Consider the following 72,089-nt stretch of genomic DNA (forward strand, 5'->3'; position numbering starts at 1 on the left):
TCCTGAATATTTTTTATTAATTAATTTATTTATTGTCAAAGTGATGTACAGAAGGGTTACAGTTTCATACACAAGGCAGTGAGTACATTTCTTGTCAAACTTGTTACCTCCTCCCTCATTTTTCTTTCACCTTCCCCCTCCCCAATTCTGCCCCACCCCAGGTTGTTCAGTTGGTTTACAGCATATAGTTTTGTAAGCATTGCTGTGGCATTGATTCACCCTTTATCCTAAAGTGTCCATTTTGATGTTCCCCTTCCCTTTCCTAATTCCAATTCGTGTATATGAAATACCCAGGGTACCAAAATCAGTTACAGTGACATCAAGGATAAAAAAAACCCTGGGGAAGAAAGACAAAAGAAAAAGGCAGAGCTGGGAATATGGCCTAGTGGCAAGAGTGCCTGCCTCATATACATGAGGCACTGGGTTCGATTCCCCAGCACCACATATACAGAAAATGGCCAGAAGTGGCGCTGTGGCTCAAGTGGCAGAGTGCTAGCCTTAAGCAAAAAGAAGCCAGGGACAGTGCTCAGGCCCTGAGTCCAAGGTCCAGAACTGGCAAAAAAAAAAAAAAAAAAAAAAAGAAAAAGAAAAAGGCATAATTTCATACGGTGCATTGAACATAACAACAACAGTGATGAATCATGTATTTCCATAACTTGGAGTTCATTTCACTTAGCACCATCTCATGTGTTCATATGTATGTAGCTATTGAGCTATTGTGACCTCCTGCTAGGATTATCCTAGACATGTACTAATTATTACCAATGAGGGAAAACATAGAGTCCATGTTTCTTTGGTCTGGCTCACTTCACTTAATATGATTTTTTCCAAGCCTTTCCATTTTCTTATGAATGGGGCAGTGTCATTCTTTCTGATAAAGGCATGGAATTCCATTGTGTACCACATTTTCTTGATCCATTCAACTACTGAAGGACATCTAGGTTGGTTTCATATTTTAGTGATGGTAAATTGTGCTGCAATGAACATAGTTCTGCTGGTAGCTTTAGTGTGTTCTTACTTGTAATCCTTTGGGTAGATGCCCCAAAGTGGGGTTGCTGGGTCATAGGGGAGTGACCCAGAAATGAGCCCACAGACCTATGGCCACTTAATCTTTGATAAAGGAGCTAAAAAAAAAAAGATGATGGAAGAAAGAAAGCCTCTTCAACAAAGGGTGCTGGCAAAATTGGTTTACCACCTGTAAAAAAAAAAAAAACATCCTAAAGCTAGATCCTTATATATCACCATCACCATGCACCAGAATCAATTCCAAATGGATCAAAGACCTCAAGGTAAAAGCAGATGCCCTGAAAACATTGAAGGAAGGAATAGGAGAAACACTAGGACTCCTTGGTGCGGGTCAAAACCTTCTTAATAAAGACCCAGGAATAAAATAATTCAAAGTAAGGTTGGACAAACGGGATTGCATGAAACTGCAGAGCCTCTGCATGGCAAGTGATAGAGCTTGCAAGATAAATAAAAAGCCCTCATATGAGAGAAGATCTTCACCAGCCATACAACAGACAAGGGCCTCATATCTAAAATATACTTAGAACTCCAAAAATTAATTTCCCCCAAGACAAATCCTCAAAGAAGCAACTGCCCCCTTAATAAATGAGCTAGAAGAAGTGCTCAGCATCTCTGGCCATAAAAGAAATGCAAATCAAAACCACACTGAGATTTCACCTCACCCCAGTAAGAATGGCCATTATCCAGAAAACTAACAACAACAGATGCTGTCGGGGATGTGGCCAGAAAGCTTGCGTTTGTTGGAATCTCAAGGCCGTGGTTTATCAACTACCAAGCTTCCTCACCCAGAGCAGAAAAGAACACTCTACCAGCACGGCACCCACTGGAGCAGAATACTTAACTACTGAGCCGCATCCCATCCCTCAAGTGTAGCAGCAAGAAAAACACACCCCAACCAGTCACTGGCAGAAACTCCCAAGTAAATGGGCAGGGATCACAGCTCCCAGCCGCCCTCCCCGCCCTCCAGTGCCCGCCTCACCTCCCTCTCCTCCCCCTCCTCTCCCCTCCCGCAGTGCCCACGGCCTGTGCCATTCCCCGGCCCGGCACAATTCTTCTCATCTACTTATCCTTACTTTTTTTTAGACTACATCTCTTTCTTTGGGAATATGTTCCCTGACATTTGATATTAAATTAGCTCCGAACCCCATTAGACTTCTTGATGCTTGTTACAAATCTTCCCTCCCTCGAGCTCTGAGTTACAGAAGTAGGGCATCAAGACTGTTCTGTCAACCTGGTATTGAGCCTGGACTATGGAGCCTGACACGTCTAGAAATACTTACCTGACAAACAAACAGGAATTAAACCCCCAGATAAGGAATTGGAGACTAGGAGACAAAAGGAAATCTTTCTGACATATGATGATAAGATATAATATTAATACACTATGTGTATATATATGTGTGTGTCTGTGCACACATAGGTGGTGTAGCTGTATGTGAAGTATAGATAAATGTATGTATATGTGTGTATACACCACATGCATGTGTATGTGTATAAAGACATATACATGTACATATGTGAATCTTTATATATATATTTGTATATTTATGTGTATTTTCCATGTACATGCATGACTACATGTATGAATACAAATATAAGCATGCATGTGGAAAAACATATCCCCTACATCTGTCTATATATACATGTGTATGTAATGGGCATTATATATAAATTCATAAATTATGTACATGTAAACATGTAAAATATATACTATATTCATTGATATATAGATTTGTATGTATGTCCACATTATATATGTGTAATGTATAATGTACACAAAATGTTTGATATAGTATTAATATATATAAATGTATATCTGCACATTTACATATAACACACATATAAATTCAACCATATTTACAAATGTACTATATTATAAATTAAGAAGTTTGGAAACAGCAATAATCTTGGTGTCTCTGAAATGAAATTCAGGTGAATCAACAGAATAGATTGAATTAAGTGGCTATAAAAAGTCATCTCCTCATCATTCCTTAAGACAAATACACAGTTCGCTAGAATGATCTATCACCAATGGCATTTTCTAAGGCTCGTATATTTGGCAAGCGATTATAAAACGCCGGTTGACTGAGCTGGAAATGCCCACGTATACCTGAATTTTGTCACGCTCAGTCTCTGATTAATGCAAGTAGGGCTGGATTCCCAAGTGTTCCCCGAGTCCACGCCAGCCCCCGAGGACGGCCCATCTTCCCGAACCACACACTCCCACGCTCAGGAGCAAAGGATAATGGGAATCTAACTTCTCGGAGGATGACTCTCCACCCAAAGCATTTTGAACATCCCTTTTGACCCTCTCCTCATTGCTGAGTAAGCACACCTGCCCTCGCTTTTCCACTAGCGTTTTCTGGGAATGTGTTGACCTCAGTTCCTCCGTGGTTGTGACAACAAGACTCAAGAATCTGACAGGAAGTGGTAAAAAGGTAAGCATTCTCGTTAAAAGTAAGAAATTAACCTTTGAACTTAATCTACTGTTTTTTCTTTAATAAATAAGAAAATCAAAACTTCAGAGATGCATTTCATGAATACTCAGAAATGGTACAAACTCGGCCAGGGAGCCAGGAGCCCCCAGCTACTCAGGAAACTGAGAACAGAGGAACTCGGTTCAAAGCCAGCCCCGGCAGAAAGTCCCCAGGAGACTCTTACCTCCACTCATAAATAACCACTCATAAACCCGAAGTGGCGCTGTGGCTCAAGTGGCAGAGCATTAGCCTTGAGCAAAAGAGCTCAGGGCCAGCAGCCGGGCCTTGACGTCAGGCCCCACAACAACAACAACAAATTAGCCAGGAATCAATGGCTCCCACTTGCCACCCTAGCTACCCAAGAGGCTGAGGCCTGAGAGCACATGCCAGCCCCGGCAGGAACGCCTGTGAGACGCTTACCTCCAGTTAACCACCCAAACCTCAGAAGGGAAGCTGCAGCTCACGTGGTAGCCGTGAGTAGAAAAGCCCAAGCACAAGTGCCAAGCCATGAGTGTAAACCCCACTACTGGCACACATGCAAAATATATGCCTTTTTCAAGTGTTCTACTTATTGATTGTTCCAAATCATGTGAAATATAACTGTATGCTAAACTACCCTCGTATGTGGAGTTTTCCTGGTGTTCTTTGGCTAAAGCAGATACTTGGTCTCAAGGAAATATTACTAAAGCTATAATTGCTCATAATCACAAAGATAAGAATTTGATACATTGTTCTTGATTAAATTTCATCAGTATCTTCCTATTTAATAACTTACTGTCAGTTCCTTGAGCATTGAATATTGCTTTACTGCTCTTACAATGTTATTTAATTAGAACTATAATTAATGTTCAGTATTAAAATATCACTGATATCAAATCTCAATCAAAGATACAAAATATATATTTTTTAAAAGTCAATTACTCAGTGGAAACATTTGACTTTCTATCCAGGACGGGCCATTTCAGTGATTTCAGACATGACATGGAAAAGGCTTCCATCCCTCATACAAACAAAAAGGTGGGGGGCAGGGCCTATGCACAGGTTTTCAGAACAAGCAGGTTCAAAGGAAAGATCAACCCCAATTACGCTTACTTTGGAATTAGCCACACAACATCCCAATTGCCTAGAATTTCCAATACTAATTTCAAGGCTTTTAGCTGCTCTTTATCCAGCTGCCTGTAATTGTTAGAAAATCTGCTTATGGATCGATGAACGCAAACATCCGGGTTGCCAGGAGGAATCTCTGCGGACAGAGGGGTGAGCCCGCGGGGCTGGGAGCCCAGAGTCGGCGGAGGAGGGACTTCCCATGGCCTGGCAAGCCCGGGCCCTCAGTGCATCAGAGGGCCTCGCTGGAGAAGCGCACTTGCCTAACCACGGAGGAGAATAACCGGACCACTTCAAGGAGTAAGGTCCTCACTAGCAGCCCACGGTAGGAATTCATTTTCCTAAATTCCCTGAGAGCAGTCCTGGCACAAAGCAAGATCCATCTTCAGCCGGAGGCCTTGGTCACGGAGTAGAACAATTACTGAACAAGTATAAAGCCCTGAGCTCAAACCCCACTAATAGCTAAATAAATAACGATATGCATACATGTACACACACACATATAAGCTTACATATTATATATGTATATATCTACTTTTAAAAATAAAATAAATTAGACATATACCTTTTGTGTAATGAATATTACATATACTTATATGTATACATGTACATTTCAAAATAGAAATGATGATTTCAAAATGGAAAAAAGAGAAGAATTCAATACGCGACTGTTGTAGAGAGAAATCTGCAAAAGATAAATCATAAACCTGCCAAATGCGAGGTTGCATCCCTTTCTGTAATAATGAAAAGATAAACCAGAAATACCAAGAAATCATGGGAAAAGAGAAAAGAGAAAGAAGCATAAAGGCAGACGAAAAGTAAATGACATGCTTGCTAGAGACCCGTGTGAAGCACGAAACCACCAAAGCGACAACTGCTGGAACCATGTTAATTAATTACTAAAGCTTCATATCTTTTCTTTCATTTCTAAAGCCTGGCTTTTATTGTTTTATTAATTGCATTTAGTATATTGTTGATAAGTTGTTATTAATAGCTTCCTAATTTTTGTTATCTTTAAGAAGTTGTGTAAATGACTTTCCACTGAACAAAGCCGTTTATGAATACAATGCATCTTGATCAATGTCCTCCCTTTCCACGTTCTCACCCCCCTCCCCCTTCTATCCCACCCCTTCCCTCACTCTAACTAATTTTGTAGGGTATGCATGGGATTCTTGACTATATCACCCACCCCCTTTTCCTTTTCCTCAAGTGTCTGAGGTGTGTAAAGAAAACAGGACAGTAAAGGGAACCTGCAAAATCAATGAACTTGAAGGATTCTTAGCTAATTGAGGTCCTCAGATGAAGAAGAGGCTGACCCCAGGACCACACAGAGTTTGCTTCGTGGGGTGAAGTGTGGATTATTATGGAAGAACAGAACCTACCAGGGCAAAAGCCTGGTTTCTAAACGGCAATGCCTAGGCAGCATTCTTTCGGCAGCAGTCCGCTATTTGTTCAGTGTTTTCAATCTGGAGAGTTCATTTGCCTCGTGCGGTGCCCACGGCCCCGGGTGGGCAAGAAAGTCTCCTTAGCCAAAGCTGCACCCAGTTTCATGACTTTTAGCAAATGAGTCCAGCTGAGTTTTGGGGGCTCGCACCTGCAAACCCCAGTTATTCAGGAAGCGGAGGTCTGAGGGCTGCAGGGCTGCAGTAGGAAACTCGACTCGCAAAAGGCCCAAAGTGGAGCCCTGGCTCTCGAGAGCCATCCTTGACCGACAAGGCTGAAGGCCAGCACTCCGTCCCTGAGTTCAAGCCCCAGAATGAACACAAATAAGTTAAACTTAGAATTTCATTTTATAAAACCTTCTAAGCTTTTTGTACATATAAAATATCCATAGAAGCATAAAGTAAGTTGAACTGATATGACTACCAAATCGGTGCCTATAGTTTCCTCTTTCTGTGTGTGTAAATGGACATTTTTATGGGTCAGAATCTTCCCAGAGAAAAGTTTCTTCCTTATTGTGATTTCACACTAATTCTTTAAATAATAAGCAGTTCTTCTCACAGTAAATAAGATAGGCAGTCAACAATATGCATATGCATTTCCAGGTTCTGTGGAGCGTTTTATGGCTCTCGATATGAAACAGCTTTGTAAAGCGTACAGAAGAAATCAGTCATTTCTGAACTAGCACTTTTATAGTGCTCAAGAATGGGCAGAAAAGAGAATTGCTCTCCATCCTGTTGGGATGTGCCTCTGCTCCTTCTGAATAGTTGTTCACAAGACATGGCCAGGCTGTTTCTTCAACCCTCTTCCCTCTCTCTGACACGGAGTTCTCCCAAGCAGAGACCTCGCCGTGTAATCGTCCATTGGCCTTGCAGACAAAATCACAGTAGGTCACTCAGGTCTCTGCGGTGTTCAGCAATTAACTTGACCTTTTCTGGCATCTTCCATGAAAATCTGAACATAATGGACAGAATTCATGACACACTGAAATTGTCTTGCAGGCTCTAATTAGTGATGATTAATTAATAATGACTGTATGTGAGTACAAGTGACAAATATGAACAACACTGAAAGTTTGGAAGAAGAATTTAAGCTGCCCTCAAACACTAACAGTTCCTCAAGACAGTTCTGTGGATTCATAGAATTATACACAAGGGGCAACCTTTTAGGCACCCTTTCTACTGATTTTGGAAAAAGCACTAAAGGCCTTTTGGGGAAAACGTCATACCAGATGGCATGTTAGGTAGACTACATCTCAGCAGGTACTACATGATAATGCAGTAAGACTTCTTCTGTGGGCATTCAGTTCCTGCTGGATTCAAACAAGCAAAATCACAATCCAATGTATTTCCTACAAAATCAAAAAGAGTGAGGGAAAGGGTGGGGAGGGGAGAGAAGGGGAAGAGCCTTGACAAAGGTAACAGTGATCAAGAAACATTGTGTTCATGAACTGCTTTGTTACAAACACAGTGATCAAGGAACATCGTATTCATAAACTGCTTTGTTACCGCCCCTCTGTACAACTCCTTAAAGGTAACAATAAAAAGAAACCCAGAAAAGAAAGACAGCACAGTCACATTGCTTCCACTCTAATGATCTGAAGGGGGGAAAAAACATAATCTTGAATAAAATAAGCCCTTGTGGATGAAGTATTAGAATTGCATTTTCATCAAAGGAAACCTGATTCTCTACATTATTCTATCAGAAGAATACTTTTCTCTCCACTCAATCTGGCTGGTGGGTCACTTGAATATATACTATCTATCTATCCATCTATAGATATACATAAATATACATAATAGATATAGATATGAAAAGATGATATGCCACCCTGTATTCCTTGACAATGAGCAAGCTACTGCAAAAGTAATTATAGCTTTGAAAATAAGAATAAACATGTAGAGTTGTACAAAATAATAAAAATGAGCAGATATAAGGCATATGTAACAAGATTCCTGATGGTCAAGCAGGTAGCCTCGTTGAAGAGATTTGAAACGGCACGTAAGTGGTAAAAAAAATCATCATAAATGTCGAGGGGAAATTCCACATCATCGCTGTGTAAATAACTCACCATGATGTATAAACATTTTCCTAGTTCAGTCTGTCCCTTTGTACATGATCCTAGCTGCCACCCACGTTTCTAGCTTGAAATGAGGACTCAAAGCCAATCGCCTGGTTCACTGGTACGCAGGACGAAAAGCCCTCTGAGGACTGTGGCTGATTCTAATTAAGAGAGACCATACCTTGACGTGCTAACAGAAGCTACCATGAGATCTAGCTCTAATTAAAAATTAAGGTTGTATAATCAATCAACACTAGTATTAATTATAAAGCAATAGGAGAGATTTCCTAATCATGGGTCAAATAATCAATCATCCCGGTATTCTGGGTAACCTCAGGAGGATGATTTGGACCAGCCAGATTTTATGAGAGAAATAGAACCAGCAGAAGATACGCAGGGAGGTACTTATGTCCCGTTCCGGAGCCTGGCTGGACAAGCACAGGATTTGTAACGCAAGCTGGAAAGGAGCTGGCTGCAGCCTACCTACCATCAACAGATGGCCGACATTCACCACATCTACCAAATAGTACCATTTGCAACACTTGGTGTTCACCTGAGACTCTGTGTAGGGCAGCTTAACCAAGGTCGCACAATACATCAACAACCACAGTCAGGAAACGAAGGACACAGAGGCCAGGCACTGGTGGCTCCCCCCTGTAATCCTCGCTGCCCTGGAGGCTGAGAACTGAGGACGGCACTTTGAAGCCAGTCTGAGCAAGAGGGTCTGTGTGACTCTTACTTCCAATTTACCTCCCCAAAGCCATTGTTACTCTGAAAGCAAATATTTTCATAAGACGGAGACTACTGTTAAGTGGAATGAGCAAAGATAGCAAACAAAGACAGAAATGTAGATATTTGTGCTGCCATTGGAATGTAAGATTTTCATTTCTGACATGGACACTATAAACACATGTTTACATACGTGATATGCATATGCTGTTGCTTGCGCATGTATAATTATTTTCTTTATTGTGAAATGTGAAATGATTTTTCTTAGAAACATTTAGTTTTGATAAAGCGTCATTGAGTTCTTTGGAATAGAAAAATTAGGCAGTAAAAACTGATGCTTTTCTCTGTATGGGTGTGCCCGTCCTGGGGCTTGAACTCAGGGCCTGGGCACTATCTCTGAGCATTTTGCTCTACCACTGGAGCCACAATTCCAGTTCTAGTTTTTAGGTGGTTAATTGGAGATAAAGGAGTCTCATAGAGCTGATAGTGGCTCCGTGGTAGAATGCTTGCCTAGCTTGCATGAAGTCCCGAGTTCGATTCCTCAGTACCACATACACAGAAAAAGCTGGAAGTAGAGCTGTGGCTCAAGTGGTAAAGTGCTAGCCTTGAGCAAAAATGCTCAGGGACAAAGCCCAAGCCTTGAGTTCAAGCCCTGGGACTGACAACAGCAACAACAACAAAGTCTCATGGATTTTCCTGCCCATGGTTGGCTTCAAACTGCAATCCTCAGATCTCAGCCTCCTGAGTCACAGGTACCCAGGTAAACTGCTTATTATTTGATGAAAACATTTAGGTGGAACTCTTGTCACCAAATCTTAAAACAAGTGATATCACCCAAGTCCCAGTGAAAACAGTACGATTGGCTCCAAATATTATACTAAATCACTAAAATTCCAGAGCTTGGAATTCAGTTCAGGGTAGAGTATTTCACTAGCATGGTGAAGGCCTTAGGTTTGACCTTTAGCACAAGAGAGAAAACAAAAGCAAATTGAAGAAATATACCTGCCGATAAACCTAAAATCGGATTCTGTCCTTCAATTTAGCCCTCAAATCTGTCCACAAAAATAAAACAGATGTAAATATTTATTTCTTCCTGGAGAAGGAATTTTATGCAGTAAATTTCGCTGGCCTTATCACATGATTGTGACTAAAAACAGATGCAGCAGGGGTAGTAGCTCATGTCTGTGATACTCACTCCTTGGAAGACAAAGATCAGGAGAATGGTCAGACCAGTGAAGAATTATGCATGACTCCATCTCAGCCAATAAAAACATTGGCAAGGGTGGTATGCCTGTCATCCCAACTATACCGGAATCATAAATAGGAGGATTAATGTCCAGGCTGGCCAGGTATAATTGCAAGACCCTACCCCGAACAGAAGGAAATGGTTGGACATGTGACTCAAGCAGTAAAGCATCTATCTAGCAGGTGCCAAGTACTGAATCCAAAGCCAGAAGTGCCACAGCAAAACAAAAAATACAAAGAAGAAGAAACGAGTCTCAAGCATTTCTCATGACGGTGATTGGAGCAGAATTCATGTAGAGTAACTCAACCGTTTGATGGTAGATTGTTTCTAATCTGATCACCAATCCACCTCTGAGGATATTTCATAAAGGCATCACTAAACAGGGGTGAAATGACTTTGCAAGGTTGTCACATAATTGTTTAAATTTAAAATTCTTGGAAAATGAATACCACTAACAGGGTTCTCTTCAATAAATTATAATATAGCCACAGAGGAGAGAAATATGTAAATATTATGCAAATAACATAAGTGTACAGTTACTGACTTATTTATTGATATCATTGTAAAAGCCAAGAGACAAATAAAATAATGCAATGAATTTAATTGACTAATGATGGCCAAAATTCATTTTTCCACATTTTACAATAAATTTATAATTGTCTCCAGGATGGGAAAAATAGCATACATGAATATTATTTTTAATCTAGTCTTATAACCACAGGCCAGAAAAAAACGTTTTATATCTGGATGGATTTCCTTTGCTTCATGAAACATAAGAAATGAGTTCATTAGCAAAATGTTAGTGAATAATTATTGGTATTCTAATATCACAAAATAGTACAGATTCTTTATCCAAACATTAAAATTCAGAGAGTGGTTGGAGCAGAACTTGTGGTTCTTATTTTTATCATTTAATGAATGGCTTCCTGGAAGCGATATCCTCCCTCAGTTATTTTTAACGGTTTAATTGTAAGAAGTAATTAACCCTGAAAGCTTAGAGTGTGATCTAAACACAGAGCCCAGGAGGATCAAGGAGGTGCTAAAAATACTCAGCTTTCTCTCTGACTTTCTGAATAGAGGAAAGAACATTAGCCTCAAAAAAAAATTCCAGAACTGTGTCAAAACGTCAGTATTTTCTACATGACCTCCCTTGTTCTTATCTCTATTAAAATTACTTTACTAGAAATGAAGGAGGCAGAGACTCTTAGTCAGCCCTTGTTTTCTTCTGGGCAGTGCTGAAGTCTGAACTTGGGGCTTTGTGGTGCTGAGCAGTGCACTGCTTCTTGAGTCACATGTCTGGCCTGTTTTGTTGAGGTCATTGTTGACATAGGGCTCACCATTTACCTTGAGTGAACTTCACTTCCATCCATCCAGTTATTCTGCCCACGGTAGCTGGGATGATGGATTGAACATGCCCAGCTTTTTCTGTTGATATGAGAGTCAGATAAAATGTTATCTCTGCTGGCTTTGCAACCAGCGTTCTCCAAATCTCAGCCCCTCATGTAGCTGAGATCAGGGGAGAGTGCAATCAATCTTTCATACTGGTTAATATGGAGTCTCAAAATGATTTTGCCCAGCTTGGTCTAGAACTAGTAGCTGGCATAATTGGCATAAGCCACTAGCATCTGGCTTAAAGATTGTTTTTAAGGAAAAAAAAACAGAAGCATCTTAGAAATGACATAACTATTTTATTGTTCCTAATGTGAACTCTTTAATAAAAGTGGCTAAATACATTTTTTTTTTTGGCCAGTCCTGGGCCTTGGACTCAGGGCCTGAGCACTGTCCCTGGCTTCTTCCCGCTCAAGGCTAGCACTCTGCCACTTGAGCCACAGCGCCGCTTCTGGCCTTTTTCTGTATATGTGGTGCTGGGGACTCGAACCTAGGGCCTCGTGTATCCGAGGCAGGCACTCTTGCCACTAGGCTATATCCCCAGCCCCGCTAAATACATTTTGCTTGTATGTTAGCATGCATGTGCAAAACCGAACCATATCACAGATATAGAACAATGAACTCAGCTACACCCTCTCCAATGTCATGACTATATTATTAAAACTCCCCCATAGGCTAGCTAATGTGAGAACCACTACAATACATTTCAAAGGATTAAAAGCAAATACTATTATCTGAGCAACCTTTATTTAATTGAATATTATAATATCAAAAAACTCCCATGTGTTTTATAAATTCAGCAATAGAATTCTGAATAACTCTCAGAGCAGAGGCAAAGAAAGTCACAAAGGTATGATTGATATCTTGAACAGATGATCATTTAAAATAGAACACACTGAGTACATGTAAATATATATTTAGAAAGAAATGTCCAATCTCGTACACATGGATTGGGTTTAAAAACCTAGATGTGGATAATAGATTAAGCATAGAGAGAATTTAACAAAGGAAATTTTATAGAAAGAGAAAATTATAATAGAATTTATAAAACAGAGAGAGAGAGAGAAAGGAGACTACCAAAAATTCCAGAAGTATACTTTTCCAAATTCCTCTCAAGAGTGATTTAAAAATAGACAAGCAAAGAAAAGAAAGCAACACAACGAAAGCAGCCTGTCATTAGATCTCCAATACCAATAAAAATATAATGGAGAAAAATTAGACAATGATTCATGCCTATTCACTTTGAGATGATTCAATTAAATGAAGGACCCCAAGACAAAAGGAGCAGGAAAGCATAGAGTGAGTGTATATGAACCAACCTAAATCCATAAGTGAAATCCACTCAGGGAAACTCCCAGGCCCAGGTGACTAAGCTCATGAGCATACCTGCAAGACAAGGAAGGCAGAAATGCAATGCAGAGGAGGCGGAGACGCACATGAGCCTGGTACCAACATTTTCACAGGACAGAAAGTCTAAGGCCCACCAACCTCAGGAAGAGGAAGGAACAGCTTTACAACGGGGAGGGAGCTCAGAGCACAGGGTTAGATGCCAGCTCAAAGGATCGTCCCAGCCATGCCTGGGGACCAAGCGGAGAGAGTCACAGACAGGAGAAGGTTTATTAGGAGGCTTATTGGCGGGGGGCGTATCTCCCATGGCAGAGGGAGCACTATGGCGTCGGTACCTTATCCAGCTGGTCGCTTGTCTAGAGGGGAGGCAGGTAGGGCAGGGAGGAGTTCAGGTCTGGGTGGATCTGGGGGCGAGGGGGCTGAGGACCTAAGGTGGGGGAAATGCCAACCCCCCTCCCTTTGTTGTTTATTAATAACTAGGCCAGGAGTATGGGCGGAGGTTGATTCTTCTGGATCTGCTTCCTTCCGTAAAGGGGCGAAGTAGTCAGGGGTCCCTGATTTGTCACTGGACAGTTTGGTTGGTAAAGGTCCTCCTCTTTTCCATGGGAATATCTATCTAAAAACGCAAGGCACAATTAGCAAAAGGCAAACGTGGTTGCTAGGTGGCGCAGGAGAGGAATAAGCCAGCGAGGGCTAGATTCCCAGAGAGGGCCACCAACGACCTGAGATTGCCTTCTCCATCTTGGGAGGACACACCCTGGCCACAAGCCAGGGACGTTCCATTTGGAACATAAACCCAACTGTGTGTGGCCCAGTACAAGGAAGGAGGAATCACTGGACTGGGGGCAGGGAGGGAGGGTCTAGTGTGCTTTTTTGGCAACTGAGTAGTGGACTTGTTGGGAGTAGACAGAGGCTACCATAAAGACAAATAACAGGAAACAAAGGCACGAATATAAATTCCTGTCCAATTGGAAGGTCGACAGGCACAGACATCAGGTAGGCAAGCGAGGATTCATCATCTCCCGGCTCTGATTAATTTTGAAAGGCGGGTTTAAAGTGACTCTAATTAGGATGTGAGTTCATCTCCTCTTACTCCTCACCGTGGCTCCTTGTTGTCTGGACTGACCTTGTCCTGAGGGTCTAGGTACTCATTGCTGGGATAGCTCAACCCAGCTGGCACTCATGGGGTTTGAACTCACGGCCTGGGAAGTGTCCCTGAGCACTTCTGCTTCAGGCTAGTGCTCTACCATTTTAAGTCACAGCTCTACTTCCAGCACTTATTTGGATGGTTAGAGATGAGTCTCTTGAGCTGTGCTTCCAGCCTGGCTCTTTGCTGGTTAGTTGGGAGATGGAGTTTTAGAAGGATTTTTCTGCGTGGGCTAGCTTTGAGCTGCAATTAAAGGAGGCTTTGCCACAAACGCCCTTTTTATTTTCATTTAAAACAACAGGGAGACCAATAGGAGTAGAGCTCACCTGTAACTCATTGAAAATTGAGCAACAAATACTTGCCAGAGTTCTGCAGTGAGAAAACTCAGTAGATGTGGTAAGAGTTTTCAAGCAACAACTGATGAGCACTTTAGATTTCCTTGTGCTATTTCCTGTGGCCTGAACTAACTCTCAGAAAACCTCTGAACTCAAACAACAGTTTCTTAATTCAAGAGTTACAAGCACCAGCACTGTGTCAAGAATCCAAACTTGGCACTTTTTTTTGCAATTTACCAAAATGCGTCTAATCTCAAAGTAGCATAGAAACCAAATCACATCATTTCTTTGCTCATACACCCTTGGGGGGGGGGGAGGAGGAGGAGAAGGGGGAGGAGGGAGAGGGGGAGGGAGAGGGAGAGGGAGAGGGAGAGGGAGAGGGAGAGGGAGAGGGAGAGGGAGAAGGAGAAGGACAAGAGGAGGAGGAAGAGGAGGAGGAAGAAGAGGAAGAAGAAGACAATGAAGACAACAGCGATGACTTATTTTACTGGGCATTTAATACTGTGTTTTAGACTATCTTAAGAAAGGAATGTATTAGTAACAGAAAAATGACAAATGGAACAGAACAGTAAATCTAAAAACAGACAACTTCGATGAGGATCTGATTTATAACAGAAGTTATACGGCAGCACGGAGGAGATGGAATAGGTTTCCTTCCACTCAATGTTACTGATTCAATTGGATTTCCATAAGGAAAACATAAAAGTTGATATATATCTCCAACTTTATAGAAATCAATCTCAGATGGATTGTAAATCTAAACGTCAACGGTATTCTCAAGATCGAGTAGATTAGAAATAAGAAAAGTACACTAAAGGTTGATCAGTCAGCGTAAGGGAAAAGTAAGAACCGCTTGCCGTTTTGGCCAGGTGTCAGTGGCTCATACCTGTAATCCTAGCTACTGAGGAGAACCATTAGCAAGGATCATAGTTCTAAGCCAGCCAGGGTAGGAAAGCCACAGTACTTTTAGTGCCAATTAACCAGCAAACGGCTGGCAGCAGCCTTGAGTGTTAATGCTAAGGGACAGCACCCAGGCCCCGAGTTCAAGCCCCACTACCAGTGCATGCTCTCAAACACATACACACACACACGCACACACACGAGTAAGATATCATTAAGAAGCTTAAAAATCCAAGACAGCAAATGGAAACATTTGTAACATATTTAACCAAAATAAAAACAACTCTAAATAATTTTAAATATTCAACAGAAATGTGCATATACATATATAACAGCATTAACCGTAGTAAACCTCAAATTTAAAAGTTCAAGTCTAGCAATAGCAACTACTATAATAAAAGTGAAAAATATCTACAAAATCCTAAAATGAACATTGAAGTCAGTATCATCTGACAGATCATGAATCTACCTGTTTTTTTCTGTGTATTAGACAGTACGTATTTCTGACCTTTGGACTTAGTGTCTTCCTTGCAATTCATACCTCAGCTATGAAAGCAGCTACCAATCATATGAGATGAAACCAGTGGTTTGTTCCAATGAAACTCTGTTTAATAAAAGGTAGCAGGTGAAATTTGGCTGAAAAACAATACTTTGCCAATTCCTGGGTACAGTGTTTGGTTGGACATATCTAACCTAATAAACAAGACACACTTCTCCACACTTGTAGTATGATTAAAACAGTTCAATTTTCTCATCTTTTTAAAAATAGATATATGTACTCTAACTCACATAATTGAGTTATTTTTAATCTTTCCCATGTTTCATTTTTGGTATAAATAAAATTTCAATAACTAGTTATTCTGCAGTATTTTTGTTTGTTATCTGGAGTTTATTTCTTCATTGTGCAACCCCATTTAGATCTGAGTCTTTTCCATATATCCACTCATTCATTAAATTCAACAACATGAAAAATGAAGTAGGGGCTGGGGATATGGCCTAGTGGCAAGAGTGCCTGCCTCATATACATGAGGCCCTGGGTTCGATTCCCCAGCACCACATATACAGAAAATGGCCAGAAGTGGCGCTGTGGCTCAAGAGGCAGAGTGCTAGCCTTGAGCAAAAAGAAGCCAGGGACAGTGCTCAGGCCCTGAGTCCAAGCCCCAGGACTGCCCCCCCCCCAAAAAAAGAAAGAAAAAATGAAGTAAACATTATATTCAATATTATATTGAAAAGAACATTATACTCAATATTAAATTATTTAAGTTACTATCAAGGAAAATGCTGTCGGAATTTCATTCATCCATCCGTACATTTCATTCACTCAGATTTTAATCATTTCGTTGATTGCTGCAGTTTCCTATATTGTCAGAATTTAATGTGTTTGTGTACTTAGAGCACTAAGAGTTCCTAATTTACAACAGATTAATCTACTTCTGCCTTTGCTGGTTTTATAGTAAGATGATCAATTTACTTAAATCTTGTTTCAGTAATAGCTTAATTAATTGGTCATGCAAATGTTTATACAACACCCAACAAAACAATAAATTTCTCTCTTAAATGGTTTCAGGCAGAGATTGGGTCTACACAGAGCTGACCTGACCACTCTATGAAGGATTTAAAACTTCCAAAGATCCATCAAAATCAGGGCCTATATTTATTAGCAGATAATCAATATTAATGGGGAAAAAGAGGTATTTCCATTGGTATGCCATATTTTAACTGACACATTAATTTTATAACATGAAAGACTTTATTATGAAGTTTTATACATCAATAAAATGTACATTGTTGAAAATGATCGATCCACTTGGAAATGATTGAAATATTGAAAATGATCAATATACTTTCACTGGAGGTGAAGCTATAGCTCAAGTGATAAAGCTCCAGCCTTGAGGAAAAAGAAGAGCAAGGGTGTGCAAACGTGAGTTCAAACCCCAGTACAGACACACATAAAAACAAATGTACCCCCCCCCCAAGGAAAATAAACATGTATCTGATGAAATAAAGACATTCTGCAATTGGTAAGCATGCAGAAACTATTGTCGGTTCAGATTTCGTGTATTTGCAGTGTATGTGTGGATCATTAGATAGACTCTTGTGCCTTCTCCTGTATATTGATATGCTTGATTACCTTTTGCTGGCTAAACTAACCTTTAAGCTCCGTGAGAGCGGAAATGTCTGCTTTGCTTACACAAACACGAAGACAGATTCTATCTCATGGTTACAGTTTCAGGAGAATCTTTTCAGCAAACAAAACAAAGACTAGATTTAAAGTTCCTAAAACTCACATGGAGTGACCTTGTGCCATTTTCCTTTCCTTTCAAATCTATGTATATATTGTTTACCAAGTTTTAAAAAAAAAAGTACATTTTCTTGCAGACTCCAGGTCTGTGCATCTATATTAATTTCACGCAGGTTGTCAGGTCTCAAGGGTCTCCTAGTCTCTTGAGGCGATAAAGAAATATTGCTAATAGAACTAGGTATTTACTCTAGCCCAAATACAAACAATATGCCGAATCTATACAGAAAAATACAAATGCAAAGCCTCCTGGGCTCCCTGGGAAGGTTGAAGAATTTGCAATGAGGCAGAAATAGGAAGGAGATCGAAGGTGTGCCTTGTAAGAAAGGTGAGGGCTGTCTTCCCTGGAGAGGCGAGAAGGGGCTCACAGCCCCCAGGAATGGGAAGGATTGCAGGAGCGAAGGGGCTTGGGGGGGGGGATCATTTCTCCTGGCCGAGTTACAGTGGACAAGGTGCGTAGTTGACTTTAGACGCATGAGCTGAAGCCACAGCATCACACTTGTGACGTGAAATTCGCAGTTGTCCAGAGCACTTGCTGGGACGTAGGAAGCCGTGGGAGAAGGTTGAGGCTGGGTTCTGGAGGCTCAGGTCTCTCATCCTAGCTACAGAGGAGGCTGAGACACGGAGGGTCCTGATGCAAAGTCAGGATATGCAGGGAAGTTGTGAGAATCTTGTTGCAATTAATTGGCCAAATGCCAGCAAGAAGACATGGCTCGAGGGGTCGAGTGCAAGCCAAGGAGGAGTGTGAAGTCCTGAGTTCAATCCCTGGAACCGGCACAAACAAACAAAATGAATAAGATAGGAGGTGATGTTGTGCTATTTGCACTCTGAGAACTACTGAAGGGTCGGGCTTGGGAGGCTCAGAGTTCAGTGTAAGAATTGCTAGTGTTAGATCACAGAAATAATAAAACAAGAAATCCTACTATGACGAGAGAGCTGGGGGAACGATGGCCCCTGCTGAACTTATCCGTGGTTTTAAGCAGGAGGATGGAAAAGGCGAGTGACGTTTGAACAATACGTCCATGTGTTTAGAAGATGGAGAGCACCGCTCTTCCTATGGGAAACAGAAACTTATAGAGAATACAGATTTAATTTTTTTTCACTTGAGTAACATTTGGATAGAAATGATTTTCAAATGTGTTCACTGGTTCATTGTCCCAGTGCATTCTTGCTGAGTAACGTTTCTGTCCACAGAGAATTGTGGTAGATAAGGAATCGGGACGTGCGCCTTGAGTTGGCAGAGCCCCGCCCTGGCTGGCCGCTGAGTTTCCGCGTAGGGGGTGGAGGAAGCTGTAGTCCTTGGTTTCATTGGTTTCACAGCTCGGCAGGAGAGAGGGCAGAGAATTACCACCCGGCCGTGGAGAGCAAGTGAGCTCAGGACAGCTAATCACTCCCAAAAGTTACTAAAGAAGAGAGTCCTTCGCAGTGGGCAAGGAAAGCAAATGTCACAACACACAAGGATGGAGACAGCGTCCTAACCTGTACCCCACCTCACCAAGGGGAAAAAAAGAACAGAGATCAAATTGTGTCATCGTGAGAAAGCCAATGTGAAACTGAAGAGAAACAAAGATGCTAGGTTACTTTTTGTAGAAGCTGGTTAAGAAGAGAGATTGTCCCAGAAGCGGGTACGTGTGTGAGAGGGTTAGTGTTTTAGAGATGTGTGACAGTAATTGAATACATCTCTAAACATTTTCTCCAAACACCTTGTCTGAAAGGATTGACATTTGCGGGAGGATTGGTACACTGAGTAGCTGATGTTCCTCATGTGAGGAAGGACCTCTGGACGCGACACAATCCGATTTTTAGGAACTCTCAGCTCATGAACCAGTGATGTTAACTTGAAAGTAGGAGGAGTGGCCCTGCTAATTATGCTATGCTTAAAAGACTGATTGCACAGTTGTCCCAGGTCCATTCAATTAATTCCCATATACATATGTGTGTGGACAGACAGACCGACTTTTTAAATCCATTTGTCCACTGAAGGACATCTGGGCTGTTTCCTGACTTGTAATCTTTTGAATAAATGCACAAGAGTCACATCACTGCCTCGTAGTGTAGTTCTATGCTTAAACTATTGTGGAATCTCAATTATGATTATTGGGAAAGCTCCAAACTGCCTTCCACATGGTTACACTCTGGTTACATTCCCACCAAAAGTGTAGTCATTAACTATGTTAAATTATATTAAGTGAAGTCAGTCAGGTTCAGAGAGACAATAGGTGTATATTTTCTCTCAAGTGTGGAAGCTTGATCTAAATTATAATCTATGTGTATATATAGGATCATATGCATCTATTCACAAATATGTTAGCTAAAGTATAATATATGTAGGAAAGGTGTAATTCCAATGGTGTAATTCCTTTGAACAACTAACATATAGTCTAACAGAATGAATAGCAGGAAGCTAGAAAAATGTGTTGTACAAGGTAGGGTACAAGAGAAGTCGTGAGTGAATGCAGTCACAATATTAGCAATATTAAATGTACATATGTATATGGAAGTAGGTGTGAGTGGGTTGGGAAAGATGGGGAGAAAATGGAACGGGTAAAATAGTTGAGGATACATTGCACACACAAACTGACTTGTCAAACAGAAACCCTTTCACACAACTACTAATGGATATATACACACACATGCATACATACATAAAATTCACACCAGATCCTTATTGATTTCTTGTATTCTCTTCTTATAGCAATGCCATGTCATACTAGCTGTATGAGTGTGGGCAGAAATGTGTGTTACACACTTACACTGCCAGGTACAAGTGCAAATGATAAAATATACCTAGATGGTGGCACTTTAGAGAGAAAGCCTGAAAGGGAAAAAAAAACTCTGAAAGGAAACCAAGCATTGAATCTGCTTCTGTGCAGTGCCACGGCTCCGAACGCTTGCAGACTATAGCTATCTAATTACTATGGACTGATTAAGTGCTGCTGCTTGAGCACAGTGGGTTTTCAGGGCTCAGAAAATTAAAAACAACAGGTTGGCGGAACCAACCCAGTCCAGAGAGGAACCATCATTGATCCTTTTAACAAATCTGTGCTGTGTTACGATTATCCTCTAACCTCTCAGTCCAATAATGCCCTTCGGTACTTGCCAGAGTGCCTCCCCATGTAAGTCCCCGATACAACGTGTTTGTGCTGACAGGTTGTCGAATGCGTCCTTTAACAAAAATCACACCGCGCCCAGCATGTGAGAAGAGAATGAAACAGCGAGAGGCTTGCAATTTTGTGCCTTCAGTACAAAAAACTCAGGGTCCCTGGATGACCATCAATGATGAAAACTTCCAAGGAAACGCCAGCTTAGGAGTGTTAGGAAAACACTTCCTTGGTAGGGTTTTAATTGCTTCTGTTTCTCAGTGGCGTTCGCTGACTTTGGTTCCAAATTGTGCAAAGACACCAAATCTTCATTTCTGAAAAACAGAACATCTGTGATGATGCAAAATACAAGAAGAAACAGAGTAAGTGTGGAAATGAATAATTTCATTTGCTCATTAGTAACATCATCTCATTATACAGAAAGTGGAAACATAAAAAGAGTTTCGGGAGGGGCTGAGAATGTGGCCTAGCAGTAGAGTGCTTGCCTTGTACACATGAAGCCCTGGGTTCGATTCCTCAGCACCACACATACGGAAAAAGCCAGAAGTGGGGCTGTGGCTCAAGAGGTAGCGTGCTAGCCTTGAACAAAAAGAAGCCAGGGACAGTGCTCAGGCCCTGAGTTCAAGCCCCAGGACTGGCAAAAAACAAAACAGGCAAAAAAAGAGTTCTGGGAAGTTATCGTTCCTTTATAGGCAAGTCAACCAATACGATCAAAAATGGAACATACTGTTATACCAGACTGGAATTTATGAAGATTAGTGCTTGACTCTAGAAATCTCAACATTCACCTTAATTTCTCAATTAATGTTTAATTTCAGCATGGTAAAGGACCCAATATTTTCATATTTTTTCTGTGGATCCTTTAGGCTTGAGATGATTTTGGTAAAGTAAGTAAGCTTTCTGTATTACATTATTTAAATTGTAAATCAGAAAATGCTGGTTTATAACTTTATTATCCACGTAGAGGAATGGCATCTATCCAGTGCCCCTTCCGTCCACACGTGGACGAGGCCCTGTCAGGGGAGGCTTGCAGCAGCCGTGCGTTCATGCCGACGCTTGTGCCGCAGAGGAGGCATAACCAGGAAGCAACCACAGGACAGCACCGGGAAAGTCAAGAGAGTGGGTGGCATCCGATCCCACGTCGGCTTGCTCGGTCGTGGAGGGTTCATCGCCGTCCTGGGCCGGTCCTGCGCGGCCGGCCGGACAGAAGAGGATCAGCACACCGGCTGGCTGCGAGCGACCCAGCCAGAGCCGTGCCCCCTCTGGGAATCACCCCTTTGAGCACCCGCTTGGCGGTGCCTTCGAGGCCCGGGCACTGGCTCTCAGTGTGTGCCCTGCCACTGGAAGCACAGCTGCACTCCAGGGAGTCACATCTAAGAGGTTCCTGTCTTCAATAAGCCAGGAAAAAAGCCAGAACTGGAGGAGAGAGGTGTGCTGGCCCCAGACCTGAGCACAAAAGCAAAGCAGGAGTGTGCAATGCCCTAGCTCAAGTCCCAGTACTGGAGTAAACACAAAAAAAAATGAGAAAGAGCAGACACGTTCACGGATCGTTGTGTGCGTCTCCTACATCCCGCAACGCATGCAGTAGTGAAAATCAGTGGTCTCAGGTTTACACACCAACATGAATTCATGACAAAACTAACATACGAGGAAAAAGCCACCAATCTTCTTCTGCAAACTTCTCCAATCGTAGAACCGAGACAAAATTTTGACTTCTGTTTGTATGCACAAAGCTGTTTGACAGATTAAGAACAAAGAAAGTAGCAAAGTAACAAATCAGTGTAAGGCTAACCAAGCAAGGATGGAGAAGAGACGAAGGAAATTTCCCACAAGCAATGTTGCTCGTGTTCTTGCCTCCTGTACACACGAGATGGATCTCCAATTCATTATTCATCTTCCCAATTCATGTATGTTTATATATATATGCATAACAACAATGTCACAGATTGGCTCGCTGCACACGTGTATGGCATGTGTAGCAGTAACACGCTGTTTGTGCAGACTTCCCGGCATTCAGACACCATCCTGGCCAGAAGGTCTATGACACTCTGCTCTCTCTGTGCTCACATCCTTGAGGGAACCTCTTGAGAGATTTCCACCTGCTGTTCCTTCTGCTCTGGCCCAAACTTCCAAGCATAAGCTCAAGGATGTTTTATTTTAAAACTAACAAGCCAGCAAAACACACAACAGTGACATTTTTCCCAAGCCCTTAGCTTAAATTGAAAGAAACACACAATAACATTGAGACAAATGAATATATACTCAACTTCCATTTCTATATTAAAAGATTTATTGAAGTCAAAGTTCTATGATATTCCCTTGAACATAGTTAAGGGAAACTGGAAAGTAAAGCAAGAAGTAATCTAGTTTATATTAGTTAGGGGACTCTAGGAATATAGATCATAATTTTACAACCCTATTTAATTTCGTAACATAATCTCTGTAACTCAATAGAAGTGAAATGAAATCAATTTTTAGCTTAACTGCTTTGGGGCTATTAATTTGGGAGATAGTTTTCAGTGAAATTTAGAGACTTATAGCCAATTTAGCCAAAAGCTAGAGAACAGAACGATCTCACATACGAAAATCATAATTTAAATTTTAAGGAGGCAGGAAACAGAAAAAAGGAGTGATGCATGGACTCGGAGAATTGGTAGTGTAATTCATAAAGATGAAAATGAAGCACTGTGTATAGTCAGTTGCATAAGGGTACAGAAGCCAATGTTACAAAAGAGCCTTAGTCAACAACTTCAATAGATTCTTGGTGTGTTTTGTTGTTGTTGTTGTTGTTTTTGGCCAGTCCTGGGCTTGGACTCAGGGCCTGAGCACTGTCCCTGGCTTCTATTTTTTGCTCAAGGCTAGCACTCTGCCACTTGAGCCACAACGCCACTTCTGGCCATTTTCTACATATGTGGTGCTGGGAAATCAAACCCAGGGCTTCATGTATACAAGGCAAACACTCTTGCCACTAGGCCCTATCCCCAGCCCCCTTCAATAGATTCTTTCTAGGCAGAAACTATTTAGTTATATAGAATGATCCAATACACAACAAATTTCTGCTATTTAAGGACTAACCCATTTAGGACTAATCCTTTATCAACTTGCTCGTGTTGAGATGTTATCATTTTGTACGAGATGTAAGAGAGCGATTAGTGACCAACTCTGCAATCTCACAATAGTACTAATTCAGAAGGAAAAGGAGAATTCCAACACAGAAATCAAAGCACCGGGGTCGGAATCATTTCTCCCTCGTTACAATGTCTGGGGAAGTTCACAGAGCTTTCTCTAGTCTTTTTCCCTTTGCCTACAGCTCCAGGAGGCCGACACAGTTTACAAACCTTGAGATGTTGAGTTATCACAGTGAGATTTCCTAGCTACAATTTCACCTATTAGTCGAACCACTGTTTTATTTATTTGGGGTGTCCAACATTAACATTGGATTCTGCCTTTTGGTAAATCTACATAAGAATTAGAGTCTTGCAGAAGTTACTTTTAGTCTATTGCATCCCATTACTGAAATACGAAGTTTTGAAAGTATGAGATACACATGGATATTCCTGCTATGAAGTATTTCATCTCACCTCATGCATTTACTTTTAAGTAATAGGTTTGTAAAGAACTATAATGCTAATTTCCCAAAGTGCTAAGATGTTTATGTGTTTGTTTTTGTCAAGTGTGGGGCTTGAACTCAGGGCCTAGGTGCTGTCCCTGAGCTTTCTTGCTGAAGGCTGGCACTCTACCAACTTTGAGCCACAGCACCACTTCTGGTTTTCTGGTGGTTACTTGGAGACAAGGGTCTCATGGACTTTGCCGCCCAGGCTAGCTGCAAACTGCAGTCCTCAGATCTCACACTCCTGAGAAGCTAGGATGACAGTCGTGAGCCCCCGGCACCCGGCATAAGGATGGATTTTGATATTATGTCATTCTCCTTTGGAGTTTGATGCCTAGGTTGGTGTGGAACTTTCACCTTCAAGCCTCAGCTTCTTGATTCGCTAAGAACCCCAAGCCGGGCCCTGCTCTATTGCTCTTTCCTAACTGGTGTCTATCCTCTCACTAGGAAAGAAGTGTTCAGTGTGCTTCGTTATGATATTTTCATAGGCATAGTTCTATTCGCTCCCATCACCCGCCTTTCCTTTCCCTCTCACTGTGTCCTCCCCCCAGACCCGCCCTGTGCAAATGTGTCATTATTTATTATACATCCTGCATATGGGCAAAACCATGCAGCACTTCTCTTTCTAAGCTTGCTTATCTCATTCAGTGCAATGCTATCCCATTCCATCCATTTGCCTGTAAATGACATCATTTCATTCTGATTTTTGGTTGAGTACACTATTGTGTGTTTATATGTCCTAGGCTAGATAGTTTGACTCACATATACATTAGGTAACTATCAACCCAGGATAATTAGGTAATGCTTAATTTAACCATTACCTTGTAATAAATACTCCCAAGGAGTGGGGTATAAAAACAACAGCTAATACTTATTTGCTCAAGATTCTGCAGTATTGATAATGCTCATTTTTGTTCCACTTGAAATACTCTGGATCTGCTGTACCTAAGCTGGGTTTTCCATTCAGATGTCTCATTACGCATATGAATGATTTCTCTCCTCTCTCCTCTTCTCTCCCCTCCCTTTCCTTCATCTCCCCTCACCTCTTTTCTATTCTCTTTTCTCTTAAATTCCTTTTTCTCTTCACTCTTACTTTCCTCCCCTTCTCCTTCTCCTTCTCCTTCTCCTTCTCCTTCTCCTTCTCCTTCTCTTTCTCCTCTTCCTCTTCTTCCTTTGTGTGTCTCTGTCTCTGTCACTCTGTCTCTCTGTCTCTGTCTCTCTCTCTCTCTGTCTCTGTCTCTGCCTCCCTACACCCTTCCCCTCTCCCTATCCTTATTGCTAGCCTGGAATTTCTTACAGTACAATGTGATCATCTCACCTCACTTGGACCTCGTTTGGTCTGACTGCCTTGCTCCTTGCTAATCCCTGGATTCCTGGGCTCCTGGGGTACCTTTGTCTGGAGAGTCCTGAAACATTATTTCAAAATGCTGACATTTTTGGGTTAGCCAGTATTAATGGGGAATAGTAATTGCGACTTACAACCTAAGATGGTGCGGTCATTTCTGTGACGGAGTCCCCAGTGCAGGAATGGCGAAGGCTGCAGGTTGTGGCCTCCGGGCTGCTGTGCTACCCGAAAGCCCTCACGGTGGCCTGAGTGCCATGCTTGAAAGGGAAGTACGGGACCGAGGAAAACCGGGCATCGCTTCCCCTATGGTGGCTCGTCAGTAGAAACTTCCTCTCTTCCTCTCTAAGGATACTCGCTTCTGTCCCCAGGACGTCCAGGCCCGGGAGGTGGTTACACGTCTGTTACCATTTCTGTTTATTTCAGATAGAGAGACAAGGGACAAACAGAAAGATGGGAGATAGATAGATAGATAGATAGATAGATAGATAGACAGACAGACAGACATGGAACTATAGATAAATAGATTGATACAGAGATAGATAGATAGATAGATAGATAGACAGACAGACATGGAACTATAGATAAATAGATTGATACAGAGATAGATAGATAGATAGATAGATAGATAGATAGATAGATAAGATATTGTCAGACAGACTAAATAGATCGGTAGGTAGATAAATAGATAGTAGATATATAGAAAGATAGAAGATAAACAGGCAATAAAAATGTTGATAGAAAAATAGATAGATAATAGATGCATACATGCATAACTAGATAGATATTGGAGATATAGAGATATAGATAGATAATAGAGAGTGAATGATGATGATATACACATACATACATACATACATACATACCAACGTAAAGTAGAGATATAGATAACTATGTAGAGATAATTAGTATTTAGTTCCTTCCCCTTTTTGATCATTTTTCTGTATTCTTGAAACTGTCTCTTATTTTCATACCAACTCACTTTATCTATTGTCATTGTTAGTGTGCTTACTATAGGTACTTATAGCTACTGTCAATTGAAATGAATTTTTTCTTTAGTTGCCTCAAATTTTATTCTTTGTTTTGATTTTCATTTTTCTTGATTGCTTTAATTGCTTCCTGACTTCATTAACATTTTTTACCTCTGAATAGTTTCAATTATGTATGAACACATATAAATTGATGCATATTCAAATTGTAAAAATAACAAAGTCTTATCAAGACAAAAACTACCATTTTAAAGTAGCCGCCTTAGCTATGTAATCCTAACTACTCAGGCCACTGAGATCTAAGGACTGAGGTTTTAAGTCCGCTTATGCAGGAAAGTCTTTAACATCCTTATCCCCAATTAATCACAAAATCATCCAGAAGTGGAGCTATAGCTCAAGTGGCAGAGCACCAGCCTTGAGTAGAAAAGCTCAGTATCTATCCACTTAACTATTGATGTAACCTTGCTTTTTTCTAATAACTAAAATGCAATAACTACATCTTCTGAAGATCTTCAAATATTTTAACACAGTCCTCTTTTACTGCGCATTTTTAACATAAAAGCAGTTACATTTTCCTCAATACAGATTCAAAGAGCTACTTAACTCGGATTAATCACATTGATTCTCCTAGTAATCAGATACACTTTTTAAACAAACTTTAAAACATGTTTCTTCAACTTGAAAATAACTTAATCTGCTATTGAAGGAAGAGAAAGGGAATTGAATTAGTGTTGAGTGCTCTAGCATGCCACATTTATGTCAAATATGATCAAATTGTTATTTACTAAACTTTCCTCCAGTGCTAAGCACTACTTGGGTAGTCTGATGGATCTAATAATCAAATACATTTTGATGGCAGAAATCTTTCAACACGTCACTTGGATCTGAACGTGCCAGGCTGACAGTCCTCTACCCTGTTCTGATGTGGGCCTGGAATCTCACAAGTCGGGTTTTATATTTGGGGATGTAATATCTCACATAATTTTTTTTTTACAAATTGACTGTGAAATTGTGGTGGGTTTTGTCAATCAATTGCTTTTAAATGGTATTGTTAGCATTGCAGTTGTACTCCGAAACCTGGAGTCCTCTGAGAAAGTTCTAGAGCCTTCAGCACCATTGCTGAAGGCTTTTCCCACTTTGTCTCTTTTGGCAGAAGAGTATTCCTATGTTTGAATTATTTCCAGAATTGACCTGGAACTGTGCACTTACACTTACACTTTGTGATTTTCAGCAGACGTCTCCCTTGGGAATGCAGATTATTTTGCCACAAATCAATGAATCACCATTAGCAGTCTGAAGGTCAACAACTGATCTTGAACTTGCTGAAACTTTGTGTCGTATTATGAGGAGAAAATAGCCCTGTTTCTGGGAAATGCATCTTGTTTGAATATTCAAACAACCCCTTGTAGATAAAATAAAATTAGTCTGGAAAACCAGACTTGGAAACCCACATGAACAGAGAGATAGGAAATTCATCCACCTCAAGTTCAAGGGAACTGTTTCTGGTGGGAAAATGACTGGAATAAGAGGGCAAAAACACAGATTGTATCCACACACTGTTTCTACATATGAGTCTGTCTTGAATTTAAGGTAATAGTAGACAATAAATTAAAGAATTGACAGAAAAAAAAGATTTGAGGTACAAAATGATGAACTTGGTTATAAGGATATAACGTGTTCTAATTTTCTAGCAACTATTAAGGAACAATAAAGTAATTTTTTTAAAAGAAACTTTATCACAAGTTTTGAAGGATGTTACTTTCATTGTAAAATAGAAAGATAGAAACATTAATAAAATCATTGAGAATGAGTCTGAGAGTATGCGAAAACGTTACTAATATTTTAAATTATGTGTAATATGTATTTGTGTCTTATATCTCTATTTTTAAGTACTGGTAGCTTGCACCTGTAATCCCAGTTACTCAAGAGGCCGAGATCTGAGCATCATAGTTCAGTGTAAGCCTGGGGAGGAACATCTGTGAGACTTATTAATTAATTATTTATTAATCATTATTACTTATCTATTATTGATTAGTTACCAAAAAGCCAGAAGTAGAGGTGTTGGCCAAATGGTAAAGCACAATGGGGAAGCCAGAAAGCCCAGCAAGGGTTTCAGGCCCTGAGTTCAAGTCCCAGAGCCAGCAGACAGACACACACACAAATTAGCAAGGAGAATTCCTGCAAGGAGAGTCCGCTCTCTCTTCCCTTATTTTGCATTTTGTAATTTCATTAGCACAATTCCTTTGCTTTAGTTTTTGCCATGGAGTGTTGTGAGCAGCTCTGTCTTTCTATCTTCCTCTGGGTAAACCTTCTGAGACATGTGAGGTTTTATTTGCATTTCTGTCACCAGGGCGGTGGGTTGGGGGGGGGAGGGGTGTTAATTGACTTTTTATGATCTGTAAGTCGCTGTAAACATAGGAGGGAGAGATTCAATTCAACATGTCCGCTTGTGAGTACAACGCCTCTTGCTCCACGTCCCCCCTCCATGCTTCTCCCGTCTGTCCCACACGTACCCCCCCTCCAGGGACCTGGTTCCGCGTTCACGCATGCACATTAAACATTACAACTGCACTCGCTGCAGTGTGGGGTGCAGTCTGATACATAATAAAACAAATAACATTTTAACTAAGTCGTAAAAAAGATTTTTATTAAAATATAACTCGTTCGTGAAATGTTATGACAATAAATAGTTCCATAGTCTTGGAATCTACATTTGTGGGATGCATCGGTTACGTCCAAAAAACTTATAGTGTGTTCAGTTTCGCCAGAAATTGATTTTTTCCATTTCTGAGTGACTCTTAGATGTTCAAGGGAAACCACTTCTGAGTCCCTGGGTTTCAAGGAGCTGCCTCCACGAGGCTTTCTTCTCTTGTTTGTTGAACATCTGAAAGCCTACGGCAGAGGAGCAGGGCAGCATAGGCACCGGAAACCGAGTCCCCGGAAACCTGCCCTCTGGAAGAGATCTTACCTGGCTTCACTAATCCAGCTAGTGTGTCCTCACTGATCCAGCTAGTGTGTCCTCACTGATCCAGCTAGTGTGTCCTCACTAATCTGGCTAGTGTAGTGCGTGTAGCAAAAGGAATAATGGTTTCCTACGTGACATTCAGCACACTGATCGCACATGGAAACAGCTGAGTGTTTGCTACCGTTCCGTATGTATTTCCTACATAAAGAGAAAAAGACATTCATTACAGAGAGAAAGAGAGAGATGACAGAGAGAGAAAGAAAGAGACAGAAACAGAGTGAGACCAAAACAGACAAAGATATAGGTAGAAAGAAATACAGAGAGAGAGAGAGAGACAGAAACAGAGTGAGACAGACCAAAACAGAGAGAGAAAGACAGAAAGGAAGAGACAAACCAAGACAGACAGTGAGGTAGAGAGAGAAAGAGGGAGAGACAGAGCAAGACAGCGAGAGACAGTGAGATAGAGTAATGGAGACAGAGAGGAAGAGACAAAGATAGAGAAAGAAGCAGAGAGAGACAGACCAGGGCAAAGAGAGACGAGACAGACACAGAGAGAGACAGAGGTTTCCCATTTAGTTCCAAAACTGGCACTCTGATCTCTTAGTTGAATTTCCAAAAGCACCAGCCAGACAAATACGTGCCCCAAACTGAAGAAGATGACACGCAATGCCTGTCTAGCTACTCACGGGTGAGAAATAACACAAGTTGTCCCCCTTGAGGTGACAGGGGAGCACCAGCGCCTGGGGCTGGGGCTGGGAGACCCAAAGTGTCCCCAGTTCTGGCCTGGGCCTGGGCCTGGGTCTCCAGTTCACGCCTGGGCCTGGGCCTCCAGTTCAGGGACGGGGCATGATCTTCCAAACACTCTTTCAGTGCTGTGCATGAGGCTGGGTCGAGTTATAAACCCAGGGATTGTAAGTGGAAAGGGGAAGATTGGTTTTCCCGTGGCTAATTTCCTCTTTGAAAATCCGGGCCTGAAATGGAGACATGCAGTCATTAGAATTAAAGTTATAGCCAAGACGGAGCGCAGCGTGCTCTGATTCCCTCTTGGGATGGCGATAAGAATTGTTTGGCTGGTATTCAGAGGGTGGTCCCAGCTGAAAACGAGACTCAAACCCCTGTTGTGAAGTTAACAGAGCTCTCGTTGCTGTTACTTTTGTGAATACCGATTAGATCCATATAAACAAAAGACATATATGACTCTCGTGACGCGGTAGCCTGTGTCTGAGTCAGTCAGATAACAGGAGGGACGGAAAGTGTCGCTGGTGACGCAGCCAAGCGTGGAGGCCCTGCCTACCCACATCACTGTGAGTGGACGGCGTGGAAGTGCACAGGGCCTGGAATGACGGGACCGAGGTCACGCGAGTGGACAAAGAGCAGGTCTTCATCTGACCTTGCTGCCACGCTTACCGGAACTGAAAGAGGAAGGAGGGTCTCCAGCCCCCCGTCCCCTACAGCTGCGTGCAGTCAGAAGCGTGGTTGACAGGGGACTGTGGGCTGATGCAGTGTCCAGACTGTGGTCACACCACTTGGGCGAGGTGAGTGTTTGAGATGGTGGCCAAGTGGCTTTGTTCCTCTGCAGAAAACACACACACGCATGCATACATACATACGTACATAGATACATACATACGTAGATACATGATACATAAATGCAGGCCTCCATATTACGTAGCTAGGATCAGAAAACTTCCATCTGGTCCACTTCTACTTCTTACAGGGCCAATGTTTCAACATGTGGTCTGGCCACAGGCTCCATTCCACCGAGTGCCCCGGCCATGCTTGTAAATTCAGCAGTTCTCCAGTCAACTCCTGGAAATACTTCAGGAAGGACTTTGTGAAGGTAGCCAAGGAAAACAGTCCATCTCTTGCTACCGCTTTCAGATGAGACGTAACAATTCCACTTGCTTCAGAGCACCTGCACTTATCCGGGGATTCAGACTTAACCGTTCTGTGTTCTGAATTAGATGCAATAACACACCTAAGGCAGATTTTATTGTAATTTTTCTTGGTTTCAGCCTATATGATTCCCTCCGAAAAGGGAAAAAAAGTCCTCCACAAACATGTACATAATACTCTCACTTAAAATGGACATCCAGAATCTGAATTTTAGTTATTTCCACTCCCTGTTTAGATTTTTTTTCACATATTTCAGTGACTTATTTTGATTCAAGAGATTTAATGTCACCCAAATACTAATTGGCCAAAGAGAGAACCACTGAAGAAATGCAAATTGACTCAGCCCCTAGAAATAGCTGTTGACTAATTCAAGTTTAATGAGCCTCAAAATAGTATTTTAAGTGCATTTTTATTTTTTTTTACAGGCTTTAATCATATCTGTCTTGGGGCCCTGGATCTGGAAATGCTAAGAAACAGATCTGGGCTAATTAAGGTGGCTCACCTGCAGGTTTTCTTCAGTTCCCATCTCGCTCAGGGCAACGCAGCGCATTCACCACAGACGAGGATGGAGGAGGTGGCGAGGAAGGGCAGGGGCAGCTCTACCACTCCTACTGCACCATGCCATGGGATTTCAGGCAGCCATTTTAGGAAGAATGAAAGTAGGCCATTTGCAGAGACATGGGTGGATCTGGAAAATGCCATACTCAGTAAAGTAAGCCAGACCCAGAAAGACAAAGAATGAGTGTCGCCTTTCACACGTGGGTCTCAGACCACAGCCAGCCACCTCGTCCTGTACCGAGTTACACACACGGCCGAGCTGACTAAAGCACAGCACACAGAGGAGGGGGTGCCAGCACTCCCGGATGCCAACGTGACATTTAATCTCCTAAATAAATAAATTACCGGAGTCAACGGCAGCGCCTCGGCGAGCCCGCCCGCACACACGGCCTGTCCCCTCCCTCTCAAGGGGGGGGGGCCTCACGTCGTGCACATGACATCCAGGGCTGCGCCTGCCATCGGACCGCACCTCCCTCGCCTCTCGAGGCTGCACGGGGGAGGCCCCAGGACGGGGAACTTGGCGGGCCAGAGGGGAGGAACGAGTAGGCCAAGGGCCGCAGGGCCACGCCGCGTGGCTCGCGCGCGTGGCTCGTGGCCCGACGGGGCAGCTCCCCCGGGGGCCCTCAGCCTCCGATCGCCCTGCCCGGCGGGGGCACCGGCGGGGGCACTCGGTCCTGAGTTTCCGACCTCGCCCCTCCTGTGAAGGACTCCCACCACAACCCCCAGATCTCGGCCTTCCTGGCAGGTCAGGCCGTGGGCATTCGACGCGTGGCCGCGTGTGCAAGTGCAGCTGAGCCTCCACGCACTGGGGGACCAGCCCTGCTCCGGCCGCCGCGGGGGCAGCCGGTGCCCCGCTCCTCCCGCGTCCGCGGGGCCCCTGGCCATCCTCCTGCCCGTGCTCCCGACACCATGGGGCAGCCAGGCAGGCATCACTGAAGGGGCTGAGACCTCGAGCTGCCATGGCTGACGACAAGCACGTGCCTGCCCCGTTGGCGGCAGCCCCCTTATGCAAACGACGGATTGCATTTGCACCCGTCAGTGCATGCCATGCCTGTTATGCAACTAAGGAGTTGTGTTCGCACCAATCACCGCACGGTCTTTGCCATCGTAAGTTCCTCGGCTAAAGAAGATCCGTGTTCGCACAAGGCACAGATCCGCTCATCTATCGGGACATGTGTCCTGCTGTCGCGCCCTGGCCCGGGTGGAAAGGACTTCAGTTCGATCCAGGAGAAGTTGTTTGCTGGGACAGCACCTTTATCATCCCGAATTCACCGAGCTGCACGCTGCCTCCGTCTGTCTGCCTGCGGCTGGCAGGCCTATAAGGCAGCCCAGGCCCTGGGAAAGGGTCTGCATTTTGGGGTATCAGCTATCCCTAGGCCCCCAACATCTCAGCGTATTTAAAGAACAACTTTCAAAAATAACGCTTCGAGCTGGGAGCTGTGCCTCATTCCTATCATTCTAGCTACTCAGGAGGCAGAGATCCGAGGATCACAGTTCGAAACCAGCTTGGGATGCAAAGTCTGTGAGACTTTTATCCCCAGTGAACCACCAAAACAGCCAGAAGCGAAGCTGTGGTTCACGTGGTGGAGTGCTAGCCTGGAGTGAAAAAGCTACAGATAGTACCCACGCTCTAAGTCCAAGCCCTAGCACCAGCACAAAATAAATGTTTGTTGTAGTTGTTTGTTTTTAAATAGTGCTTATGGCAAATACTTAATCAATAACAGTGAGTTGCCTTTATTTAATGGTGATCTACAGTTCATCACTTCTGACTCAGTGCCCGAGTGAGAGGCGAGTCCAGCTGTTTCAGTTAGAGACATCATGTGGAGGAATTATTTCTGTTTATTTTATTATATATTTATTTCTGGGTGTATGGAAATATACGACACATCAATCTGGGGATTTCTAGAGTATTGTGCTGGCAGTAATTAGGTGGTAGTGCTTGTTCTGAGCTGCTTGAAATAAAAAGTGCAGCTTATATGAGGTATTGAGCTAACGAAACAGTTAATTGATTAATGAATGACAAAACATCATATGAAGGCATATCCTACAGTGCTGCTTCTTATATTTCAACTGCGAAGAATGCATTTTCTTTCATATTAAATCAACAAATGGAGTATAAACAACTGATAATTGTATGCAAGAAAAATACATACCTATAGTTATATTGGACATAAGCATTATTAGTCATACAATACTATCCGCAGTCGTAGATATGATATTTTGCTGAGAGTACTGATATAAAATGACACACTGCACAAAATCAACATACGGTGTACAGACCACATAATCACTGGGAAATTTAAGAAACTGGAAGTTAGCGATTGGAAAAGCATGGAGGCCGGACGCGGAGACATCACGTCTGTGTCCTCAGGTCCGTCACTCGTGTGTGATCTTCCACAGGAAATCACGAGGGCCTCCTCTAAAGCTCTGTTTTCAATGACAAGGAAACAGACTGTGGAGTTCAGCCTCTCTCTCCGCTTTCCCGCGCCCACCTCCTGAAGTCACGTGACCCGTTCAAGATCAGCACCTAGATGCCCTGCAGAAGGGTCAGAACTTCCAAGTTAACAGGAATGGAAACGAGCGGCGGCGACGCCGTGGCTAGCGCCGTCTTGGCTTCTCTGGATAAACCACAATGGAAAGGATTTCAAAGGACTTATTTGATTCACTGTGTACAACTCTGATTGAATTTGTTTTTTCCAGGAAAGTGGATGTAATTGTTTCGACCGGGCATACACACGACCGTTTTGCTTGCATCCTTGGCACGGTCTGCACAGAGAAATCGGGATGGCTTACCATGTGTCTAATACTCCATTATGCAAAGCTTTATGTGCAGACCAAACAAACCCTGCATTACAAGTAGGCACTGGTTGCTCTCATCGCTTGGGGTAATCCTCTGGGTTTTTCAATCATCTTTAAGTAGTTGTACAAAGGGGTTCCAGTTCCACTGGTCAGGGTGGGAGCGCGCTGCGTTGTGAGCAACGCCACCCTCCCATCGTGCCCCCCGTCTCTCCCAGCCCCACGCACCCCCTCAAACTTCAGAACGTTCTATTGTTAAAGATATATACACTACTCATACCTAATTTTCAAATGCATAGGGTGCAGCTTTGAGAATAATACTTTGCTATATGTTGTAAGATATAATGATCAAACCACAATACTTAACATTTCTGCCTCCAGCACTCGCCATTGCTCTATGTAAAGAGTAGCCCAACGCGTCTAGTTAATTCGCAGGGGTTGGTGTGAACCATCACCACTCCATGTTGGCACAGAGCTCTTGAACGCGTGTCTGCCGCTCCAGACGACACAGGAAACAGACTCTGAGTGAGTGATTCGTGGAATTTATCCGGGGCCTTTTCCTCTCATAGTGTGGTCAGTTCGGGTCCTTTAGCCAGGTCTTTGGTCCATTTCAGTTGATTCTGCATGCAGTAAGAGGTAGGTGATTTGGGAACCTGCTACTTTCTCACACGCGCTCATTCTCCTCTTCTTCGTACTTTCCAGAGACCAGCTTTCTCCTCACTTCTTCCATAAAGTCACCTTTCCAAGATTCTACAGGTGAGCGAGAACAAGCACTACTAATCTTTCATTTTACTTTGATTAAAAACAATATGCACATGCATACAAAATCCAATTGATAAATTATGAAGGCTTCTTCTGCTTCACAACACGTCTTCTAATCCATTCAGGGTGCCACCAGTGACAAAACGTCATTCTCTCAGTGGATGTATAGTAGTACTCTACTTTGCATGCATACCACATTCTCTTTATCCATTCATCTATCGGGAGACCCATTGGTTGGTTCAATATCTTAGCTGTCAGATACCTCGTAGATAAAATAATTTATATACAGAGTCCTTTGTATACCTAGTCCATTGTGGAATCCTGAATTCTCTTGAATAGCTAAAGCAATCCAAAGCACAAAGAACAGAACTAGTGATTATCCGACTTCAAAGCATACAAAGCTATACTAACCAAAACAGCCTGATGATGGCATTAAAAACGGTCCATAGACCAGTGAAATATAGCAGAAAACTTAACAGATAGTCCACATATTCATGGTTAACTTCTTTTTCACAAAGGTGGTAAGAATATACATGAGAAAAAGCCATGTACTCTTCAATAAATGATGATGAGAAAAACTGACATCCATACAATGAAATTATCCCTTCACCTCTCAGCATATACAAAGTCAACTGAAATGAATCAAAAGCCTAAACATAAGATCTGACACCATGAAACCACTATAAGAACTCAGAAATGAAAATGTGCATGGCATTGGACAGACAAATATGTGCGTGCGTGTATGAGTGTGTGTGTGTGTGTGTGATGTGTGTGGGCAGGGGGGAAGAGAGAGAGAGAGAGAGGAGAGAGAGAAAGAGAGAGAGAGAGATTGATGGTCCTGGGGCTAGAACTCAGGGCCTGGGCACTAGCCCTTCCCTCTTTGGCTCAAGGTCGGCGCCCTTCCACCGGAACCACAGCTCTATTTCTGGCTTCTCGGTGGTTAGTTTTAGGTGAGAGTCTCATGGACTTGCCCGCCGGGCTGGCTTCCAACTGTGATCCTCAGATACCAACCTCTTGTGCACCTGAATCGGTGTGTAAGCCCCTGGCACCTGGCCAGAATTTTTCAGCAAGCAATCCTGGGTGTGTTTGGTGCGCTGGGATTTGAATTCCGAGCCTCATGCCTGCTAGGCTGGAGAAACGCCACCGCACCACAATTTCGACCTTGCTCCCACACCCACAGTAGCCGAGTTCAGGAGAACCTTTGCTCGCTCCATTACCACAGCTTATCTCTGGTGGCTCAAATTACTGGTTATTTATGTCTGTACTTACAAATTCACTCATAAATTGTATACCTGAGAGACACTAAAAGCCTGGGGGATACTGGCAGCTCCAGGATATTTATTCCCCCACCCCACGAGGCAGGGAAAGCTGGACGCCAGGAGGCCCCGAGCAGGCTTGGAGGGCCCCGTTCGCGTGTGGAACCCCCCCGGCCTCCCTGCTTCCCGTAACCCCACCACCCCATCCCCAGGCCCCTGCCCCGCGTGCTCGCCTCCCAATGCTTGTTCTCAAGAATCCTTTCTAAGCAATTATAGCAAGTTGTTAAATGTTTGATCACTTAATATGTTTCCTCTCCTGGGGATATTTATACTTCAATGAGCTAAAAGCTTTTATCCAACAGGGTACGCTTCTGAGAGAGATTTCTGGAATCAACAAGCCAAGAGGGAAAAATTCCACTCGTGTGTTTGTTGTTCAGGTTTTTCCCAATGTCCTTGAAATGGCACCAGGTCTGCTCAAACCAAACGATGGGCTGAGCCCTTAAATTGCTCCAATTGCTATTTATATACACAATTTCCTGATGTCAACTCGCGGAGTACCTGGGAAGATGGAGAAAGAAACTTGTTAAAAGCCAAGCATTTTAAAAGGCGTGAAGCTCCAAAGATTGCCAGAGGTCCCAATGAAATAGAATGTTCAAATCGGCACCCTTGGACTCGAGTCATTTAAACATTTCCATTTCCAACTGAGCTTCAGATACCAGCACTTAGACACACAGCTTCACGCCATGCATATCATATTATATATGTGGACTTTCTAATTATCTGTGAGGAATCAAAGCAAGGAGCAGGGTAGATTCAAGTGGGTCTCTTTCTTCAAGAAGCTCCTAATCGTGTTGCATCGCATCCGTTTCTGGATTCATAATATTCCCCACACTGAAGACTTAACTTGTCTGTTCGGCCATTAGCCGCAAGTCCAGACCACAGTTTTCAAGGAATCTAAAACTCTTGGGAAATAGTGTTACAGAAAAAAGTTTAAAGCACTGTTTTAAGGTTACAAAGAGCCAGACACTGGTGGTGGCTCACACCTGTAATCCTAGCTACTCATGAGGCTGAGATCTGAGGATCGCAGCTCAAAACAACACGAACATAAAAAACTGAGAGACTCTTGTCCTCAATTGACCAGCAAAGCGCGAAGTAGAGCTGTGACTCAAGAGAAAGAGCTCTAGCCCTGAGCAGAAATGCTAAGGGGAAGCACCCAGGGCCTGAATCCAAGCCTTGTACCAGCACAAAATTAAATAACAAACGAACAAAATGTTTTTGGAAAACACATCAGAAAGGACAACATCATGGTATAAATGAAGAATATTTAAAAAGTTGAGTGAGGACAGAGAAATATAACATTACAGTAATGTCATATTTGTAATGTTGCAGTTTCCCAAGAGGAAAAAAATACAATCGTTCTTCCTAAGATTGTGCACTCAGATATAAGCTAAAAGGTGCAATGCTGTGTATGTAGGTGTTGATTTTGTCTCTCTCTCTTCTCTGCTTCGTAGGCGATCACCTCCGTCAGACAGTGTTTGTCAAGGACGCACTCTGTGTGAGCACGAGAAAGATGGAGCGCAAGAGGAGTTGCCAAGGTTGAGGGCTCTGAAAACGATGCCTTGCGTTGATCAATGAGGAGAAAAGAAACGTGACCAGGAAAGTCCACGCAGGCCAAGGATGCCAGCCAACAGGAAATGCACACTTGGGGTTCTTACGCGGCGTAGATACGGGAGAACACGGCACGGGGTGACAGTGTGCTCACACGGGGTAGGAAGTGAAAACGAACAGAAAACCTTTCCTTGGCGTTGACTTGCTGAAGCCCTGCCGTCAGTGGGCAGCAGGTCCCATGCGCGCCTGCTAACCATTCAGATAAGGAAACGAGGGCCCCTCCGTGGGTTCCCCGCCCTGGGTTTGAAGAAGCAGAGAGCAGAGCCGTGAGCGTTAGCCTCCGCTGGAAGAACAGCGCCTGCGAGGCTGAGAGAATCACCCCAAGGGAAAGGAGCCGCCTGGAGAAGGTCCAGGGGGGCCGGGGTGCAGGCGTCTTCCTCTAGAAAGTCTTTGCCGTCATTTTTCAGAAGGAAACCAGGGCTTTTCATCCTCTAGAAACCATGGCGTGAATTCATTGTGCTACAGCTGTCTCCTTTTGACTATATAACCACTTATGAAAATAACAGGTTTTGTCTTTGTGTGTTTAAATAGGGTGTGTGTGTGTGTGTGTGTGTGTGCGTGCGTGTGCATGTGCGTGTCCTGGGGCTTGAACTCGGGCCTGGGCACTGTTCCTGAGATTTTTTTCATGCTCAAGGCTGGTGCATTCCCACATGAGCCACAGATCTGCGTGCAGCTCTGTTGTGATTAGAGGTAGGAGTCTCCCGCTGGCTTTGCTCCACAATCCTCAGATCTCAGCCTCCTAGGACTACAGGTGTGAGCTACGGGTATCCAGCCCTTTGCCACAGTTAAATGTTGCTACCTATATATCTCTCTTGTTATGTTGTCCTGAAGCAAACTATATTTCTATTCAGTCACTACACAGGTAACTCTGCAAGAAGCATTTCTACTTCAAATAATTGATAGGAGATAACAACCACCGTCCATTTACATTATTTCACCTATTCGTTGGGAGAATGAGCTCGGTCTCACGATGCCCTCCTACAAGGCAAGCTCATCCTTCTCTCAATGTCCTGTGCATTTATTTATTCTACCAATTCTGCAAACCAGAACATTCCCCAAGTACAAGACTGAGTCTTATGCTCTGTTAACTAACTGGAATCTGTCACCATGAAGTAAATGTTCTAGCAGGAGAGATGAATAACTATAACTCTATCATCTAACTTGTGGAGACGTGTGACACATCTCAACGAGGAATCGGAACGCAGATGTGTCACCTTCGGAACTCCTTCTAAGGCCATGTGGACCGTATGAAGCATGATGAGGAAAACGTGTGTGGAATAAAATCTCCCACCGTGCTCCAGCGAGAGGCCGCAGAGCTCTGCCCTTGGACCTGCAGGAGAGGAATGAGGTGTGCAAGCTGCAGGCTGGACAGGGTCCTGTGTCTCAAAGTTTGAAGGAAGGAACGGATTTACCCGTGCAGATGACAGACAGGCGAGTCCTCGCGGGAGTGTTACATCCCGCGCGGACGCGCTTCTGACTGTGGTGTGGTGGAGAGCGGAAACAACACCGACAGAAACTAGACAACACTTTCAGGAAACATGAGGGTGGTTGAAAACCCCCAGACTGGGGATTCAGGGTGAATGCAGTTGTTTAATTACCAGACGCCAATGGCTCTGATGGCCCATGGCTGTAATCCCAGCTAATCCAGAGGCTGAGATTTGAGGGTGGAAGTTCAAAGCAGGAAAACTCATGAAGACATTTGTCTCCAGTTAACCACAACATGCCAGAAATGGTGGTGTGCTTTAAGCGGTAGAGTGCTAGCCTTGAGGAACAGTAATAATTATAATAATACTAATAATAAGGAAGATGGAAAAGAAAGGTGGAAGAATGATGTAACATACACTGTACTCACAGACTGAATGTGTACTCCTATGTACAACTACATAAAAACAAACGAAAAATGCAATAAAACGATAATGATCAAATTGGACAATGCACAATTTATTGTACTTCATACTTAATAAATTTTTTAAATAAGGAGGAGTGGGAGGCCCTGAGTTCAAGCCACAACATACACACACACAAAAACATGGATGATATAGAATATACCTATTATATATAGCATATGTTTAGATATAGCTACATATCTATATAGAGATATTTCTATAAAGAGATCTATAGATCTCTGTATAGAGATGTATATGTAGATAAATAGTATATTGATATATGATGTATCTATATATGTATATAAGTGTGTATCATATCCATGTGTGTATTTAGAGCTGTAGTTTATATAGAGCGTGTAGGTAGTATTTATAGTATATAGATATAATCTGCATGTACGTGTGTGTGTACGTGTATGTGCTCACGGAGTGAGTTGCGAAGGTGTCTCCTCCCCGTGGCCCCATGGCGTGGGTTCAGGGTCACACCCCCGTAGGGCTCGGCACAGGGCTCCGCCGTGACATGGAAGCCACGCACTCACCGTTCCTGAGTGCGGGGTGGCCTGGCGTCCCTCGCGGTGGGGGCCATTCCAAGGGCCGGGCCGGGCACCGCCTCTCCACCAACCCCAGCTGCTTTCCCTAGCTTGCTCTATGCACTCTCACGCCTGTCCATACTCAATCCAGTGTCTCCCCAGTAAGAAAGCCTCCTCTCCTCCTACCGCTGCACTGTGGTGAAACTCTTCAAGGGCTGGTTCTGATTTGCAGTGTCAGACATAGAAAACTCAGTTCAGGAGTGCTGCGTGAGAATCTGTGTCAGGTCTGCTCCACACCTCCATCTCCACAAATGTCCACAGGTGTTTCCATTTCCTTGTGTGTGTGTGCGCGCGCGCACGTGTGTGGGGTGCTAGCCCCGGCCTTGAACTCAGGAATTATGTGAATTCCCTTAGCCTGCTTGCTCAAGGCGGATGCTCTACCGCGTGAACCACGGCTCCACATGCAGCTTTTGCTAGGTAAGCGGACAGAGAGTCTCACAGACATTCTGGCTTGGGTTGGCTTCGAACTCTGTTCCTCGGATTTCAGACTGCTGCGTGGCTGGGATTACCCAGGCCCTGCTGCTCGAGTTTACCGTCCCGAGGGGCAGGGTGCCGCGCGACACCTCAAATCGCAAGAGTCCCAGGCTGGCTTAGGTGTCGGGTCTTCTACTGACTACGTCCCCGGAGGTGACTGTCATAAATGCACACCTTAGCGCAGGCCCAGGGCTCCACAAAGAGGCTGTGGCGCTTCCCGCGTGGAGAGCCAGTCATCTGCCCTTCCACGGGGCACCAAGTTCCATCCACAAAGCCTCCTCCATAGAGCTGCAAACGTTCCCCCACTGGGTGCTGGTGCTCACACCTGTCATTCTAGGTACTCCAGTGGCTAGGGAATCTGAGGGTCGCAGTTTGAAGCCAACTGAGGCAAGAAAGTCTATGCGATCCGAGCTGGTCAGGAGGCTGAGATCTGAAAAGTACGGTTTGAAGTCAGCCCAGCCGGGCAGGGAAATCTGTGAGAATCTGTGAGAATTTCATCTCCCAATCAACCAGCAAAAAGCCAGTATTGGAGATGTGACTCAAGTGCTAGAGCACCACCCATGTGTGAAAAGCTGCAGGACAGTGTCCAGGTCCTGAGTTCATGCCCCACTACCTGTAGTAATAATAATAATAATAATAATAATAATAATAATAATTTAATATTTTCTTCACATTCAATCTGGTTTATTGCACCAAAGCCCCAAATATCATTTTCCACACTTTCTCTCTTGAATCTGTCCTCTTCCCCCATTGTTATTAGAGTAAACTGTCTCCTATGAAAATTAATCGGTGCCCCTTGAGCGCAAGCTATACCTTTTATCTATGCACTACAAAGAACCAAACGTTATCCTATCTAAACAGAATGCAACTTACACTGCTTGGGCCATTGAAAACTATTTGTATGTGGCTAGAAAATGTGAGGTGTGTTTGTTTGTTTGTTTTGTGCTGTACTGGGGCTTAAACTTAGGACCTGGGCTATGACCTTTAGCTTTTTTGCTGAAGGCTGGATATCTACTACTTAAGCCAAAGCTCCACTTCCAGCTTATTAGTGGTTAATTGGAGGTAAGAATCTCACAGATTTTGCTGCCTGGGCTGGCTTCAAACCATCCTTTTCAGATCTCAGGCTCCTAACTAGCTCGGATCCTAGGCATGAGCTACCGCAGCCTGCTGATTCGCTTTTCTTAATGTTTTCCCAGTGAGCAGTTAGCTGAGCTAAACTTGAGCATTTCGTGAGAATTTCTGTCAATCTTCAATATAAATACTTGCATAACCAGGCTTGGGTATTAATTCACAATCTTTTTGTAACAGCTTAAGTGGCAAAATTCATTTCCTGAGGTATATATATATATATATATATATATATATATATATATATATATATGTACATATATATTTAAATATGCCTTTGGAATCTATGAGCTGCATATCTTAAAGTCTGACCTTGACAATCTTCTTGCCCATGGTTTAATGACATACATGTACTTACCACTGGAATCATCTCGAACTGAGGCTGCTTTGGCAATCATTTAAAAAAAAAATCCCTTAAGTTATAGAGGTTACATAATTATGTAGAAGGCTTTCCAATTAGAGATGGATTGGATATAGCACAGCAAAACCAATTAAAAGGTTGCAGTGGACAAGAAAGATCGAGGTATGCCATTTTTGTCCATTTCTTTATTTTAAGGCAGAACGCTTTACATAATTCCATAGTGGAAACGTATAGTGTCCTTCCCGAGTCCTTGGCTGTTTAAGTTGATATAAAAAAAATATTTCTTACAACCATAGTTCATTGCTGCAGAAAGACAGACGCTTTTATCAACAAAAGAAACACTCATTTTTTTTCAAAATGGCATATAAATATTTTACACAGTTACCTAATTTTCTCAAAGTTTAAATTGATTATAAATAGTTTATGTGCTGTTTTTCCTCTATCTGAAGCCTGCAGCACTCCTTAATGAAATCCTGCTTAAGCGTTTGTCAATAAGCCAAACTTGATGTGCAGGGTGGCAGTGCCCCCTCGTGGTCGCGGTCTGTATAGCCCGACTCCGTCTAGCTGGGCAGAGTGCTCCTCCTTTCTATAGCCTGACTCCTTCTAGCTGGGCAGAGTCCTCCTCCTTTCTATAGTGCGATTCCTTCTAGCTGGGCAGAGTCCTCCTTTCTATAGCCTGACTCCTTCTAGCGGGGCAGAGTCCTCCTTCTTTCTGACTGTAGACAAACGCAATGGTAAGGAGTGATCATAGGGTTCCGTTTTCTATTCTGTGTCTTTCTGTAGGTGTGTTAGGCGACGGACCGATGACAAATGGAGCAAGTGTATGCATTCGTAGGAGTTTTCCTTGACCTTCTGGAGTTCTTTGGCCATTCTATTTTGTCGTTAAGGCTGTTGTTATAAGGGGATTTTTTTGGACAGAGGGAGGACTCAGGGCCTGGGCACACTGTGTGCCTACCACTTGGGGCACACCGCTCCGTTTGGAGTGGCTGACTGGAAATAAGAGTCTCGTGGACTTTCCTGCCCCAAGCCCTGATCCTCAGATCTCCGCCTCCGGAGCAGCCGGGATTCCAGGCGTGAGCCACAGCACCCTGCTTCCGTTCCGTTTTGGATGAAGAACAAGGTCTGCAGGGTGAGTTAAGTTGTCCTAAGCACACTTACGTGTATCCCCTGGAATGTACACACGACCATGGGGATGTGCGCGTGTTGGCGTGTGCACCTAATACCAATAGGAAGCTGTGAAACGTCTTAGAGATTGCTGAGGAAATACAGTCACTTCGTCGCTGGTACAGACCCGGCCAAAGGGGAAACGCCAGCCTGGTCCTGCCTCGCCCGCCGTGGCCCGCGTAACAGCCGAAGCTCACACGCGTGCCACACGCGCCTTCCACACTTGCTCCACGTCGGCCCTTCCAACATCCCCACCAACCGCGGTGGCCACGGAGGCACGGGATCTGGACGCGGGAAAGCGACCAGATGCTTTAACGTCTCAGCTAGACGACATTTCACCACGAGGCCTGCCTCCCGTTCTCCACACTGTCCTGTGACCCGAACTCTCTCGTTTCCAGACCCCTGTCCCCGAGAAATGGATGCATCCCAAGGAAGCAGTGATGAGAGCCAGGCCCGAGCAGCTGAACTTCTCCATCGGCACGATTTCCCGCTTGGAAACGAAGCAAGTGATCACTGTGTGTTCCCCCAAGTTGGGGCTTTTACCATAGTGACAGGCAGCTGTGGGTCGCACTCCCCAAAGCAGAGGGGTCTGAGGAGCCCATCCCCCCCCCATCGGAGGTCCCTGCCCTCCCTCCGTCCTCACGGTCCAGGCTGCTGCCCTTCTGCGGTGGCTACAGCACAGAGGAATCCGCAGTGGCCTCCCATCCTCCACTCTGGGTGTGAACTCTCCCTTGAGGGAGGAAGGCGCAGCTCTTTGCTTTGGCTTCAGGCTGATGTAAGCTTCATGCCTGTGTTAAAATGCTATCTTTCCTCCTGGGTGTCGGGGACACATACACAACCCAGGAGTTCCATGCAGAGCAAAATCAGCCACCCTGGAAGAAAAAGGCATTTCAAGTCCTTGATGTCTCTTTTAACCTGTGCTGTTAGAGCAGAATAAACAGATGAGTAGGAAGACATAAAATGCCTCTCTTTTTTTAAAAAATTTTACCAAAGGATAATTAAAATGAGATGTAGGCATGAGTTAATGTGGAAACTTAAAGGCATATATGAAACAGTGGAAGAAGAGAGTAGGTTCTTAACTATTCCCATTTGCAAACGGATGTCAGTGGCTCACAACTGGAATCCCAGCTACTCAGGAGACTGAGATCTGAGGATCGTGGTTCAAAGTCAGCGCAGGCAGCAAAGTCGTTAAGACTCTAATCTCCAGTTAACCATGAAAAAGCTGGAATTACAGCTATGACTCAACTTTTAGAGCACTGGCCTTGAGCACAAAAGCTCAAGGACAGCTCCCAGGCCAAGTTCAAGCCCCGAGACCAGTACAAAAAGAAAATTCCATTTACAACACTAAGACTTTTTTTTTTAAATTGGCCAGCCCAGCTATACTGTGATTTCTGAGAATTCAGACACCTGGATATTATTGACAACAAGCAAAAATAAAAAGAAAATCACCACCAGGATGTGTCTCCAGTTACCAAGACATTTTGGTGGCAAAATGTGCAAAAGGTATAACTTTGGAGGAAATCACAATGATGGTAAACCAACAACTTCATTTCTTCCCTTTGATTGTGTGTAATAAGGGTTGTCGTTTTAATTTTAGTTTTTGTGCTGGGGCCGGGGCTTGAACTCACACACCTTGGATTCTCACGAAGGTTCTTTCCTCAAGGCAGGTGAGCTACTCCTCTGCTTTTGGCTAACAGCTGGCTTGTTAGTTGGAGATAAGTCTCTCCCAAATTTGTCTGCCTAGGCTGGCTTCAAACCGTGATCCTCAGATCTCAGCTTCCCGATTAACTAGAATTACAAGTGTGAGCTACCGGTATCCAGCTAAGGTTTATTAAAAACAAAGAGAGACTAAGAATCAACAAATCCGAAGTTGGTGATGATGACGATGACGACTAATCTTGAAGTAGTTGTACAAAGGGGTTGAATTGCACGTGTCAGCTCGTGGGTACGATGCGTGGTAATCAGTTTCCCCCCTTCCCTGGTTCTCTCCCTCTCTCCTCCCGCCCTCCCCTCAGCTGTCCTGGCTCTGCTTCCTCCTGTGGCGAGCGTAAACCGTCATGAGTGTCCGAGCCCCCCATTCCTCCGCGTTGGGTCCTTGATGCGCATCCTCTCCCGTGACCTGGGAGGAGAGGAGACAACTGAGGTGAGGCTCAAGGTGGTTTCTTTGATGAACCAGATCTTCCTGTGCTTCCTGGCTGGACTTGAACTCACGGTAATCTCGCCTCCTCCTGAGTAGAGCAGCTGGCGTTCTGAGCACACCGCCCTGCGCCAAGCCAGCCGTCGGGCTGTCCACACAACTGCGCTGCTGTCCCAGAGGCGAGTTTCTCCCTTGCTGTTCTCGATGGCATTGGCACACCTCACTGGACCATGCTCTGTCAGCGTGTCCGGTCATCGAACCAGTCACGCAGTCACATGTATCCAGGAAGCGCAGCTAAGGCCGTGGGGGGTTGGGGTTTGGGATGTGTTGGTTTGGGTTTGGGTTTTTTGCTATGGTTTTTGTTTGTTTGTTTTTTTGCCAGTCCCGGGGCTTGAACTCAGAGCCTGGGCGCTGTCCCGGAGCCTCTTTGTGCTCAAGGCTAGCACTCCACCACCTGAGCCACAGCACCACTTGTGGGTTTTTCTGAGAAGTTTATTAGAGATAAGAGTCTCTGGAACTTTCCAGCCCCTGTGGGGTTCTAGCGGAAATCCTCAGATCTCAGCCTCCTGAGTAGCTAGGATGACAGGCGTGAGCCACCGGGCCGGCTAATGTTTAAAGTCTAGCTTATTGCAGGCGTAGAACACCTACCCTCCTTTCCTTCTGACACTGGCCTCGACCATACAGCCCGTCCACTCTCTCTGAACATTTTTCCTTCTTCTTCAGCCATTTATACCATCCCCCTCCATGCTGCTACGTTTATTAAATCACTGAAAAGAATCACCCAACTTAAGTTGAATGAAAGTCCCGAGTGGGTTGAGATTGACCAATAATAGAATTCATTTTATGGCAAAACTCGAATGAGTGGACAGAGGTGAACAAACGCTAATAATAGATTTTTTTCAATTTTTAACTGATGTATGCAGGAAAATAATAACCTAAAGGAAGCTTGCCCCAAAATATAGCTGACCCACTTCGACCTCATTCCTGGCAGGCTTTGAAGACACAGCTGCACTGGTAAAATGCTTAGTTACGTACAATTAGAAGTTTGAATGCAGGGGACTTTCTTGCCTCGTTTGCACTCGGGAGCTTGTACCTGGTCCTAACCCACGTTTTAAGTTGCAACTAAATGAGCGACATGTGTTTAAATGGCCAAGCAGAGGGTTGTGTAAGTCCATAAAGACAGTCGTGAGGAGCTGGCCCTTTTAATATATTTATGGAGAACATTCCATCTTTATTCTTGTCCCCCTGGGTGTCCGTTGCCAGATAAAGGGATGAAGACAGCCTGGTCTGCTTACACAATGGAATACTACTCAGCTGTAAAGAGAATAAGGTCTTGTTTTTTCAGCAAAATCAATGGAACTAGAGGACATTAGTCTCATGAAATAAGCCAGACACAAGAAGACAAATATCAGAGGCTGACCCCCATATATGGAAGCCAAAAAGTTGATGTAAAAATAGAATAGTGATTATTACTGTCTGGGAAGGGTGGGGGGGTCTAGGTAGAGAATGGGTGGTTATGTTTGATCCATGAAACCTGGACACTTGTGTTGAATCTCACACGCACCATCGCTGACATAAACAATTGGGGCACGTGAATAAAAAAAGTAGAGGGACAGAAAGAACACTTAGCCTAAGTGGACTTAGCCTAAGAAAGTTAAGATTTGAGAAAGATAGTTTGAACTCACTCACGATGAAGTTAAAAGAAATATGACCTTTATGAAAAATGGAGAGGATTAGAAAAGAAAATAGAATTCAAGATTTCATTAAAACTTTGTATGACCTTCTCAAGGGATAACAAAGATATTTGATGAATTCCAATCTAATAACCATGAGAAAGAATTAGCATCTGAGAAGGAGAAGGAATCAATGGGGGAGCAGATAGGCATATAGGAAACGCTTGCACCCCTGGGGCTCGCCATGATAGGAGAATTCCAGGTAGTGCCGTAAAGTAATTATCGGAAACTGAAGCTATATAGTTTCTTTTTTTTCTTTCTTTTTTTTTTTTTTTTGGCCAGTCCTGGGCCTTGGACTCAGTGCCTGAGCACTGTCCCTGGCTTCTCTTTGCTCAAGGCTAGCACTCTGCCACTTGAGCCATAGCGCCACTTCTGGCCGTTTTCTATAAATGTGGTGCTGGGGAATCGAACCCAGGGCTTCATGTATAGGAGGCAAGCACTCTTGCCACTAGGCCATATTCCCAGCCCTATATAGTTTCTTAAAAGTGAGAAAATTCATATATTACTCACACAGAAAGCCACTAAAAATATACAAAAAATATGTTAAGTGGAAATAGATTCCGCTTGATTAGTTTGCTGAAATAATTACATGACATAAAACTTCATCTTTTTTTCTATTGTAGTATAAAAATTTTGTTAAGTGATAGTTTAAAATATCACTTATAAAGCCGGACACTTGTGGCTTATGCCTGTAATCCTGGCTACTCAGGGGGCTGAGATCTGAGGATCCCAGTGCAATGCCACCACCCTCAGCAGAAAAATCCATGAGACTCTTATCTCCAACTAACCACCAGAAAACCAGAACTGGGGCTGTGGCTCGACGTGGTAGAGTGCTAGCCTTGAGCAAAAGAGCTCAGGGACCACGCCCAGGCCCTGAGATCAAGTCCCGTAACTGACAAGAAGGAGGAGGAGGAAGAGGAGGTGGAGGAGGAGGAAAAGTGCTTTGATATTATAAAGACAGTTTTAATAATTAATATATGAATATGCTTAATTTCAAATTTGATCATTTGAGTAAATATATACACTTAAATGCATATGCTTTTTTGTCGAGAGTCCTAAGGCTTGAACTCAGGACCTACGAGCTGTCCCTGAGGGTTTTTTTTCTCAAGGCTGGTGCTCTACTAGGTGAACCACAGCTCCACTTACAGCTTTTTGATGGATAACTGGAGAGAAGAGTCTCATAAACTGTCCCCTCTAGTCTGGCTTCAAACGGCGACCCGCAGATCTCAACCGTCTGAGTAGCTAGGATAGCAGGTGTGAGCCACCAGCGCCCACTTACGTGTACTTTTAACAAATCTCAGGACTGATCTCAGTACATTTCTTACATATATATGCAATGCATTTTATTATTATTGTTAGTTCCATGTTTTTTCCCTTTTTAATCCTCATGTAGTTGGACAAATAGGTTTCAATTGACTATGTCCGTTTCTGAGTACAATGTGTCTGCACACACATGTGCGATCCTGTGTATGCCTTCCTCTACGTGTCTAATTTAGATCCACTTCCACAGATACCCGTAAATACGCACCCTCACGCCACTTCACTTGACTCAATTTTTTAAAAAATCTGCAAATGACATCATATCATTCTTCCCGATGGATGAATAAAACTCTCATGTATTCTATAAGTATATATTATAATATAACATGATGTGTATTCTAGATTATAGACCGCGTGAAGCACATATGCCACAGGTTCTGGATCCCTGTGGCCATTGTAGGACCCACGGGCGGAGTGCGCAGCTTGGTTATGGCGACAGTTTCCTGTTCTGCTTGTGGAGAGGAAGTGGAGGGGGCTCGCAGTGGTTAGACCCCCCCACGACTGAGCTGCGTGCAGGGTCAGAGCCATAGAAGAGAAAGGCGTGGCTTCTTCAAGGACACGGGGAAAACTAGCTGCCCTAAAAACCTGAAACCCCCACATGTCATCTGCTGGGCGATGGAGGTCGCTGGCAATGTAATTTAAGGTAAAAAGAAGAAGGTCTGTAACACGCGACGGAAGGCAAATACTGAGGTGCCCGAGAGTGAGGCACTTTCTCTGCTAATGTTGGACAGGGAAATCCCAGATCTCTGACCTAAGTTCACAAGCCAGTGAATGTGATTATTCGCCCCGTGAGTGCGTCCTGAAAGCTCAAGGCGCACAGGCAGATTGCGGCAAGCAGGGAGCTGTGCGGCACGTGGCTGCAGGGTGGGCAGAGGACAAGCAAGTGCATCACAGGGACGTCAGGCCAGGGGAGCTGAGGAGGCAGACCCAAAAGGAGATCCACAGAATGATGCCACGCAGGAGAACGCGCCAGACCCACCAGAAGATCCACAGAACGATGCCACGCAGGAGAACGCGCCAGACCCACCAGAAGGCCCACAGGACAATGCCATGCAGGAGAACACAACAGACCCACCAGAAGGCCCACAGAACGATGCCACGCAGGAGAACGCGCCAGACCCACCAGAAGGCCCACAGAACGATGCCACGCAGGAGAACACGCCAGACCCACCAGAACGTCCACAGAACGATGCCACGCAGGAGAAAGCGCCAGACCCACCAGAAGGCCCACAGAACGATGCCACGCAGGAGAACATGCCAGACCCACCAGATGGTCCACAGAATGATGCCACGCAGGAGAACGCGCCAGACCCACCAGAAGATCCACAGAACAATGCCACGCAGGAGAACGCGCCAGACCCACCAGAAGGTCCACAGAATGATGCCACGCAGGAGAACATGCCAGACCCACCAGATGGTCCACAGAACGATGCCACGCAGGAGAACACGCCAGACCCACCAGAAGATCCACAGAACGATGCCACGCAGGAGAACACGCCAGACCCACCAGAAGGTCCACAGAACGATGCCACGCAGGAGAACGCGCCAGACCCACCAGATGGTCCACAGGACGATGCCACGCAGGAGAACGCGCCAGACCCACCAGAAGGCCCACAGGACGATGCCACGCAGGAGAACACGCCAGACCCACCAGAAGGCCCACAGGACGATGCCACGCAGGAGAACACAACAGACCCACCAGAACGTCCACAGAATGATGCCACGCAGGAGAACACGCCAGACCCACCAGAAGGTCCACATGATGATGCCACGCAGGAGAACACGCCAGACCCACCAGAAGGTCCACAGAACGATGCCACGCAGGAGAACACGCCAGACCCACCAGAAGGCCCACAGGACGATGCCATGCAGGAGAACGCGCCAGACCCACCAGAAGGCCCACAGAACGATGCCACGCAGGAGAACACAACAGACCCACCAGAAGATCCACAGAACGATGCCACGCAGGAGAACAGGCCAGACCCACCAGAAGGCCCACAGAATGATGCCACGCAGGAGAATACAACAGACCCACCAGAAGGTCCACAGAACGATGCCACGCAGGAGAACACGCCAGACCCACCGGAACATCCACAGAATGATGCCACACAGGAGAATGCGCCAGACCCACCAGAAGGCCCACAGAATGATGCCACGCAGGAGAATACCACAGACCCACCAGAAGGTCCACAGAACGATGCCACGCAGGAGAACACGCCAGACCCACCGGAACATCCACAGAATGATGCCACACAGGAGAATGCGCCAGACCCACCAGACGGCCCACAGAATGATGCCACGCAGGAGAACACGCCAGACCCACCGGAACATCCACAGAACGATGCCACACAGGAGAATGCGCCAGACCCACCAGACGGCCCACAGAATGATGCCACACAGGAGAACGCGCCAGACCCACCAGAAGGCCCACAGGACGATGCCACGCAGGAGAACACGCCAGACCCACCAGAAGGCCCACAGAACGATGCCACGCAGGAGAACACAACAGACCCACCAGAAGGTCCACAGAACAATGCCACGCAGGAGAACACGCCAGACCCACCAGAAGGCCCACAGAACGATGCCACGCAGGAGAACACGCCAGACCCACCAGAAGATCCACAGAACGATGCCACGCAGGAGAACACGCCAGACCCACCAGAAGATCCACAGAACGATGCCACGCAGGAGAACGCGCCAGACCCACCAGAAGGCCCACAGGATGATGCCACGCAGGAGAAAGCGCCAGACCCACCAGAAGGCCCACAGGACGATGCCACGCAGGAGGACGCGCCAGACCCACCAGAAGGCCCACAGGACGATGCCACGCAGGAGGACGCGCCAGACCCACCAGAAGGCCCACAGGACGATGCCACGCAGGAGAACACAACAGACCCACCAGAAGATCCACAGAACGATGCCACGCAGGAGAACACGCCAGACCCACCAGAAGGCCCACAGGACAATGCCACGCAGGAGAACACGCCAGACCCACCAGAAGGCCCACTGGACGATGCCACGCAGGAGAACACGCCAGACCCACCAGAAGGCCCACAGGACGATGCCACGCAGGAGAACACGCCAGACCCACCAGAAGGCCCACAGGACGATGCCACGCAGGAGAACACGCCAGACCCACCAGAAGGTCCACAGAATGATGCCACGCAGGAGAACACGCCAGACCCACCAGAACGTCCACAGATGATGCCACGCAGGAGAACACGCCAGACCCACCAGAAGGCCCACAGGACAATGCCACGCAGGAGAACACGCCAGACCCACCAGAAGGTCCACAGAACGATGCCACGCAGGAGAACACGCCAGACCCACCAGAACGTCCACAGATGATGCCACGCAGGAGAACACGCCAGACCCACCAGAAGGCCCACAGGACAATGCCACGCAGGAGAACACGCCAGACCCACCAGAAGGTCCACAGAACGATGCCACGCAGGAGAACACGCCAGACCCACCAGAAGGTCCACAGAACGATGCCATGCAGGAGAACACGCCAGACCCACCAGGTCCACAGAACGATGCCACGCAGGAGAACACGCCAGACCCACCAGAAGGCCCACAGGACGATGCCACACAGGAGAACACGCCAGACCCACCAGAAGGCCCACAGGATGATGCCACGCAGGAGAATGCGCCAGACCCACCAGAAGGCCCACAGAATGATGCCACGGAGGAGAACGCGCCAGACCCACCAGAAGGCCCACAGAATGATGCCACGCAGGAGAACACGCCAGACCCACCAGAAGGTCCACAGAACGATGCCACGCAGGAGAACACGCCAGACAGAAAACACTCAAGATTTAACAATAGTAGGTGCTAATCACAATCAATAAGCAGCGTTGTCGTATACTCCTGGGGGAATAGATACAGCTATTTTATGTTTTACAGTTGCGTGTGTGAACAGTTCTAGTCCTCAAATCTCACCTTTCGTTTTCCTTCCTCATCCCTACAAATTTAAAATGACCAAAATGTGACAGAGATGTCAGAGTTGTTCAAAAGGCTGAAAGAAAAAAATAAATGTAATTTCCGAGTTTAAAATAGCAAGAAACCCAGCACACTTAGTAATTAAGACATGTTCTTTCCTAACTTTCTTAGTAGTATTAAAACACTTGAAAAGTGGGAATAAAATGAGCCATCATGTGCTCCATTATTTTATTTCAAAAAAAATTTTAAAAACATAACTTTGAGCACCTGAGTTTCAATATAATTTTCACTCATGGCATTTTGGTTGAATGGCTTGAATCGACTGACAAGCAAACCAGAGAGGCAAAAGTAGGAGTAAGGTATGGTGACCACAACTTCATCACTAATAACACTGAGTCCGGAAAACCTCAGTCAAGGCCGCTCTTGACATATTAAGATTGTTTTTTTAGTAACTGTGTACAGCCATTAGCCCACTGACTGTCAGATCGAATTTTCACATATGGGATCCATTTTATCCTCCTGTGTTGGGAAGCCCAGTGTTTGTAAGTTCTACTCGATCTTTTTTTCCCCTTTCACTACCTGTATAAAAATGTGTCAAAAAAATCAGTAAGACCATGGCATACTCACAAATGTTCTCTAAATGTCTGGAACAATTATTTTCTAATTCCTTGGCAGTGCTAGCATTTCAGCTCAGTGCCTCTAGCTGGCTAGGCACGTCTCTATTATTCCCATCGCACCTCCGGCCCTTTTGTTTTAGGTTATTTTTCAAATAAGATAACGATCTCATGTTTTCCCCAACTGGCCTGGAAACAATTTCCTCTCTGTATCTTCCATGTAGCTGGGGTGGTAAACTTGCTACCATGCCCAGGTTTCATGGGTTGACAGGAGGTCTCAGTAACTTTTGGTCCAGACTGACTACCAACCAGGATCCACTCAATGTCCACCTCTCTAGAGGCCGACATTCTAGATATGGCCCACAGCACGCAGCCAAATACACTGACATTCTGAAGTTCAGATACAAAAGGAGTCCAAGAAACTCCTTTCTAAGTCAGGCTTAGTCAACATTAGGAGAATTAGTCATTCTTAGACGCCAGTCTATTACCATGAAACCATGCAGACCCAGGACTGAACCAGACTATATATGTATGTGTGTGTGTATATATATATGTACATATATGTATATATATATACATATTCATGCTTGAGCTTCTCTTCCATGCTTTCCATTTCTTGTAAACAACTAACACTTCAAGAGAAAGCCATCCGAGTGTGGAAGCAAGCAATACTCCATGAATCAAGCAGGTATGGGCACTTTGATGGCTACCACATGACATACGGCTATCAGTCTCTGATGCACATCATCACGCTAGATTTTTTTCAGGTAATCAAGAAAAATAAAAATCAAAATGATGTGAATGATCTGTGCCATGAAATGTGCAGGGAAGTTGCCCTAGGAATGACACGACGGGGCTGAGAAGGGGTGGATGGTTGGCTCTGCCACGGGGGTGCCAGGGCCCCTGGTGGCTCTTGCAGGACAGGCCTGCCCTCAGGGGCCGGGCTGTGGGAAGGAGGGCTTGCTGATGGCCCGAGCACCCTTCCCTGAGGAGGGAGCAGCCATGCCTGGCAGCCCTGGGGCCTGGCCTGGCCCCCTACCACACAGCCTGGGACACAGGGCCCCTCCAGCTCCAGCCCAGGCCCCTGGCAGACTTCTGCTGCTGCCTTACCGCGTAGGTGAACACACCGCACGGGAGGGCGTGTGGAACAGCGGACTTCCACGGGAGAGCGCATGAGCACACGCCCGCCGCACAGCTGTTCTAGGGAACACGTCCACACTCACGACACGCGCGGTGGTTTGGGTCACAGCATTGACAACATAGCAATAAGTAAACTACTGAGTGCTTAAGACCCCAGGGCTCTGTTTGAGCCTGAAAACTAGGCAGCCCACCCATCGGCCAGACACCTCCCTCCTGCCCACTAAGAGGAGCTGAGTGTTTCAGTTCACTAAACTATGGATCCTTCCATCTAATCTACCAAGTAAGATGCTTTAACTATACAGCGTGTTTGCATGAGCATGTTTAAAGGCAATCTGTCTGGGTAAAGTGCTACAAATCAAAAGACTGCATATTTCACGTTGCAGATTTGACCCCGCTGTTCACAAAAGTACAAACCGTACTTTGATGTCTTCATCTGGGTGCTGGAACCTTTCGCTACTCGCCTATGTACTGCAACTGGATAAAATAAGGGGCTATTTTCATACCAATCTGCCTTGTGGTGGACAATGTTCCTATCCAAGAGATATCGCCAACTCTTATTAGTTAGCAAGAGTTTCGTATAGGCAAAAGTTTTATTTCTCAAGGGATGTTGATTAAAAAAATAAAAAATAATTGAAAAAAATAAATAATGCTTTGGTGAAAAAACCTTGTGGTAAAGGGAAGTGGACATCATCCTGAAAGAGAAAGAAAATTGATACAGTGTAATTGACTATAGATCCAGAAAAAAAAAATGCCCAGTTAAATTAAATTCAGGAAGTTATTAAATGTGACAGTATTGTCAGAAGAAAAGCAAAGGCTCACTTAGAAAAACAGGAAGATGAGAAATAAAGTCAATAAGCCGAGATGAAAAAGGATCTAGGGTAGATGGGTAAAAGATTGCAATAAAACTAAATTGCAGAAGTTTGAGTAAAATACATACTGGACATCCTGGAGAAAGTTAGCAACTTGAGAAAAAAATCGATCCGTAGATACAATCTCATAGAACTGTGGGCAGAATGAGCAGGGAAAAGGGAGATGCAGAGGTCACAATGAGAGGAGAATTACCCTGACTGGGTTATTAGTTATTAGTCTAGACAGGTTATTAGTCTAGCAGTCTTTCTCCATCTTCTCTATCACCACTTTATAGTTGGGAAACTGAGGCAGACAATGTGTAGAAACTTCATCACTCGAAAGAATTTGCCAAGAGTTAAGACAAGATACTATAATTTGAAATCTCCGTTTTTGCATGGACGTGGTAATGTTGCATCATTTAGGTGGTTGTTGGTGGTGTTCTCTTCTTGGTTTTGTTTCCTGTTTTGTATTTTGGGGATTGTGTTTCTTAAGAAGCAGAGGCTTCAATATTCCAGCCGGAATATCTACAAACTGAAATCGTATTATATTAAATTAGTATCTATGACAACCTTAATCTCTGTAACTTTTTAATGTAAATATTTGTTTTCTTATGTTACCTCCTTTTTTCTGAAAAAAAAAACTCTAATGTACACAAAGAACTTTAAAGAACCAAAAGTTCATTTCTGTTTCAAGATTTGTATTTTGTGAGTATGAAAGTGAAGATAGTGTGGCAAATGACTTCCTTCTAAAGCTAATGAAAAATAGACGTAGATTGTGTTGGTTGGCTGGTTTTGTTGCTGGTGGTGTCTTTCCTTAGTATTTACATTGAGATTGATTTGGGGCACAAGGGTCTCCACTTGCTCTTTGTAATAAAGTTTTAAACAATGATTATCCATTTGGATTCTCATTATTTCTTCCTTTAATTTGTGTGTGTTGGGGTGTGATTTCTCTGATTTTGACACAAATTTTCTCAATTCCTTGCTGTAATCAAAATAACAATGCAAGTTATCTGGTGTTAGTGGCTCACTCCGATAACACCAGCTGCTCAGGATGCTGAGATCTGAGGACTGCAGTACAAAGCCAGCCAGAGCAGGAAAGTACCTGAGACTCAGCCCCAAATAACTGGTATTTTGTTCATTCAGCTACCTACACTCAAAACCGAGGACTGCTTAGGTTTTCCTATCGCTCTCAGCAGTGTATTTTCTCTTCTGCTGGCTGCCCGGGGGCTTCTCCCAACCCCCTGGTCCCCGACTTGCAGCTGTGTTTAGCCGTGTTACACGGGAGGGGGGTGCGGAAAGGTAGGGAGAGACCGCAGTCAGGGTTGGGGTGCCATGCTCTGTGGTTGCAGGCGTCCGGGGGCGGCTTCTCCTACCCTGGCCTCTTCGTGCACATGCAGAAAAGGATTACATTTTCCTGCCCTTGCATAGCACCAAGCAGCTGATTCTAGTTCTGGGTAGCTCTTGTCTCCTGTTGATTCTCTTGAAGCTTTTCTGACTTGAAAAAGAAATCTGTTCACTAAGTTCCCTTTAATTGCCCTTTCTGCGCACACCATCTGTTTCTTGACAGCGCCTGACTGATGGAGGCCTTGGATAGCAAACCGCCGCCAGTCCCCTTTGAGAGCAAACCAAACTTCACAATCTTTTCTCTTCTCTCTTCCCTCACGGCGTTCTGCTGGTTCCGTGTTCAGTGCAGTTCTGGTGCCTCAGCGGCCTCCAGCTGTGCTCCCGTTCAAACCAATCTCCATCCGCACACCGGAGTGATCTTCAGACAGTGAAAGCCGACCATTAATTCTCTAACTCACTCTCTTTAAGTACAAAAGCTAATGCTCCTTGCACTTTATTTTAAAACCAACAAGTCAACAGGCTTTCTCAGAATCCAAGTCTGGACTGTCTCCCTAGACATACCTACTGGTTCTCTCTCTCTCTCTCTCTCTCTCTCTCTCTCTCACACACACACACACACACACACTCACACTCCTGCCTTCTCCCACACTCCCTCTGTTTTCCTTCTCTCTGTCTCTATCACTGTCTGTTCTGTGTCTCTACCTCGATTCTATTTCTGCATCTATTTCTGTCTCTGTTGTGTCTCTATCTCTATCTCTCACTCCTCTCTGTATCCTCTCTGTCTTCTCTGTCTGTCTCCTCTGCTTCTCTCTATCTTTGTCTCTCTGTCTCCTGTGTCTCTGTCTATCTTTGTCCCTCTGCCCTGTTTTCTTTCTCCCTTTCTCTCTCAGCTTCTTCCGTGTTGATCATTTCCCTATGCATGCTGTCTCTTCCACACTGCTTTGACATAACTGATTGTGAGTTCATGTGTCTATATCATGTCTTTTTTACTCTGTCCTTCTTGCCTTCCTACCCTTCAGGACTTTGCTGGAAATGGACAACTATAGAGGAAATTTTTTAAATTAACATGGAACCTTGGGTTTTAGACCCCAAGCCCATTAAAGGTGTGGCCTGGCTGACCTTGAGGTCAGTCTTTGACCTTGAAGAGTTGGGGAGAATTGTTGTGGCTTTCTTACTGCAGCCCAGAATGGCTCCCATCAAAGGGCATGGATTCAAAGCAAGAGGACTTTCAGTTAATTCACAGACCCTGACAAAAGCGCCTCTCCAGTAGCCCTACAATGCCAAGTGCCCTCTCATCCTCATTCCTATCAGAAGCACCTTTATTCTGTCTAGCAGTAGACCACTTTTGTTGAGCTTCAGTTCAATTTCCACATTGTATATTTTTTAAATCCATTTCTACCATGTACTTTCTTGAGAACAGGTTTGAACAGGTTTATGAAGTATGTCCCTCTCTATCCCCATCTGTAAATGTAACAAAACAATGGTTGTCTTGGTATTTTTTTTTTTTGCGGGGGGGGTGTCTCGGATTAACTGGGAAGCATTCGAAGGTGCTGGGGCAGAAGGCAGCTCCCGACACATCATGCCTTGTTCCTTGCCATGAATGAATGAATGTGTGTGTGCGCGCGCACACGTGAGCACACTTGCGTGCGTTCCAGGCCTGGGGCTTGACCTCAGGGCTTCCCACTCTACACTGAGACCCTGCCACCTCGAACTCGGAGCCTGAGGTGGCAGCCAGCAGGTGTGACGGGCCCGCAGAGGGCCCCCCGCCCATGCGTATGCCGACGCTGACAAGCCAACACAAGAAACGAGTCCCTGTGAGAAACATCAGGAGAATGCGAAAACAAGGACTAGGAGACCCATCCCTACAGTTGTGATAAGAGTGAATGAACCAATTTGCATTATAGATATTAAATCTTGCCCAATAATTATCAGGTTATAACACTGATACTATTAAATAATGGTATATTTAAAGGAAGACAATATGTAGAGCTTATAGATAGAACGCATGCCTAGCATGTGTGAGAACTTGAATTTATTAAAGAGCACCAGAGAGAGAGAGAGAGAGAGAGAGAGGTAAAGAAGGAAAAGAAAAGAAAGCAAAGAAGAGGTGTTACACTTGGGATTATGTTTATTTAGATTGATTTTTTTTACTATATATAGTTTGTTCTTTGATATATAAATATCATTTTGAATGACAAATGAGAAATTCGCATTGCTAACTTCCTCTTTTAATAAGCAATGCGAATTGAGTACATTTTCATGACATGTTCTGTAGTGTTTTGCCGTGAGATAAGATTTACCATGATTATTTTTAAAGTTATTTGATTCAACTAAAAACATAAAATTTTAGAGCTGAGGACAATGACAATTCAAAATCTGGGAGCCATTTCCCCGTGAGGTTACGATTCTATTCAACATTAGAGTGTTCTTCAGATTTTGAAAGTTGAAGCAGACTCAGAATGCTGAGATCTAAGGATTGAGGTTCAAAGCCATCCCGGGCAAGAAAGCCTATGGGACTCTCATCTCCAGTTAACTACCCCAAACCCAGAAGTGGAGCTGTGGCTCAAGTGGTAGAGCGCCAGCCTTGAGCACAAATCCTTAGAGACAGCACTTAGTTCAAGCACCAGGGCTGGCACAATAAAAATAATAATAACAACAACAACTTGGGTGCTTACTTCTTGTCATGGCATAACAATGACTGATTTTTTTATTGAATACTTGAACAAAATTATCCATTATCATTCATGCTTCCTATTTTTAGTAGACAGGAAATCACATATGTAGATAAGAAAAAAGAAATGGCTTCTATAATATTTTTCTATTTGAAGAATTATTTTGAAAGTCTTAAGCCTTGATATATTTATCTCATATATTCATCATTTCTAGAAAGAAAGGAAGCATAACTTTAGTAATTATGTGTTTGACCATGTTTTATTTATACTTCATAAACATTTATCTTGCTTTACTCTTTTTAATCTTTATGTAAAAACAAGTAGAAATTTTGGAAACAGCATAGTGTTTTAAACTATACAATGAATATATATATTCATGTTATGTATGAATACATTATACATCAAAATATAATTCAGTACATATAAGTGTTTATAATTCACTCAACACTTATTAAATAAATTTTAATTCTCAGTCTAAAATAGGTAAATTTATGACATAATTTACAATTTGTAAGGTAAAAATTATTTTCAGTAGATAAGGATTCTTTGTGAAATTAAGTTTAAGTAGTTATACAAAGCAGTTGCCATTTAACAAAAGCAGTGTATGAATACCATTTATCTTGATCAATGTCAACCCTATCAACAGTCTCAGGAATGAAATCTGGCCCCTATAACAGAATTATCTCATCAACGCTGCTTTCAAAACATGATTTATGATGTTGATTTTTAATTGATGAATCAGCTGATGGTAATAATTTTTCCGCAATTGATTAACAACTGAAATGTGTTAACAAACTGTTGTTGTTGTTTTCAGGTCAGAAATAGGTTCCCTGTGCAGTTGCAGTAGGAGAAAGAGGTAGTGACATTTAATTTAGTCTAACTTATTCCACAAACAGCAATGACTGACAACAACCCATGAAGAGTCCGGGCAACTGTTACTCTCAGCACTAAAATCACTCAGCATCACCAGACCCGGAACAAACTGGAATGGGGAGGAATCGATCAATGTCAATCCACCTTGCCTTCACACTGCCATGCGACTGGGCGGAAATCGCCTTCGAGGGACGGAGTCACACCTTCGGGAAAAATGGAAACAACTGCGCTCGTCTTCCAGTAGAAGCAGAGAATGCTTGCAACCAGGGCGGGTCAAAAAATGTCAGATTCTTTGTAATTCTGAAAAAAAATTATATCATATCATGGAGTTATGAAATTAACCTCAGGGCGGAACGATGATGTTCACTGACTGTTTTCCCTTTTAATGGGGTAGCGCATTATGTACTGACAAAAAAAATAATTGAACTCCATTTCCTGGAGAGCCCGTCCAGAAGGCCAGGCAGAGTGCACTGGGTCAAATGAGAAGGAGAGAGGCCATCCGTCAATCCTTCGGGGACTGCAACACGGGAGACGGGACAGGTCACGCTCAAACCTTCATAGGATAAACACATGTCACAAGCGGTAATGAGCATCATAAAGAACAACCTCAGACTCCAGGTGGCTGGTAAAAATGAAGAACTGACCTGTGCATTAACATCATAGCAGCGAGATACTTCCCCTCAACCCTTTCTATTTCCTTTTCCTCACCTTTCTCTAAGGAGGCTTCAATGTACACAGTACAGTCAAATATCCAGCAGAGGCCTGAAAGCATTCGGATGCACAAGTTCTGCCATTTTCACAAGGAAACAAAAATTTTAAAAATCAATTGAATTATTTTATCATAACCAGCACCCAGCTGAACCAAGGTTTTTATATGAAAAAATGATCTCATAATTACGTGTCGAGAATTCCGAAAGTACTCATTCCCCAATTATACATACCCTCCTGACAATGGCAACAACCAAACAACCACAGTTCAGAAATAGAGCCAAGTGCCAGCAGCTCACACCTGTAACCCTGGCTACTCAGAAGATCATGGTTCAAAGCCCACCTGAGCAGACAAATCCCTGAGACTCTCATCTCCAACTAACGAGCAAAAAGCCAGAGTGGAGACTGGCTCAAAAGACAGAGCATTAGCCTTGAGCAGAAAAGCCAAAGGAGAGTGTAAGGCCGTGAGTTCAAGCCCCAGTATCAATCAGGATGAGTGCATGTTTCAGTGTGCGTAGTGGGCGCGCGCACACACACACACACACACACACACACACACAAATTAAAATTCTACAAATATTTATGAAGTATTTATCGTCATCACCACATACAGCCTGACAGGAAAGGCTACACATAAAATAACTATACCACGAATGCAAGCTACTCAAGAGGCTGAGATCTGAGGATCAAGGTTCCAAGCCAGCCGAGGCAGAAAAGTGCCCATGAGACTCTTACCTCCAATATACTACTCAAAAACTGGAAGTGGTACTGTGGCTCAAGGTGGAAGAGTGTTAGCCTTGAGTAAAAGAGTGCAGGCACAGCGCCCGGGCCCTGAGTTCAAGCCACGCTACCAACAAAAATAAATAAATAAAAATGAAAAGGAATATATTTTCACTTGATGGGCAAAAGGAAATTGCAATGACTATGGAAAGAAAATTATGTAGGCATATACTTGGCAGACTGGGAGAACATTTGGCCAGAAGAAAGGAACAAAAAACTGGGCCAATAGTAATCATATGTCATTAGAAAATGTTTAAGGGAATCAAGATACAATGGACTGCGTAAGAACAGGGGAGTTCGATTGTCAATGGCTTCCATGTGAAAAACTGAGGAATTTCACTATACTCAGAGAACATCTTGTCATCATTTGTTACTTATTTGGGAAAATAAAAAATAAGCAAGGCCCTGGTGGCTCACACCTATAATCCTAGCTACTTGGGAGAAATGAAGATTAGGATCATGGTTTGAAGCCAGCAGGAGCAAGAAAGCCCGTGAAACTCCAGTTAATTACCAAAAAGCTGGACATGGAGCCGTGGCTGAAGTAGTAGAGTTCTAGCCTTGCGTGGAAAAAGCTAATGGACAGTTTCCAGGCCCAGAGGTCAAGACTCAGTACTGACACAAAGACATTAAATTAAAAATGAAACTAGGGGCTGGGGATATGGCCTAGTGGCAAGAGCGCTTGCCTCGTATACATGAGGCCCTGGGTTCGATTCCCCAGCACCACATATACAGAAAACGGCCAGAAGTGTCGCTGTGGCTCAAGTGGCAGAGTGCTAGCCTTGAGCAAAAAGGAAGCCAGGGACAGTGCTCAGGCCCTGAGTCCAAGGCCCAGGACTGGCCGAAAAAAAAAAAAAAAGAAACTAAAATTTAATTCAATTTAGTTTAAATTAAAAATAAAATAAACCAATATTAATCTGTGGGGGAAGACTAAGGACTGTTTGTCAAATTTTTTTCATGTTAAAATAGTATTTTTGTGGGAAATCAATGTTATTGATACATTTTCATTATTATAGTTTACATTTTAATGAAAATTGAAAACAAGGTAACAAACAGTACAAGAAATGTAACCAATGCCTAATGTGTGAAACTGTAACCTCTCTGTACATCAGTTTTATAATAAAAACTTTAAAAAAAAAAGGAGTCAGAATGAAAAAAAAAGAAAATTGAAAACAAGTAGAATAATCCAGTAGAGTAAAAATATTTGTATGACCATATCAAAATGTGTCCAAAAGCATTATCATTGCATCTTTTTCATTTTCCATTGTTATTAAATAAGCAAAACTGACATTTGCTGTCTATTTTTGCTCAGAAACCCGGTTCAAATTAATTTGGTGGCATTACAGATACAGTTCAAGGACTCAGTGACAGAAAACTAGAGTAAGTTGGACACCATCTTTGTAAACGTTCCTAAGTTACAACTTGGATCGTTCCAGAAATGAATGCAAATCAATTTGATGAATGTGATCAACCTAGAAATAACTCAAGTTCAAGCAATTCTAACATCGCAACGCAAACAGCCTAACTTCTTCATCAGAGGCTTATAGGAAAGCAAAGGAAGGTGATGTCAGGTCAAAATTCTAATTATCTGCCACGAAAGAACTTGCCAATACTACTGGGTTTCTTATGACTTTGAAGAAATTAATTTAGCTTCTCGGAATCACGTTGGTTGACTACAAATCTAGCATTCATCTGTGTAGCTCAGACAAACTCAACACTTAAAAAAAAGTTACCCCATACTATGCAAAGACCATGAATCGGGGCTTTAGTTCTATGTCTTCTAGAAGTTTCTTTTAAACCGATCATTCTATCATCTCTATTACTCATGCTTTTACTTACATTTTGGATTTTGCCTGTGGCTTATTTCCTTGCCTCCTTGGGTGTGACGGAAGGATCTGAACCCAAGGACTTCCCTCAGAGCACCCCTGCAGCGCCTTCCCATGGTCAGGAGGGAGACTACCACCACGGAGGCCCTCGAACGTGCCGAGTTCCAGTCCAGCTCTAGTCCCGTGGTATCTCGCCCGTCATTTCACTGACAAAGGTAATCCATCTTCACTATCCTCCTGTGGGTCTTTGCTAAAAATCCCCGCAGCAGGGAAAGATTGCTGAAATGTACTAGAAGTGTTCCAATGGATTCTTTTTGCACAACATCCATGCAGTTATTGTGTGTGTGTGCGTGCGTGTGTGCGCGTATGCACTCAGGCTCGGGCTCTGGTGCTGCAGCTTGAACTCAAGGGCCTGGGCGCTGTCCCTCAGCTTTTGGACTCAAAGCTGGCGGCTCTACCACTCCTGGCTCCACTTCTGGCCTTTTGCTGGTCAGTTGGAGGTAAGAGTCTCATGGACTTTCCTGCCCAGGCTGGCTTCAAATCCAATCCCTCTCGACTGAGCAGCTTGGACTACAGGTATGAGCTATCAGCGCCTCGCCTTGGAAGTTTTCCTTTCAAGTTAGAAGAAATAATTTTTTATTACATCCTATTCCCTTAATTCGCGTGCTCATTAATTTATTGTATCGCACCACTTTCGGTGCCTGGTGTGTGCGTTTAATGTTACTGTAGGTGTGCGTGAGTGGGTCATATAACACCTGAGGACTCGCTGTTGTCTGAGGTGCTACAGGGAATGGAATCTGAGGATGCACCCCCAAGAATATGGGGCTATAAGTGTGCATGGATTTATTTCTGTTTGAGGCATTGCGTTTGCTTTAAACCATTGTAAAGATTTCCAGTCTACCAGACATGGAACCACGTTCTTTCTTCTTCTTATTTCACTTAACCTTCAGAACAACCCTGCTGAAGCAGACCCTCCAAATCCACCCAGTTCTCACATGAGACGCGGAAAGATTGGAGTTGGGGCGCAACGCTCACAGGGTCACCCCGCCTGGGTCCCACGGCCTGCACGCGGGAGGATACGGCGAGTGGGCGTTTGGGGAGTCTGCCCCCACGCTAGCTTTCATGTCAGCCACCACGTCCTGTGGCTGCATTCGTTAGGAAATCAGCCTTGATGCGGCGATCTGGCATGGAGTATTTCAATTCTTCACCCTTTCCACATCTTATCCAAACAACACTGCATTTTGCTTTATAGCAAAAGGAGTGTATCAATTAATGTATGTAACTGAACTTTAAAATCGCACCGGACTGCGTAGTGCAGAGATCGGCTTGGGGGACTACCGTGACGCCAGGGGCCATTCCCTTCTGCATTTCCATCGAGGTGCCATTCCATCATAGGACCTATTTTCTCAGATCACCACAGCCAATCACCTAGTAACACTCACTCACAGAGAATCTATGTGATGGAATATGTTCCTTTCCCCCCTCAACATATGCTATTTTCATTTGTAATCGTTAAACCGTGTTCCCCGCTTTATCATAATAATGCTGAATCTCCCGGAGAGACAGCATAGTATATATTCTTGCTTATTTTCCGTGGCTGTATGCAAGCAGATGGCTGTCTCCTACTGTAAAGTTCACAGTGACAGATTTAGAATCTCAGGGCTGTGCTGGGGAACGTGTATGCCGCTGACTCTTAATTATAGGATTAAGATTTTTTTTTCACAGCCCCCTACTTTTTAGTGTTCCATAAAACAATTTTATAAATAGTGCAATAAAGAAGTATTTAAATGCCATACATTAAAAGACAGAAATCTTTCATTTTATTTGAATTCTTGCTATATTCCAAAGATGTTTAAAGGTTAACTGTACCAAGTAATTTGCAAACTTAGAAATAAAAATGGGGGATTTTTACTAGGTGTTTCATCTTGGTAAAAAAAAAAAAAAGTCATTGATATCTTCATTTTTTTTTCCGTAACTAGAATACATTCAAGAGTCATATTACAGTAGTCTGGGCTTATTTATTAACTTTAAATCAAGTAGATGAACATCAAAACTTCCAGGACCAAGAAGCTGGAGCAACGGAGCATTTGTAAGGAGGCTCCTATGAAAACCATCTCTCTCCGCCCCTGAGATGCAGTGGGGTGCATCATCCTCCAAGGAAGAGGGGAGCCAGCTGACAAGGCCCAGTGCCACTCCGAAGGCCGAGTTCTGAGGACCAAGATTCGGAGCCAGCCTAGTCAGGGAAGTCCAGGAGACACTCAGCTCCAATTACCCAGCAAAGTGCTAGACGTGGAGCTATAGCCACATGGTAGAGCACCAACCCTTAGTGAAAGCTCAGGGAAAGAGCCCAGGCCCTGAGTCCAGTAGAATTTAAAAGAAATGGTTCAATTATATACAGCTAAACACTTACATAGACTTAAATAAAGTAGTAATGAACTCATACATACAGATCGATAAAAATAGGTATATTTGGCTGTTGACATAGAAACGTAACATTTGATACACTTACAAGTGAGTTTCAATTGACAGGTGTGTTTAAAAATGAGTTTTCTAAAGTAAATTTACTTATGAACGTTGAAAGAAAAGTTAACCCGGATTTCTGAGATCATTGCTGTGAGATCAGCGTAAAGTGATCATGTTTAAACATAAACAGTAATTAGGAAAAAGTTGGTGTTCAGTGATCAGGCAGTTCTGAATTCTTAATGGTCCCGTAGAAGCACTAATTCACAAAAAATAAAATCAAAGGCCCACAGGCAATTTTAGATGACCCCGTTGCCACATCAGGAAAACTGGAAAGGAGACAGAATAATACACTTTAGTAACACCTACTCCGTCTAGCACATCCAAGCATTACCACGCACACCACGTCCAAACGTTCACCGAGCGCCGCGTGTGATTTTTTTTCCACCATGCATCTTGAGTGTCAGGTCTGGACTCCCTGCGTCAGCTACACGGGCCACCTCCAAGGGACTGCCGGGCCAGGTGTCCGGCTCACGGAGGTCACGGGGGAGCTGCGGTGCCACTCCACAGCTGACGCGCTCCGTGGAAGAGCCACCACGGGGCAGTGAGAGGGGGCAGGCCGGGGGAGGACACCCGCCTTTCCCGACAGCAACGGCCCCGCCCTGAGAACGAGACCCACGCAGCTTCATCGTTGCTTACTGGCCCCCTCCGTGCTCATTCTTGCATTTCAACCATTGGATTTCAACCTGAACTTGAGAAGCCATGGAAGAGGCCACATTGATCAAGATGGGTTGTGCTCATAACCTGGCCAATGGATCTGTAACCTCTTTGTGTAACTACTTAACGGTAAGCCCAGAAATAGAAACATCCAAGCTGTCACCCTGGTGGACAGCCTGCCACGCTCCAGCGCGCCACCCGTGAAAGGAGAAAGGCTTCCGGGTTTGTTAGTGGTGCTGCTCTGCAACGGTAGCAGAGGACGAGAGGTGTGGAGTAGAATGTGGAAAGAAGACACGGTATTACAAGAAGTCGCAGGCGACACACTTACCTGAGCTATTCATGAAAATAGCAAACACTGAAACCTCATTTTTGGAGTACACTCAGAAGCTCCACTGTGGGCTCTCTAAAGTCTTCTGTGATCTATCTCGTATTGAGGTTTTCTGTCTGGGTACTACAGCCATGAGTGACATCAGTGTTCAGGTGTGTGTGTGTGTGTGTGTGTGTGTGTATGTGTGGGTATGAGAGAGAGAGAGAGAGAGAGTACTGGAGCGTGAACTCGGGGCCTGGGTGTTGTCCTTAGACTTTCCAGTCAAGGCCAACACTCTACCACGTGAGCCACAGCTCCACTTGTGGCTTTTCGTGGTAAGTTGGAGATAAGACCTTTTGTGTCAGAGCTGGTTTTAAACCATGAGCTTAGATCTTGGCTTCTTGAGTAGCTAGGGTTACAAGTGTGAGCCACTGATTGTTAGCTAATCTCATTTTTTAAATTTTTTTGATAATGATTCTCTGCTTTACTTACTTTTACTGAACCACGTTTTATTAAATGGTCAGCATACATATACGGTGGTCTGTGTGCTATGGTATCCTGTAATAGTTACATCTTCATAGGTAGCATGGATGGAAATGGAATTTTTAGACCCCAGCCCAAACTGCAGACGTTCAAGATGTCAGGTCTGCTCACTTGCTTCTCCATGACAAGTGTAGATGCGTGGCGAAAGGCAGGAAGCCTGGAATAGAAAAACCACAAAATGGTATGCCTTTCGAGTGTCTTGCTAGAAAAGAACTTAAGCAAGACCGGACGCACAGTGAAAATGACAGAAAAGTTTATTGAGGAGAAAGTGAGGGACAGGGTGGGATGGGGGGGCCTCCAGATCACCTGACCCTTCGCTGGCAGGGGATGTAAGAGTCAAGAACCGCGGTGGTCTGTCCCCCGTTTGGCTGAAGCTCTGGATGGACAGGTTGATTGGCAGGTGAAACAAATGTACACCTGCGCATGCCCAAGTCTGTTGGCCACTGTAGGCAGACGCCCCCTAAAGAAGGTCTGGAGCACAGGGCCTGGGCTCTGTGAGGTCCACGCGCACGTGCACCTTGCAGTGGGTTCTCCTCCAAGGTGAAGCTCCTGGTGATCAGGACCAGGAGCCGGCTCTGGCCCCCGGAACTGTCAAGGGCATCTTCATCCGCACGTGGACGGACCTCCAGGAACCACAGTCCTGGGGTTCTTGCGGGTGGACCCCATGGTTGGGAGACCTTCAGCTGTCTCTCGTCTGAGCCAAAACCATGCTCTGGAAAGAGCCTATTAGCATCCGGGGGAAATGCAAAGAATTGGGACCAAAGAAAAAGAAGGCACCATGCCCAAGTGAGTGTTCTTTCTTACACAATAGGCTCAAATCGTAATTTTTGTTTTCTTTCTAGTTGGAGATTTGAGAACTAAACATATTTCCTTGTTAAGGTGATTTGCAATTCCTTTCTGGTAGAGGTGATACAAAGGCATTCTGAATGAATATCTAGAAAGATGACCGTGTAATCACTTGAAAATAGACAACAATGAGAATTGCTAAAAATGATGAATGTGTGATTCTGGACACAATTAGAGTTTGTGAAGTCAGCCATGGTCTTGTTCAGATGTTTGAGCATATGTTTCAAAGCCCAAAGCACATTAATATAGAATTGTTCCCCATTGTAAAGCAATGTTCTTTTCTATGTAAACCCATTTGTCATATAAAAAAATGTAATTCACAGATATCAGGTTAATTTACACGGAGATTACTTGAAAAGCTGGGTTTCTTTTAAGATCTCCTCTAATATCCCACTATTCCTGTTTTTTTTTTTTTTTGGCGTTCTCATCTCATATCAATGCTCCAGAAATCTCTGGATTGCAGTATTATTATGTTTCAAAGTTTTAACTGAAAGCCAGAAAGTTCCATTGTCATAGTGATCCCTCATGATACTCTATTGACCTTATATGTATAGAGGTTTTCATCATATTGGGTAGATATAAACATTGCTTACATTTATCTACTAAAAAAATACAATTCTAGCCAGACACCAGTGGCTTATACCTGTAATGCTAGCTATCCAGGAGGCTGGCTTCTGAGGATCAGGGGTTCAAGGGAAGCCTAGGCAGAAAAGCTCATGAGACTCTTACCTCCAGTTATTCACCAAAACACTACAAGTGAAACTGGAGCTCCAGTGGTAAAGTGCTAATCTTGAGATCAAAGCTCAGGGCACACTCCTAAGGCCCTGAGTACAAGCCCCACTACTGGTGCATGTACACACACACACACACACACACACACACACACACACACACACCAGAATTTACTTGGATTCTAATTTTTATTTGACTAGCCCTTAAAAGTTAACGCAGTATGCCATATTTTTGAGTGACTGGCTTTTCCTGGGGAAAGTCTGATGTTTTAATGAATAAGAGAATAAATTCTAGGGGCAATTTGAATTCACGTACCAATATTCGCTGCATCTAAAGTATAATGTGCCCTTTTATCTGTGTAATTATGTAATGAAATACACATTTAATATTCTGCAAATGGCTTTGAGATAATCCAAGACACATAAATGGCTGTAAGAGTCTGCATAATGTTATAAGCAATACTGGAAGGAATCAGAGAAGACAGCTGCCCCCTGTAAATATTGGCGACATCAGCACATGAGGAACAGCAGGGACTCCTACAGAGAAGGCTGTGTGGAACACAGGCGCCGTAATGATGTCATAAAACAGGTAGTTTTCAGATCACAAAGTGAACTAGTTAATAGATGGGGTGTGGGGGGGGAGTGGGGTGTGTGTGTGTGTGTGTGTGTGTGTTCAAGGGTAGTGCTCTACCAATTGAGCTACAGCTCTACCTCCTGCCTTTTGTTGGTTAATTAGAGAAGAGAATCTCACAGATTTGTCTGTCCAGGCTGGCTTTGAACCACAAACCTCAGGTCTCAGCTTCTTGAGTAGCTAGGATTAAAGGCATGAGCCATAGTACTCAGCTCTTCCCTCAACATCTAATCATCTTCCAAAGACCCTCAGCTCCTGCTGTCATAATCTTGGTAATTAGATTCTCAATATATGAATTCTGGAAAAATAACATTCAGAAAATAGCTAAGTACACATGCTCATAAATAGTTTCAATCTTGCTTGAAAACTGGAAAATAAATAGGAGGCATATTTTTAAATGAAAATTTTTCTCCTTTTTTTTTCCCCCTTGGTGTATCCTGGGGCTTGAACTCTGGGCCTGGGCACTGTCCCTGAGCTCTTTGGTTGAGGCTAGTACCACTGAGCCACAGCACCACGTCTTCCTTTTCTTTTATTAGATTCATGAAAATAATTCAAATTTCATAACTGACTTGGAAAATTCTGATTTGTAAATCAAAACTAAGAGAGCAAAAGGCACACTTACGATTCTTAAAATATTTTCAGTGTTTTTAATAATTTAACTCCTCTTCAACTAGTTTCAACTGCTAGTCCTAGAAAGATGAAGAATAAAAAAGTTCTCATAGCTCAAAGGCTGGTGGCTTTGAACATAATGGTGACTGCTTATCAATTTATTGGATTGTCAGTTTATTTTCTAAAAAATTACACCATTTGAATTCTCTCCTGCAAATAACGAACATACATTTGTGTATGCAACCCTGTATGTGTTTACAAGTCCATTTATAAATTAATTCTAATTCTATCTTCTATATATGAGAGAAAACATGTCTTTCTCTCTCTGGACCTGATTTACTTCACTTAACATAATTTTTTCCAGGTTCCTCCATTTCCTTGCAAACAAATTAATATCATTCTTTCTAATGCTTGAGTGAAATTTTATTGTGTATATATACCACATTTTCTTGATCCACAGAGAGGCACCTGGGATGTTTCCATACCTTGGCTATGGTGAATAGTGCAGCAATGGACATGGTTGTACAAGTGGCTTTACTGTATCCCGGTTTGTAATCTTGTCAATAAATGCCCCAAGAGTGGCATTGCTGGGTTATAGGGAAGCTCTGTGTTTAATTTTTTTAGGAACTTCCACACTGCTTTCCAGATTGGTTGAACACATTTACATTCCCATCAACAATTTAGTAGGATTCTTTTCCCTCCCATCTGTGCCAGAACATATTGTTGTTTTTACTCCTGATGATAGCTATTCGAAGTGGGGTGAGATGGAATCTGAGTCCAACAAAATGAATGCCAGGAAACCGGAACTTGAAAGGGGAGGACTTGAGGGGAGGGAGTAAATGAATAAAGAGAGGAAAAGGGGATGAATGCAGTCATAATATTCAATGCCTAGGCTATAAATTAAGAAAATTGAAGGGAGGGGTGAGGTTGATAGGGATGGAGGGAAGGGATGAGTACAATGCATCTTGACCACAGAAGCCTGGGGTGCAGCTCTTGGAAATTCTAACCAGAACTAGCCTTTTCTTGATGTAAAAGCAAGTGGTGTAGTTCTGAGGAAAGATAAGACATAAGTAGCCATCACAGATAGTGGATATGGATGGATTTGAGAAATGGTGTGATTTCAAGACTTAATCCAATGATGTTTTCATATAGAAATACACATTTTAAAAATAATTTCAATAAAGCACAAAAGGTTCTGTATATTTAAAGCACAACAATACTGGTAGAAAAATGTTGAAGGCAAAGTAAATTTGAATTGCAAAGCAAT

Source organism: Perognathus longimembris, chromosome 9 (genome assembly GCF_023159225.1).
Source record: "Perognathus longimembris pacificus isolate PPM17 chromosome 9, ASM2315922v1, whole genome shotgun sequence".
NCBI classification, from domain to species: domain Eukaryota; kingdom Metazoa; phylum Chordata; class Mammalia; order Rodentia; family Heteromyidae; genus Perognathus; species Perognathus longimembris.